The 71,241-nt window shown below is 42.8% G+C and overlaps 4 protein-coding genes across 9 annotated transcripts in view; all 4 read right to left on the reverse strand.

Annotated features, from left to right (window-relative positions):
• Nucleotides 1-12,818: 12,818 nt before the first annotated feature.
• Nucleotides 12,819-18,192, reverse strand: LOC112887129 (cystinosin homolog). Of its 3 annotated transcripts, none has more exons than XM_025953224.1 (9): nt 17,755-18,192; nt 16,707-16,839; nt 15,785-15,874; nt 15,398-15,522; nt 15,209-15,251; nt 14,510-14,627; nt 14,371-14,420; nt 14,161-14,233; nt 12,819-13,257 (listed from the first exon to the last, which is right to left on the reverse strand). In XM_025953224.1, exons 1-9 carry the CDS (start codon nt 17,874-17,876, stop codon nt 13,208-13,210), a joined length of 804 nt encoding a protein of 267 aa, XP_025809009.1. In that variant the 5' UTR covers nt 17,877-18,192; the 3' UTR covers nt 12,819-13,207. The 3 variants fall into 3 exon arrangements, with proteins under 3 accessions (XP_025809009.1, XP_025809008.1, XP_025809007.1); XM_025953223.1 differs by having other exon boundaries at nt 12,819-13,260; XM_025953222.1 differs by lacking the exon at nt 12,819-13,257 and having other exon boundaries at nt 13,846-14,233; nt 17,755-18,187.
• A 2,436-nt stretch (nt 18,193-20,628) lies between these two features.
• On the reverse strand, nt 20,629-28,926 carry LOC112886090 (zinc finger CCCH domain-containing protein 65-like). Of its 3 annotated transcripts, XR_003227329.1 has the most exons (12): nt 28,378-28,926; nt 28,070-28,144; nt 25,528-25,578; nt 25,049-25,108; nt 24,800-24,841; nt 24,637-24,705; nt 24,278-24,346; nt 23,208-23,333; nt 22,671-22,973; nt 21,533-21,805; nt 20,897-21,150; nt 20,629-20,864 (listed from the first exon to the last, which is right to left on the reverse strand). XR_003227329.1 is itself a non-coding variant. In XM_025951871.1 (11 exons), the coding sequence occupies exons 1-11, from the start codon at nt 28,786-28,788 to the stop codon at nt 20,992-20,994; spliced, it is 1,629 nt and encodes a 542-aa protein (XP_025807656.1). In that variant the 5' UTR covers nt 28,789-28,926; the 3' UTR covers nt 20,632-20,991. The 3 variants fall into 3 exon arrangements, 2 of the variants coding, with proteins under 2 accessions (XP_025807656.1, XP_025807655.1); XM_025951871.1 differs by having other exon boundaries at nt 20,632-21,150; nt 24,278-24,337; XM_025951870.1 differs by having other exon boundaries at nt 20,632-21,150.
• A 1,168-nt stretch (nt 28,927-30,094) lies between these two features.
• LOC112885711 (lysine-specific demethylase JMJ705-like) lies at nt 30,095-40,911 on the reverse strand. The gene is made up of 7 exons (XM_025951319.1): nt 39,814-40,911; nt 36,408-36,486; nt 36,239-36,306; nt 35,353-35,503; nt 34,430-35,046; nt 32,959-33,609; nt 30,095-32,372 (listed from the first exon to the last, which is right to left on the reverse strand). Exons 1-7 carry the CDS (start codon nt 40,679-40,681, stop codon nt 30,460-30,462), a joined length of 4,347 nt encoding a protein of 1,448 aa, XP_025807104.1. The 5' UTR covers nt 40,682-40,911; the 3' UTR covers nt 30,095-30,459.
• Nucleotides 40,912-66,552: 25,641 nt separating this feature from the next.
• LOC112886624 (DNA-(apurinic or apyrimidinic site) lyase) overlaps nt 66,553-71,241 on the reverse strand; it is a 14,596-nt gene continuing 9,907 nt past the window's right edge. For both annotated transcript variants that reach the window (XM_025952570.1, XM_025952571.1), the window contains exons 6-9: nt 70,043-70,104; nt 68,808-68,894; nt 67,871-67,974; nt 66,553-66,885 (exon numbers count right to left, since the gene is read on the reverse strand). In XM_025952570.1, the coding sequence (XP_025808355.1) occupies nt 66,818-66,885; nt 67,871-67,974; nt 68,808-68,894; nt 70,043-70,104 (321 nt within the window). In that variant the 3' untranslated portion in view covers nt 66,553-66,817. The remainder of the gene's footprint in view (nt 66,886-67,870; nt 67,975-68,807; nt 68,895-70,042; nt 70,105-71,241) is intronic.

Raw genomic sequence — 71,241 nt, forward strand, 5'->3', positions numbered from 1 at the left:
CCGGTATAATTCAGGTTGGTTCTGCTACAGTTGCACCCCGGGTAGTGTCTACTACTTACGCGTTGTAAGCCTGGATACCAATTCAGCCTGGGCACATACACAAGTAGAGACATCAAAAGACACCATATATACAAGGAAACGAACACTTGTTTTTAGTACCCTAATCCTGCATTACACTTTGAACTATACATTCTGATACAGGTTGGGCTTCCAGGAGGTATCTGTCGAATTGTTCCTCGGTGCAGTCCGCCGCCATGCCTTGAGCGAATATCTCCAGTTGCGCACTCGGCAGGAAGGACTTCACGATTGCGAGGGCGTTGTTGACGCACGTGACAGGTGCCTCGGAAAGGAACTTCATTACTTTCTTTGGGGCCTCACGGAGATGCTCTAGCAGGGGCCGGGGGTTTGCTTCGCCTTCTTCTGGTGGAACCACCACGTCCACCAGCTCCCGGGCGGCCCCCCTGAGGTCTTCGAGTTCTTCGCCCAGCATCTTGATTCGCCGAAGGCTGTCGACGAACTGTTGCTCAGTGTCGCCGATCACCTTCTGCAACCTCTCGATGTCATTTGTACGGCGATAGAGCAGGTTCTTCACGTTAGTAAGTAGCTCTTCTTTACTCATTAAGATTCTCCTAAGCTCTGTGGTGGAAAGCTTTTCAGAATCCAGGTTGAGTCATACAGTGCAAGTACCCGAGGGAAGCAATGGTTTACCTTGGTGCGCTTTCTTTTGCTCCTTGAGCTGCTCCTGGTGCTCCTGCTTATGCGCCTCGAGCTCCTTCTTCTGCTCCTCGAGTTGTCGCTGGAGCTCGGCGTTGACCTTCTCAAGATGCACGTTCTCCATCTTCTCATCGTCAAGGCGCATTCTCAGGGCAGCAAGTTCCTTGCGGTCACAGGCAATGGCCTTCAATTCTTCTGCTTGTTTCTGGGAGTGAGCGATCACACTCTGCGAAAAGGAGAAATCCAGATAAGCAACTCGATATATTTACTGGCAGTAAAGTTTTCAGGTCTTACCATGGCAAAGTCATGCGCCTTCTTGAGGTTCTCTATGTTGCCGTATGTCAGCAGCTGGTCACCGGCCAGGTCGGCGGCGGCGGCATCCTGACAACCTGACTCGGGCAGCAGCAGCTCATCGGGTCTCCCGGAGGTTCCCACGGCTTCTTCAGTAGTCAGCTGTTGCGCACCTGCAATCACAAATGTTCTCAGCATACAGCATGCGGATCCCGGTAGCTAGCCGGGGCGGTCAGACGCTCACCCGCGCCATCCGTAGGAGCGGTGCTAGGGGCCTCAAATTGTTTCTCGCCACCAACCCCGACCTCAGCTTGTCGGAGCTCGGGAGGCGGCAGGTCAGGCAGCATGGTGTCCGCCCCGGGGGCTGGCTCCGCGGGGGCCGACCGTTCCGGGGCCGATGGATCGGGGGCTGACGTAGCAGTGACTGGCCCAGCGCTTGCGGATTCCTCTCGGGTCGAAGACCCGAGGGCTGGGGTAGTCGAAGCTGGCGTCAGCTGGAGGTCCGCAACACTTGCAGCACTAATGAAGTCGAAGTTAGTCAACACATAAGTCGAAAGATCAAAATATTTGCTGTGCAACCAGAGGCAGACATACAGTACAGATTTCTTCTTAATGGCCCTTTTCATCCGCACGGCCTGACGCGGCGTCCCCGTCGCTGGTGGTGGGGTTTCACCAGCCTGTGGCGCGGTCCCCGCCACGGCGATGGTGACAGCCGCGGCGGCTGATGGGCCTGTTCTTTCTTCTTCGGGCTCGGCTCGGGAGGAGGAAGCGGAAGGACTACAAGATGACATTGTGAGCATGGCATAACCTCAACATATAGCAATGCATCAAAGCAGTAAGCTCTTACCCGGCAGACTCGAGTTCTTGCGCCTTTCGCTTGCGCACCAACCGACGGCCTTGCAGCACCAACGGCAAAGCGCCGGTCAACTCCACGCTTTGGTCGGAGGAGTTGGCCCGACGCGCTTCTCCTTCAGCCCCCTCCTCCGACCGGGAGCTCACATCCTCGGTGGATCCGCTGCTGCGTAGGGCCGCAGCGATGCGAGCCCTCTTTGCCTCAATAGCGGCACTGGGGAGGAGGTGGTCCGGCTGGGGGACGTCAGGCTATGGCGGGTAGCTGCGGTATAGCTCTGTATGTCCCTGCAGAAGGTCCTTCAGTTCAGTATTGGAGTAAACGAGGATATTTTCAACAAAAAGAAGTCGAATACTCACTGGCTTGGGTGGATTTCGCGTGGAGAATAATGTTGGCACGTATGGCACGGCATCCATGTCTAGCAGCACCCGCTGAACTCGCTGGAGCGCGGCCTCATCTGACAACTCCTCTGCGCACATGCGAGAAGGATCAGCGGGGCCGGTGTACTCGAATCCCAAGCGATGGCGCTGCTAGATTGGTTGGACGCGGCGTTTGTAAAATGCGAACATGACGGAGGCACCGGTCACTCCCTTCTCCTTCTATGCCTCTATGATGTCCAGCAGCTCCTTGACCTGATCCATCTCCCCGCCGGAGGGTTCAAGTTTCCACTCTGGCCTCACTACAGGTGGTCTGTTTGACTTCGTTGGGAGGTGGGGAGCGTGGTTCTCGATGTAAAACCAATAATTCCTCCACCCGGGAAGGTTGGAGGGGAATTTGTATGTGAGATATTTGTCGCCGGCCTGCTGTCGCAGTTGGATGCCGGCGCCCCCCACAACGGAAAGATTCTTAGTTGTGGGCTGTGGTTTGATGCGGAAAAGGAAGCGGAATAGATCCTAGTGGGGTTCGATTGAAATAGATAAAAATTGAAATGTGGCAGATAGAATTGGGGTTGAGATGATGAAGCTCAAGCCTGTAGTAATACAGAAGGCCTCGAAAGAAGGAACAAGAGGGGAGGGCCAATCCCCGTTCGGCAAAATGAAGAAATGTGACAATTTCGTCAACATTTTCCATGGGGAAAGGTTCACGGTAAGAGGGCTGCTAGTCGACAAGGTTCTTTTCTTGCAGCAACCCCTCAGAAACTAGGTTGTTCAGATGGTTGAGGGAGCACTTACTGTGTGTCCACTCCGCGATCAAAGGCTGCGCCTCTTTCTTCTTCCCCTCGATCTCTACCTTCTTGGGCGCCATCTCCGATTCGCTGGCTACGAGATGCTCGGGGGCTGCGGGGAGAGGGGGCGGGAAGGTCGGAGCGGGAGGAGTTCTTTGGGGGGAAGGCGGCGGCGTTTGGCTCTGTTTGGGGATTTTGGCGGTTCTTGGCAAAATGCAGATTGAAAGCACAGTCTTTTCCCACTGTTGTCACGGGGTTAAATAACCAGCGGGGTGGGGAAAAGTTACTATTCCGAAGTTCAAGGGTCATTTTTTGGGAATATTCCGAAGTTGAGAGGTCATTTGGTGGACTGTTTGGATTAAATATTCGATTACTCATTTTTTCAGGGCTCATTAGCCCGGAAAAAGGGGGATTTCTGGATTCATGATCCAATGTCCATCATTTGTATCATCACTTTGGCACTTTCTTAAGTTGTCATTTTTTAGCCTGCATGCCACGGTTTTCGGATCCTTATCTCCAAAATTGTGGGATTTGGATTCAAGGCTCGGGGGCTGCGGGATACGTGGCATCGACTACTTATTTTTTAAAATTTTTTTGAAGGATAAGGAGGATTACAGACTAATGGGACCCTCAGCCTGATTCTCCGATTCAGTCTAAGGCTCGGGGGCTACTCCATATGGAGTGCGATTTTTAAATCGCACACCATAACAAAAATTCGGGGCATGAGCACCTCATAGCTTCAATGCAGCCAAGCAAGTACTCGAAGAAGGACTTCAAAATGAAGCTTCAGAAGAAGTCGAAGACTGCTTCGGAAGTACTCGATAAGCCTGCAGTACTCAGCTACGAAGAGCTCGGGGCTTATCAGACCCGGGGCCACGGGACTGGATACGTGACGTAGTTTAAGAGGGTTTAAGAGATTAAGTCTATCTTATCTCTTATTTACCTCGTTTATCTCTTATTTATCTCGTTTAAATAGGAGATAGAGCTAACCGATACAAAGGGAATCTACTCGAGATATGTTCTGGTACGATTCCTCAGCTGGTGTTGGTTAGTATCTTTGTAACCCTGGCCTCTCGGATATATAAGGGAGAACAGGGACCCCTCTCAAAACATGATCTCTGGGTCATTCAACATCAAAGGCAATACAAACCACCATACAGGACGTAGGGTGTTACGCGCTTTGCGGCTCGAACCTGTCTAAGCTTTATGTTCCTTGCACCTTCGAGTTCCTGATCTCGGCACCTCCTCACCCAAAACTTACCACCTTGGGTATATCCCTCGGTGGGCAGCCGGTTAAACGCCGACAGATAGATTTTCTAAGATGGCACATTTCATACCATGTCAGAAGACCGATAATGCTACTCATGTTGCTGATTTGTTCTTTCGTGAAATTGTTTGTTTGCATGGTGTGCCAAACACAATTGTTTCAGATCGTGATGCAAAATTTCTTAGTCATTTTTGGAGAACTTTGTGGGCTAAATTAGGTACTAAGCTGCTATTTTCCACTACATGTCATCCTCAAACTGATGGACAAACTGAGGTTGTGAATAGAACTTTATCTACCATGCTTAGGGCTATTTTGAAAAAGAACATAAAAATATGGGAAGAATGTTTGCCTCATGTTGAGTTTGTTTACAACCGTTCACAACATTCTACTACTAGAAAGAGCCCTTTTGAGATTGTTTATGGTTTTGTGCCTCGAGCCCCTATTGATTTGCTGCCTCTACCAACTTCTGAGAGATTGAATTTTGATGCTAAACAATGTGCTGAGTTGATGTTGAAAATGCATGAGACCACAAAGGAGAGCATAGAAACCATGAATGCTAAATATAAACTTGCTGGTAGCAGAGGAAAGAAGCATGTCACTTTTGAACCAGGTGATTTGGTTTGGCTGCACTTGAGAAAGGATCAGTTTCCTGATTTGAGGAAGTCAAAGTTGCTTCCGAGAGCTGATGGCCCTTTTAAAGTTGTAGCTAAGATCAATGATAATGCATACAAATTTGAGTTGCCTGCAGTTTTGGAGTTAGCCCCACATTTAATATTGCAGATTTGAAACCATATTTGGGTGAGGAAGATGAACTTGAGTCGAGAATGACTCAAATGCAAGAAGGGGAGGATGATGAGGATATCCCTCCCAACGATACACCCATGCCTACAACGCAGCAAGGACCAATGACAAGAGCTCGTGCACGAGAGCTAAATTATCAGGTAAACTCGTTCCTCGCTGTCCATAAACAATAATCCATGAATGGGGTACTACTAAATTCTTGTGATGCTTTTCTTATTCTTAGGAACTTGGGACATGAACCAGATTTGAGGGAGAGCAAACACGACAAGAAAGCGAGTGTGGATGATAAGATCGGACCATACCAGTTCGGACCTCCAGGAAGGGGCAACTTCGGAAGGCCATAACTCTTAGCTCCGAATATTGTTTGAAGCCCATGAGTACTTGTTGGAAAGCCCCTGAAGTCTACTTTCAGATGGATCCAACCTCAAGACAAAAATCCAAAGGAGTTAAGCAGAATCGCCAAAATAACGTTTTAGTCTTCCAGTCTTGGGCTGAGGCCCTTGTATCTAGTTCAGCCCACTAGGGGCCCATTCTAAGTTAGGGTTTACACCACCCACGCCTCTTGGCTGTCCCCCCACCTATATAAACCACCAGCAGCCACCATTTGAGACTTGGGTTTTGTTTGGTTGTAAGTTTAGCAGTTGCTAATTTCTTGTAAACGCGTGTGTCGATTAGACCACCCGATTTGCTCGCTTCAGAACCCCAACTTCATGTGTATCAGATTTATCCTTTGGGCAAGGTCTGTGTGCTGTTTGCTTGTCCACTTGTTCTTGTTCTTCGATTTGCTTGCAGGTTCAAGGTTGTTCTTGGCACAGCAAGAACAAAACAAATTGGAGGCGGTGTAACTGTCGCTAAGGCGCAGGGCAGCCCTTGTGGTGTTGCAGTCGGGCAGCATAACATCGATCCTCCTCAAATCGAGTTATCCCCCACTCTCATCAAAAGATCGGGAGCAAACCCCAGCGGGTTCCATCACAAAGATCCCGCTGAAAGTTCATATCTTCCTGTGGATGGTGTTCCACGACAGAATACGATCGACTGTACAATGGACTTCTAACCATATTATGTTCCAATATCCCATTGCAAATTTTCTTTGATCCTTTCTTGATGAGGACATCACTCATTTGGATGCACACAACAATCCTCCGCTGGACATTCAAGGTCCAATCACTAGAGCTTGTGCACGACAATTGAATTTAGAGGTGAGCTCGTTCATAAGCACTTCAACTTATGATTTTGAGAATAGTTTGCTACCTAATGATTATATTGTGATTAGGAACCAAGGAGAGGACCAGGAGATGCATGTAGAATGGCTTGGAGGTGTGGAGGTACAGCAAGGGAGTGCAAGCCAAGTTGGAGACCCAATCCAAGTCGACTTCTTGAGCGCTTGGATAAATGGATATCCACTCTAACCGATAGGGTGGTTGCGTTGGAAACTCATCCCCTACCCAATGAATATGAGGACGTGGTCTATGATGTCCATGGTAACATAGATGAAGCAGCCACCAGAGACGCGCGACTTCAACATCGTCTACGCACCAACACCATAGGTATGGGTGGTAATCATAACCGTGCTCCCGATGACCCTTATGCTAAGATTAAATTCAATATACCTTAATTTTCTGGATATTATGATGCTGAGGGATATCTTGATTGGGAGATGACTGTTGAGCAGAAATTTAGTGCCCATCTTGTACCTGAACAACATAGAGTTTGACAAGCCACTAGTGAACTTAAGGATTTTTGCTATCATTTCATGGACTGGTTTAACTTTAGCAGGGCTTGCACCTTCTACATGGGCAGAACTTAAGGTTGCTATGCGCGATAGATTTATTCCCCCTTCTTATCATAGAGATCTGCGTAAGAGCTTGATGCGCTTAGAACAGGGAGATAAGTCTGTACAGGACTATTATGGTGAGCTTCAAAAGAGTTTGATGCGTTGCGGCATAGTAGAGGGAACTGAGGATTCTATTTGTCATTTTTACTGGGGTTTGCGGCGCGATATTCAGGACATAGTGGATTATAAGGAGTTTAACACCGTCAGCCAGTTGTTTTAGTTGGCTATGTTTGCAGAAAAGGAGTTGCAGGGACGTGCTTTGCAGGGCACGAGCAAGGTTGGCACCACATATGCTCCGCGTTCGACGCCATCATCTGGGCTGACCAGAGCCTCCTCCTTTAGGGTGCGTCCTCCAATGAGCAAGCAACAAGCAGATGCCGGAGTTGCTGCACCGCCTAAACCTTCGGATTCAGGTAAAAAGTCTTTCCAGGTTCTAGCAGGTGCATCCTCTGTGGCTTCTACAGGACACACGACCGGAATTCAGTGCCACCGTTGCCTTGGTTTTGGCCATGTGCGAAAGGATTGCCCAAGTCAGCGGGCATACATGGCTACAGACGATGGGTACATCAACACCTCCGACATGGAAGATGACGCAGCAGAAGATGCTACTGTGGAGGACGGCGATGTCCTTGGTAGCGAGGACACGGCGGCTTTTAGGAGCACCATCGTGCATCGAGTACTCAGCACGCAGTTACAAACAACCAGAGAAGCTTCAATGCCATAATTTATTCCAGACTTTCTTCGTCATCAACAATTGACGAGCACGTGTCATCATTGATGGAGGTAGCTGCAATAATTTGGTGAGTTCAGCTTTGGTCAACAAGCTAGGCTTGACCACACGCCCCCACCCCCATCCATACCATCTTATGTGGTTTAATGATGCTGGAAAAGCTAAAGTAATACATACTTGCAGAGTTTCAGTTTCCATTGGTTCCTATGCTAGTTCTGTTGATTGTGATATGGTACCTATGGAAGCTTGTTCAATTTTATTGGGTCGTCCTTGGGAATTTGATAATGATGCTACACACCATGGTCGAAGTAATACATACACTTTTATGCATAAAGGAAAGAAAATTACTTTATTACCTTTGACCCCTGCTAAAATTGTACAAGCCGATAAAGAATGAGCTGCTTGTTTGAATGATTCTAATTCTGAAAATCAGCAAGTTGCTAAGTCTCTTTACCCACCTAAAAAGGACAAAGAAATTAAATGGAAGGGTGGTGTCATGCTTGCCAGAAAATGTGACCTTGCTGAAATTTCTGATGATGATGTTTGCTATGCTTTGGTGTGCACACAGAGCTTGTTTTCACTTGATAATATTGCGAGCTCGATACCTCCTGTTGCCACTAACCTTTTGCAGGAGTATGAGGATATTTTTCCATCTGAGATACCACCGGGACTACCACCTATGAGAGGGATTGAGCATCAAATTGATTTGATTCCGAGTGCAACTTTGCCAAACCGTGCTGCTTATAGAACCAACCCAGAGGAGACTAAGGAAATTCAGCAACAAGTCCAAGACCTTTTGGACCGCGGGTATGTACATAAAAGCCTTAGTCCTTGTACCGTTCCTGTTCTTTTTGTTTCTAAGAAAGATGGTACTTGGCGTATGTATGTTGATTGTAGAGCTATCAATAATATTACTATTCGGTATCGTCATCCTATTCCTAGGCTAGACGACATGCTTCATGAGTTGTGTAGCTCTATCATTTTCACAAAAATTGACTTGCGTAGTGGCTACCACCAAATTAGAATGAAACTTAGAGATGAATTGAAAACAGCTTTTAAAACCAAATTCGGGTTGTATGTGTGGTTAGTAATGCCTTTCGGTTTAACTAATGCACCTAGTACTTTCATGCGATTAATGAATAAGGTTTTGAGGGCTTTTATTGGTCGATTTGTGGTGGTTTACTTTGATGATATCTTGATTTATAGCAAGTCTTTGGATGAACATATGGATCACTTACGTGCTGTTTTTAATGCTTTACGAGATGCACATTTATTTGCTAACCTTGAGAAGTGCATCTTTTGCACGGATCGAGTCTCTTTCCTTGGATATGTTGTAACTCCACAGGGAATTGAGGTGGATGAGACCAAAATTGAAGCCATAAAGAGCTGGCCGACTCCCCAATCCATCACATAGGTGAGGAGTTTTCTTGGTCTTGCAGGTTTCTATTGCCGCTTTGTCAAAGATTTCAGCACCATCGCTGCGCCGCTGCACGAGTTGACAAAGAAGGGTGTGGTGTTTCGTTGAGGACAAACACAAGAGGAGTCCTTTGCCACTTTGAAGGATAAGCTTACGCACGCGCCGCTGCTGCAACTTCCAAATTTTGGTAAGACTTTTGAGCTTGAATATGATGCTAGTGGAATTGGCATTGGTGGTGTTTTGATGCAAGATGGTAAGCCTGTTGCATACTTTAGCGAAAAATTGTATGGTCCTGTTCTTAATTACTCTACGTATGATAAGGAATTGTATGCTCTTGTACGTTCTTTAGAGACGTGGCGTCATTATTTGTGGTCTAAGGAATTTGTTATACATTCTGATCATGAATCACTTAAGTACCTTGATTCCCAAAACAATCTGAACTGTAGACATGCTAAATGGGTTGAATTTATTGAGTCTTTTCCTTACATCATCAGACATAAGAAAGGGAAGGATAATATAATTGCTGATGCTTTGTCTAGATGATATACTTTGTTGTCCCAACTTGATTGTCGGATTTTTAGACTTGAATCAATTAAAGAACAATATGCGCTTGACCCTGATTTTAAAGATGCACGTACATGGAACAAGTTCGTGGTCAATGATGGGTTTATGTTTAGAGCTAACCGCTTGTGCATTCCAGTTGGTTCCGTTCATCTTTTGTTGATGCAGGAAGCGCATGGAGGAGGATTGATGGGGCCTTTTAGTGCAAAGAAGACGGAAGATGTTTTGGCCTCACATTTCTTTTGGCCAAAGATGAGGAGAGACGTTGAGCGGTTCGTTAGTCGCTGCACTACATGTCAAAAAGCTAAGTCTCGGTTGAATCCACATGGTTTTGTACATACCTCTGCCTGTTCCTTCTATTCCATGGGTGGATATTTCTATGGATTTTGTGTTGGGTTTGCCTCACACTAAGAGGGGGAGGGATAGCATTTTTATTGTGGTAGATCGATTTTCTAAGATGGCACATTTTATACCATATCATAAAAGTGATGATGTTGTCCATATTGCTGACCTCTTTTTTAAAGAGATTGTACGTTTGCATGATATGCCTTCTAGATCGTGATGCAAAATTCTTGAGTCATTTTTGGCGAACTTTGTGAAACAGGTTGGGTACCAAATTATTATTTTCTACCACTTGTCACCCACAAGCGGATGGACAAACGGAGGTGGTGAATCGCACCTTAGGCACCATGTTGAGGACTGTTTTGAAGAAGAATTTAAAAATATGGGAAGAATGTTTTCCTCTATGGAGTTTGCATACAATCGGGCAATACATTCTACAACCAAGGTAAGTCCTTTTCAGGTAGTGTATAGTTTCAAACCCCGTGCTTCTATTGATATTTTGCCTTTGTCTACCAGTGAAAGAATTCATAGTGATGCAAAAGAACATGCTGATTTTATTTTGAAAATGCATGAACAACTAAGCACAACATTGAAAAGATGAATGAAAAGTATAGAATTGCTGGTAGTAAAAGGTAGAAAAGAAGTTAAGCTTGAACCGGGTGATTTAGTTTGGTTGCATTTGAGAAAAGATAGATTTTCATATTTGAGAAAGTCCAAGTTGATGCCTAAAACTGATGGTCCTTTTAAAATAATTGAGAAGATTACTGATAATGTATATAAACTTGAGTTGCCTCCCGAGTTCGGGGTTAGTCCTATCTTTTAACATTTCAGATCTAAAGCCTTATTTGGGAGAAGAAGATACGCTTGAGTCGAGGATGACTCCGATTCAAGAGAGGGAGGATGATGAGGACATCACTCATTTGAATGCACACAACACTCCTCCGCTGAACATTCAAGGTCCAATCATTAGAGCTCGTGCACGACAATTGAATTTAGAGGTGAGCTCGTTCATAAGCACTTCAACTTATAATAGATTGCTACCTAATGATTATATTATAATTAGAAATCAAGGAGAGGACCAGGAGATGCACGTAGAAGGATTTGGAGGCGTGGAGGTACAGCAAGGGAGTGCAAGCCAAGTTGGAGACCCAATCCAAGTCGACTTCGAGTCCACCTCGGAGTCCAGGAGCAGTCTACCTTAAATTGGACGCCTAGGCCATATACGGAGTCGGATTTGGACGTTCTATATATGGTTGGAACCAGAATTTTATAAAGCTTCCAATGTCACTGGATCCACCTCAAAATTCCTTCTGAGTCGACGGGAATCGTTGAAACAAGTGGACATTGCAGCGTCACCATCTTTTGGGCCGCTGGCCCGTGTATCGTGTTGGAGCCCGTTAGGGTTGCGTCCAGGGGACTTGCACGCACCTAACTCCTTTTTATTCAGTAGCCATTGCCACTTTAGGGTTTAGGTTTTGCTTAGATTCAATCTGTCATCGAGCAGTGTCGTCGTTCATCGGTTTGTGAGACCCCAACTTGTGAGTTTAATCATTCATCAGCAAATTGGTTGCATTCTTCCTTCTTCTTGCTTGTGTTCTTCGATTCACAGGCAAGGATTAGCCTTCTTGGCGAGGTCGACCGAGCACCGCCGGTCGATAACCAGAGGAGACGTTGTGCTGCAATTGCGGGATTCGGAACGTGTTGTTCGGAAGCCGGATCGAATTGTGTAGCGACTCCACCAAATCGAGAGCTATCAGAACCTTTCGGAAGATTGGAATCCTAGTCTACATCATTTCTGAAAGAAACACTGAACTGCCCCTTGATTCTTGTGTTTAGCAACTATATTTTTGACTGTTTGTTGAGGGGAAGTGCATCTTCAAAGAGGTTGCTTCTTTTTGTTTGTGCAGGCGCGATGTGGGCGCTATGGAAGATGAGGAACAACATGGTGTTCAACGCTAAGGTGCTGAGTAGCCCGATCGTGGTGGCCCACAAGATGCTAATGTTGCTTAAGCACTCGAAGACGATGCGACGTGTGAAGGATCTCCAGAAGACGGAGGAGGTCATCAAGACCGTGGACGCGGGGGATGCTGAGCCTGATGGCGTAGTGATATCGATGTTGGTAGAGTTGGCCTTCGGATGTTGGGTAGAGGTCTTGTTGTTTCTTCGCTTTGGTGAAACTCGTCATGACAGCTAGTATGTCCTGTTTTGTGGCACTTTTGTATGCTGGCAACCCGAGCAGTTCGGCCGAATGTATAAAATTTGTTAAGCTTTCTAATAAAGCTGGGCAATTGCCTTTGGTCGAAAAGAAAACTCCTACGTACATGTGAGTGTCGAGGGGTATGAAAAGAAAATCTCTCATCTGTTGGGGGTCGGATGAGAGCTCGGTTGGAGCTATTTTTTCACTGTCGAGCTCTCAAATTTAAGATGAGGGGTAGGATGAGGTATCAGTTGGAGATGCTCTAATTTCTTCCGCAATAAGGTTTCATGTATGTCTTATCCCCATTAAAATAAACATATGAGGCTATGGTAAATTATAATTCTTTTTGTCTTCACTTATTTTCTGAAGTGACGATACATAATACATGTAAAAATTGAAATTTATTTTCTACAAATGATAGGTAGAAGAATGCGAAAATTACATTTTTGTTGTTTGAATTTATTGAAATATATCTCATAGGAAGTTCAAATCGCTGACATCCGTAAAGTCATTGATCCGAAGGTTAGATTTATTTTTATGTATGTATGTTGCCGCTTGAACTGAAGAAAAAAACACGGAGTTTGCATGCATCTTCAATCCAAGACAAACATGTGGAATAGAAGCGTGTGATGGGCCTGAAAATGTTATGGAATTTCTAATGCAGTTGGACCATCTGATATTCGGAAGAAGACGTGGAAGATTCCGGAGACGATCGAAACAGTTTTTTCTTAGCATAGACTAATCCTAATAACATATAGTAACTAGATTCTACACATCACTTAATTTCTCTCGTTACATGCTTGGGATAAATCCACGATATACCACTGAATAATTGTACACCCCTTGATATTCAGTGGCATGTCTTCTTCAATTTTTATTTTTCTTCTTGAAACAAATGTCTTCTTTCTATCACTGTATGAGAAGAGCATCCTTCACACCATTGCACCATCTTCTTCTCGATTTCATCAGCTGATTACGCAGCCCATCATAGTGTGTACTTTCGGCCCAAGAAAGGTTTATATCCTCCATTTGGCGCTCCTATTGGGCCGCAACATGTTTTACTTCGATAGGAAGCACAGGGAAATCGTCTGCTGATAACAGAAATGAAAACAGTTTGATTGGGAACAACAGCAGGGTTCAAAAATCATGTTTACCCTGTTCTAATAAATACGAGCTGGTTAAGTGTCAAATGAGATTCATATTTTGCTTAGTTTAAGAAATACAATTGATACGCCATTTGTGTTATGGACCACAAAAGCACTCACAAGTATATCGCGTTATTAGTATCTAATGATTATGCACCAAATATCCTCAAGTGCCTACCAGCATATCCGAACACAAATAAAGTGAGCTGTTCCCGTACAGAACACTTGGGGTGATCAAACAAGCAGTCAGGAAACGTGCCATATTTTTCTTTGAAAGTTAAACTCAAACCATGCCATACGTGATTGAAATAACACGACCAAAACGAATCTTAAATTCAAGTGTTATGAGCAAGAACTCATGGAAGAATCAAATATAGTCAAGGAGCTGGTTCGCAGATTTGAAAACTTTCTAGTTTAAAATACGCCCAATGCATTTGATAGCCAGAATAAATTATGCTAATTATTCTGCAAATGACAGAGCTACAAACAGAGCACCAAAAAAAATATAAGGTCCAAGTAAATACTGTCAAATAAGAAAAGGAAAATAAAAATCGTTTGCAAATAACCAATAATTTACAAAAAATTATAGAGATGACGTCTGTCAAACTGTTACAAGAATCATGCTAGCATAAGCAAATATATGCAAAAGTTAGTTTGCAATACACAATAAAAATGCATCAGCTATCTTTCGTTTGAACAGATGATTCAATGTAGCCATGGACTGTGACTACACGGGATATGACACGAATTGTGCAATATAGCTATTGCTACATCATACATTATCTTCTTCAGGCTTGTCAGACGGCCTGATAAGAGGGGCTACCCTTTCAGAAATGATTGCCTTACCATACTCATCCTTCTTGACAGGGTAGAGCACATAGTGCTGAATTATGAATAGAACATCAAAGAAAACCGTCTCCTACAAAAACCGAATAGCATAGTTTACTTAGTCAAGTTCTGCAAGCAGAAAGGGAAACTTCTACGTAGATAAGAATGTATTGTTAAAAAATCAATAGGGCCTCAAGCAATAATGTTAATATTAGGAGTCATGCTCACCAATGAAAGTAGAGTTTTCCCAATATTTCCATAGAAATTTACCAGCGTACCTGCAGCACAATTTGTTCAGTGAGAACTAAAGGAAACTGATACATCCAACACTATCCATGCAGTAAACTAAAGGATTAATCCGGCTTACGTTGATCTATAGATTGTACACCCATCTGACCAAAATTGAGCACCCCTCCCGTCAGATCAAGTAAAATGTTGCCAATGCTCCAACCAATTGTGCTCTTCCGCCTGAAGTTCATGATGGCCTAAGCCAAGAAAGAATAACATTAAATAATTAATATATCTATGTGCAAATTTGATCAGATAAACTTCAGTAAATTCAATATTAGTTCCCTGAATTTAAGAACTTCTAGGCGTCTGATGCATCACAGACTCCAAAACTGTTTTCAAATTTCTTTGAATTAGAGTGGACTCAAAAACTGTTTCCCTTGTTTATAGAATCAAACAACATTTTCTAGAAAGTAATACTCTTGTCCTGTCTTCTAGGCGTCAGATGGATGAAAGGAACCGCCAACAGCATGTCAGATGTGTCCTTTGAAAGCCTATTCAATGTGTTACTCCCTACAGTAGTCAAGTCACAAAGGAGATGTTGACCATTTCTGCTCTTTTGGATATCTTTTATTGGAAATAAAAAAAGTTGTGTAGATTTTCCTTCAAAAACACTTTCACAATAACATAATCTTATCAGATTCATAAATATATTAAGATCCAGTATCAATTATCAGCTATAGATGATATGTTGAATTAAGATATCACTAGTCCCAAATATATATGTACACATCCAGAGACAACCTACTGAATAAATGCTGTCAATAATTATTAGTACCTGAGGAATATACTTGATTGCTGTCATACCAACTTGTATTGAACTGAAATTCACAAGTAACGAGGAAAATGAGTGCCACATTTTACCAAAAGGATCAAGTTTAGTTAGCTGCTGCCCTAACTGATCATAGCTGACTGTCTCCACAAGTAGAGCTAATAGGATTTTCAAATGAGGAAAAAGAAAACTTACTTGAACACGTCAATAAGCCAAAGCCAGTGACCTTTTGGCCAAGCAATAATTAGGCAAACAATAGCCGCAGTCCAGACAATAGCAGTAATTGATATGCAAACTTTGGAGACTTTCTGCATTCCTCGCTGTATATTACAAGTTTGAAAATTCAACACAGTTAGGATACAGTAGCTAGGAGATACTCCCTCCATTCCAAATTATATAGGTTGTTTTGGCTTTTCTAGATACATAGCTTTTTCTATGCACCTAGATATACGCTATGTCTAGATACACAGCAAAAACTATGTACCTAGATTTGCTAAAACGACCTACTATTTGGAACGGAGGGAGTACCTTCACGGTCAACAAGATAGTAAACCTTCATGGTCAACAAGATAGAAAACCAACCTCATATATAAATACTTGGAAAACGGTGAAGGCTGTCAATGCAACCGCATGTAATGAAAAAGCAACATCATTTGCAGCAACAGGAATCATCTACAAAAAAAAACATCATAGTTTATACCTACAAAGAACAATGCCAAGGAGGCACCGACATCAAGAACAATGTACTGGTACAACCTGAAAATGGACATGGATATACAATGTCTGTTCTTAAAAGTTATGTAACAATAACTAATCAGCAAAACTGATATAACAACAACAGTACAACATTACCCATTATTTTATAACTTCGTTTGGCAACATTTTATAAGGTATGGCCTTCAAATTTTTAACTTCACCATGCAGCTGTAAACCCAGTGCTGAAGCATGGATTATCTTTCCAGATAACATCTTCGTATTTGCTTGACATGCGTCTGCAGCTTATGCAGCAGCATTGCTCCAAGTTCCAATTCATGCCAGTACTAACCAGTTCGGAATTAGTATGAAATGTTAAAACTGTGGTCCCAAGAGTCATGTGCTCTACATAAAAAAAATGGTGTGCTTGCCTGACATGGATCAGCAGCTTACATAACCGTTCCAATTGGCACTATTGAGGGAAACATCAGGTATATGTACAAGTGCAATCTCGAAAACTACCAAACCAGCTTAAAAGTGTAGTTAATTTGAGATCATTTAAATAAAAGCACGCAACAATATATTTTTGTCAATCAGTACAGCAAGAACCGAGCACAGAAAATTAAAATGTTGATATACTGATGGTTTTACATGCCAAAAAAGGTTCTGATTGCACATGATGCAAACGCGCAAAGAAGCAACCAATCATCAATTAGCTTACTCATTTCCAAATGAACTATAAAAATATGAATTTAAAATGTGACATTCATATCTGAATAGATAGTGCAGAAAGAAAAAAAGTAGGACAGACCTCTTTGTCACCATATTTGTCATGGTACTGTCTCTGGATAAACGGGCTGAAGAACAGAGACGCATTGTATATGAGGTAAGACGAGTGCTTTGTCAAGTTCAACACCAGAAAGTCAAAGTTCAGACCCACAACACTGCAATAGATTGACATGAAATTAGCCATAGACCGAGGAACTTCCATTAAGAAAACAATATTTGGATCAGAATAGGATTACGGTTTGAGGTCAAAGAAACAACTTGGAAATTTAAAGTATACTTTTTCCCTAACTGTATCAGAAAACCAGGACAACCAGAGCACGGACAAATTAAGAACCAAGTTAATAAAATAATCGTAAGCACATGTTTTCAGGTCGTAATTGAATAGGATTCAACTGTAACCAAAATGTACACTAATCGATGATACGAAAAGAAAGGGAAAAGGGTGGAACTGATGGTGCGTGTTACAAGATATAACGTGCTGGCCCGTCCTCTACTGTCTACTATTTGCTGGCCAGATGAGGAACCTTCCACCTCCTTGAAAGATAGTGTGTTGGAGAGAATGCCACATAACTTAATCATATATGAAGGCAAATTGGATATATACCTGTGCTCATTCCACCTAGTTTCGAACACAAACGAAGCCAAAGTGCTTATCTACCAATTACCATACGCCCCACCAATTCTGAATAGGCTCATTCTGCACAATCCTCTATCATCCGCGTACCCAGAAATGCACACGCACCTCCCAATCTAACTGCGCCCGCTGGAGCCATGTCACACATAACAGAATTCCAGGGAATTCCCCGCAGCGGAGAATTGCTCGCTGCTCTAAGTGTGTGTTTCGAAATTTGTAGTCAGGTAGTGACTAGTGAGGACTGCACACCATATGAACAGGACAGTGAAAACAACTGAACGAATCGACCTACGCAAGGGGTCGCCCACTAGTTTAAGAAGGGCAAATTTCATCCGCAAGGCCCGAAATCGAGGCACGAGCACGGGAAATCGAATCCCCACCCAGCCCAAGAAATGAGGAGCGGAACCAGGGCCAGGAGGAGCAGGGCGGTGCTGACCTCTTGCGCCGGTAGTTGAGGAGGACCTGCGGGTAGAAGCTGAAGGACCAGGCGAAGAAGGCGACCCAGCCCAGCACCTGGTACATCACCTCCAGCCCCACCGAGTTCCACGACGACGACATGGCCACGCCGGCGGTGCCTGATCCCCTCCTCCCCTCCCCCCTTCCTTTCCCCCTCTCAGGCAGACAGATTCTTTGGCTCCCTCTTGGTCAGGTCGCGCCCCGGTTGCGGCCAATTTCCCACTCGCTGCCTGCCAATTTTTTCTCCGTCGCGGGCGGAATTTTATAGCGGTGGAAAAGGGAGTCCGACCGGGCCGCCAATCCGGAGGAGATGCTGGAATTGATGAACGGGGGGAGCTCTCTCCCGCCGTCGCCGTCACAACGGACGTCGTCCCACTTCTGCCCCGTCTCCTGGGTAGGCGGTGGAAATGGGTGGCGTCGACGGCTCGAATGCTGCCGCCGCTCGGAGCCCACTCCCAAGCTCGCGTGAGGTTCATTTCGGTTCATCCCCCCGGGCGGGCCGGACGGCCCGGTTCGCTGCGCTGCGCGTACCGGGACGGGATCCCGGCGCCGTGCGTCGCAGTCCGTCCGAGGGAAGTGGGAAAACGGGGTGGGGGGATGGGCCCGTTGAGTGCGGTTGTGCATCGCGGTTAGCAGCAACGGAACCGGATGCCACGTGACGTGATGTGACGCTGCGTTTCAGATTCTACTTGTTGCGTCGTTACACCATGCACGTGCACTGCTCTCACCTGCAACAGTGGAACCTCCCTAGAAAAGCAGCAACCGCACCCAACGTTGCATTTTAGATTTTTTTTCAATCTTTTTTCCACCTTTCCAATGGTTCTGTTTTTTATCATATGTTTTATTATGCATCTACAATTCATTTTGACTTTTCTAAGTGCATAGATTTTATTATGCAGATACATATGTTATATTTAGGTGCATAACAAATCTATTGAGAGTAATACATAGTTTTTATCTAGGTGGTGCCTCACAGCCTGGTCCCACATGGCGTGCCAAGAGTAATTCATATTCTTTTACCGCAAACTAAGGATGGGTTGTGTATTCGAGCAGTACGGCTTGACTTCTCTAGAACTCTAGATGGAGCATCGACATTAGGAGTGCCAAATGCCCTTGCATGGATCCATTATGCTCCAGGCATTGGCTTGGCTCCTGCATTTGGATCTTTCTTTTTCTTGTGTACAGCAACACTATGTCAATTGCAGGTTGAGGCTCCGCTCGTAAACAAATGCATTTTGCTTAATTGCCCACTTATAAACATTTATGTACTTCTTGTTGTTAGAAATCGCCTTACCGCATGTGTTTAGCCGATTCAACCTGTTTTCGTTGATATAGAACCAATACAGACCAAGCTAGCCAAATCAAACATGTTCAAGGGTTTGGATTAGGCTTATTCATCATGTTCCTGTGAAAAGATTTTAGCAGTTAGCGAAACTCAATGCAATAATGTTCATACTCCATCAGTTTTTGTTGTTCCAATTTGATGAAAACGACCTTAGTTGGTTAAGCATGTGCCTAGTGGGGTGTTTTTTTTTCAATCAAACTACTCCCTCCGTTCCAAAGCGTATGTCATTTTGGCAAATTTAAATACATATTTTTTGCAATATTTTTAGATACAGTGTATCTCTAGGAGCATAATCAAAACAACCTATAATTTGGAATGAAGTATGTAAGTGGGTTGGCATTTGTCACAAAATAACTTATGGGAGGAATTTCAATTCCAAGTGACATATGAGGTGGTTCTTGGAATTTCCCTATAAGTTTGTATTTAGCTACATGAGTTGGACTCATATTAGGTTGCTATTTAACTTATAATGAAAACAAATTGAAATGCAAAAGAAATTCCATTTAACTTCTATAGCAAAACTGTGAGAACGTGATCCGTAAAGGAGCAATAGTAGATGATATCACCATCTTACAAAGTTAGAATACTTCACGTGAAATCCGCACAAGCAAGGAAACTTTTGCGCTCTAGCAACGGATTCAGCCCCATGTATACAACTAACCAGGTGGAAAATTGCATTAAATGTTGCCACTAGAACATCAGGCTACACGCGAGACCCATACCAAAAATACCAAACGAACTTGGCTAGTAGGTTAGGCTATCTGGGGAGCTGGAACCTCGAAAGCAGGTGTGCGCAAGGGTCAATGGGCACGGTATCTGGACAAGATCCCGGCGACATGCTTGCATCAGGGAAGACGAGATACCAACAGCAACAGAGAAAGGGATGGATGGTCATGGTCATGGAGATGCAGATGCATGGAAGCTAGATCCTACAAGTACGTAGGGTTCTTCTGCATGATGGCGGCACGCAAACTTAGCTTGTTGGTTGGAAACACCAGGCTTCTATGCTCATGTGACCTTCTATGCTCCAATAATTGTAGCTAAAATATATCTATATCAAACTAATTTGGGGCTGAGAGAGTAGGTTCTAATATCATGCTCATATTGCTTCTACACGCTTTTCACACAGTTGTCCCAACTTATTTGGTATAAATTGTAGATTGCCAATTATAATTTAGGACTGGTTTGTTTCAGGTTGCATATTGTAAAAGCAAGCTATAGTACACAATCTACAAATTATATCAAACAGGACCTTAAATTGTGTTTCTACAATATCTTACTTTCTAGGCTATACACACCATGAATCTTTATCAGCTACGAAGTATCTGCGAACCAAACGTGTCGTTGGGGCAACAGCGTTCAACTACAGTTATTACTAGAGGCAGAAACTGACACTGAACACTGGACTCCATTGGTGATATACGGACAGATTGGCTGTCCCTTGCCACCTTACCGAAGTTGAGCTATTTACCACATCAAGCACAGTGCCAGGATATGATGCCCCGGAAATGCTGAAACCCGCCACCAATTTTTTTCAACTAAGGTAGCCTTGTATCAGTTCATATGCTACCAAAGCATGCAAACAGCAACAAGGATTCGAAGCCCAACAGCAGTTATGTACGAACTGTAACTTGCTGTACAGCGTAAAGTTTGCAGTACTGTCAACAGGTTCGGATGGTTTTCCATGAATCCCAAAGGCAATGTACCCAGCTTCGTGCAACTTCGTTGCGATTTGCGAGCTGGATCTCTACCGCCAGCCACTTACAGCGAGCTGGATCTCTACCGCCAGCCACTTACAGCTATATTACAGGTGGAAGTTATTACAAGCACTCGCGGCGACCTCCGGAAAATCGCTCATCTCCGTGCCGCCCACTAGACGGTGAAGTTTCCAGGTGTCGGGTGGTATTGGCCAGGGAGGGGTGGTCCTGCTGCTGGTACAGGAGGCCCGAAGTTGAAGGGGTGGTTGAACATGCAAGATGGGCCATACTTACAAACACCAAAGCGACCATAGTATGTGCACACAGGTTGGTCCTGACAAATGACAAGGAAAAGGAAAACAAGCTTAGCCAGTGTTATTTTTAAAGGATACCCATTTTAATTAGTTTGCAGAGCCTAGTGGAAGTAATCAATAGTAACAAATAAATCATTTGCAACATGCTTAAATACTTTTTCCACACAATGCAACTCTTATCTTAAACATGCAAACCAAAAGGTGAACTGTCCTAGGAAAGCTTCTGAGATGTTCCCAAAAATATTGGAGTCATCCCTTCTTTCCTCTCCTACAAGTCAAGAGACATGGAACTATGGAAGTACCATAGGCGTATGATCCATGAACTAGTGAATTCCTGGTGCAATCATAAATGCTCTAGTTTTAATGGGGAAAATAAGATGATTGGATAGGATAGGAACTTACAGGTTTGATAGGCAAGCCGATGGGGCTAAGACCTGTTAGCGGTGCAGGCTGGCGTGACTTTGGATGGTGAAATCTGCATTTCATCCTGTATTTGCAGAAACCACTCTTAACAAAATGCTGGCATTCAGGTTGGCCAGGTCTCTCTGGATATTCATCAGAAGGTAGTTGCTGATGTCCTGGTATATCGGCAGCCTTATACATCGGGTGATTCATATGAGGAGCTGGAAAATGCGGAAAAGGGACCGCAGGAGGATAATATGGATTCACAGGAACCTGAAACCAATATTCACACATCAAACAGTGATCCAAGAGAAAGCATCAATATTAAGCATACTGGGAAATTATTAAATGCTTTAGTGAAAAATCGTTGAACTGAAACACAACATGTCACATGATCCGGTAATCAAAAACAGATATTTCTACTTGGCATCACTTTTCTCTTGGCATAATACTAAGAGCCTCAAAGGAAATTAATCAAATAAAGAAAATGGCTGTACTCTTTAATGTTAATATGAACATTACTAGGTAGTCGAACTAAAGAAATGATACCCAAAGGGGAGAAGATCAACATAGGAAACTATAGTGCATCTTGCCTAGCTAGGCCAGGTCAAGCTAGCTCATATAGCCATAGCCTGGAGAAGCAAGGTATCTCATTTGATTGCTCAGAGCTGCGACATGGGAAGCCCATGATCTTCCATCAACTGCTGGCTTGCCGCTTGCCACTGAGGGGTAATCTTTTCTTGCTACTGCAGGCTAGATGGCCTTCCAAAGTGAGATGTTTATGGTCTTACCAAATGGCAATATAGGCTAGAATAGTTAATCAATTTCAGTCAAAACAACATTTGTGCTTTTCCCAAGCCAAGAAGTCCAGGTACTTGCCTTCTTAATTGGCGAAAATGATATTTGCTACCTTACACATAATTTCTAACTTTCAACTAGTTCCTCAGAACAGTACAATTAATACAAATGTGTACAGAACACTCCAAGGACCAGCAAACATACACCAGAAAATAAACTAACACATTCGGTTCTTAATCAATTAAAAAAAGCAACTTAAGGACAAGCATTACTAATATCATCCAGTTAAATTGGTGGCACATGCTGAAGTGAAAGAAATTGTTTAATTGAATACATTTACCTGATGATACCCAGTCCAGTCAGGAGAGTGATACATTCCTTGAGGTGGAATCATTCCTGCAGTGTACGATGGCGCTGGAGCTAGAAAAGGAACATGTTGCTCATTCAATGCTCTCTGTTCAGGCCATATCGGAACACTTGGCTGAGAGGGTCCTTGGACATTTTGCTGTGGATTATCCCCATTCTCATGTTCCAAAACTGGTTCTTTTGAAGGCACATTACTAGGATCTGGGTGGTGAAATTTGCAGTTAGTGGCAAATTTGCAGCTCCCAGTGCGCATATAGAACGGGCACTCCTTTTCACCCTGCAAGATTAACATGACTTATGCCTTCGAAAATTCCATACAAAGATAAATTAAGTTGATAAATGCATCCACAGTTTCCACAATTTTCTTGTCAATTTGGTGCCTAAATTGATAATAATGGTTGCACCTGAATATTATTTTGCATTTTGCAGTAGTATAATAAGAATGGGAGGACATAACAAAAATCAGAGTAATAGATAAGGATACAAGCTGCATTAGTAATGAAAGGCTTACTGGTCGCAGTGGAAGACCAAGAAAGTTCAGCTCAACATTTTCAACCTCTGCTTTCCCTTCTTTTCCCTCAAGGTGGAGGTATTTGCAAGCTTTCCCAAATTTGCATCCACCTGGTGTTGAATAATACTGCAAGGTACACACTATGTTATAGGATACACAGGAGAAAAGTATCATTGCGATGAAAAATCTAATCCCTACCTCATACCTTAGATTTTATATAATATATGCGTGCGTCAGCTTATGCTGTGAGTAGTATCAGCTTACTACAGTGATCAAAAGGAAAAAATTTGCAACAAAGAGGCGCACAACGGGAAATATGAGCAACTAGAAAAAGTACACATAACTGCAACTAATGGACAAAACAAGGAAGCTCCTGAAAGCCACTGTAGCTACACCAGTCTGGAGGCTATGCCAGCCTGAGAACAAGTTGTTTTTTCAGATAGGCATGCATGTGCACAGAGATGGATGATATCCACCGACTTGATCTGAATCCAGATGGCCCTTGTTTCAAGACATAAGACATCATTTGCTTAGAGCATGTTTGTTTCCCTCCAGGTTGTGGAATCCAACTTTATAAGCTAAAGCAGAAACAAACAGACAGCTTTTGGCCTCAGATTGTACAATCAATTCAACAATCCACTCAAACCCGGCTTGTTGTATTGTATAATCTGGAATCTGATAGAGTTTACCAAACTACCCACAGAACTTGATGGCAAATTACCCATACTGCTACCGACCCTATCCGCTCGGCCTCTCAAACAGTTCAGCGTATTGTAGACTTTTGATATCCAAACCCACTCAAAATCCAGGTTGCCAAAACATGTACCAGCATTTTAATCTAACATTTTACATCCAGCTTTCCACAATCCAAAAGTTAGATTCTACAATCCGAAGAGGAAAAAAGCAGGCCCTTGTAACTTCAGGGAGCTCGCATCAGCCCCAGAACCAATTGAGTTTTAACTTTTTTATTTTTCGGGGGGGGGGGGGGATAAATATACTAAAATATCTAAAAGCTTTTAGTGCAATTCAATCAACAAACTTAAAAACATTATGAAAGGTCACAGACAAACCTTGCATTCCTCCTGAGCACTCCCTTCCGAAAAGGTTTCCTTTCTTTTATCCTTGACACCCTTCAAAATCTCAAAAATGGAAAAGAAAAGTAAAGGCAATAATCAGGATGCAATAGAACAAAGGCTTCACATAATAGAACATAAATCTCCATTAGGAATGGACTTTGGTTAGGAATGCATCTATAGCGTCATGCAAGGATGGAGTTTGCTTTAATATATCCCCGATGAGAAAACAAGAATTAACATGTTTCTGGGGATGTAGGATGTCATAGTACATTCATTAGATGGTTTGTAAAAATCCCTCAACTTAACAATAGATACTGAAAAAAATTGTATGCCCTCTGTGTATAAATCCTAACCTTCTGGTTTGTGATATTTGTCTCATCTAACTTCTTGAAATAAACTCCCTTTTCAAGCTCTTCCGAAATCTGACAGCATAAGGTATGAGAATTTAAGTTTCAAATGTAATTACATCTATTAAGCAATCTCAAGATTAGTTCACATGACAATGTCCATGAGAACCTTTTCCTTTGACTCCATTCTTCCCTTCTTCATATCAACAACCTGCAACAATTAAAATATGGTTGACATCAAACGTGGAGTTCAAAAACGAGGGAAAGAAGTGCAATCTATTTAAGTTTGTACTGAAAGTAAAACAACTGACATTTCACTAGTTCTGCAAGCACGATGCAGTCAATGCCCATAACAAACAGATCTGACAAAGATCAAGAGCTCAACTATTCCATAAAATGCTAAAAAGGAAATACTGACTTCATATGACGTCTTCCTATGATTTCCTGGGTTAGATGAACTCCCCTTATCATCAAAGTTCTGCACAAATTAGAAAATTAGCAAAAAGAAAACTTAGGAAATGTACATCAAATAACTAGTCCCAAAAGTGATGAATCAAGCCGTAAGATCAATGATTAAAGTTGATCACACATCGGATGGCATCTTATCTTTTCAGAAATAATAAATTATGGAGGCATGCCTTTTAGGTTGCTTCAAAGCTAGTCAAATTCAGTATAACTTACAATATTTATGCAAGAAATAAAAGAAGAAATTTGGAGGAAGGTGGCATCATCAGTCATACACCACTGATAGTTACAGTAACCCTGGATCTATTTCATGGCAAAATGAGCCACCAAGTGCACATTTATCCCAAGTGGAATAATTAATTGTCTAAAAATTTGGGATGTGTGCATTATCTTTTCACATTATATGTACAAAGAAAGTTAAATATGGCTCACCACAGAATCTGAAATATCTGGAACAAGGCCTTCGTATTCTTCTCTAGGAGCCTGGCCAAAAGTTAAATAGATAATTAGAAACAGCAACCAAAGCATAGTCAAAGGCTTATATGCATAAATGTAGAATTCCAAATACAGATATTACTAATTTACTTCAAAGAACTATGATAAAAAAATATAGAAGTGAGCTGAGCACATTAACAATCATCACCCCGTTATTCGAAATGCATTCAAGAAAACTTTTGAATATGCAAAACTTGAACCTTACAAAAGTAAATTATAGTTTCTGTCTGAAAGTTATGACATGTGACTTCAAATATCTCCATGCAATACTGATCATGAAGCGCATAAACAGTCCACATTTTGAAGCATATTATAGCAAGAAGATTAATGGAAAACATACCAAACAGCAACCTACTGGATACAGCTAGGGATGTAAGGTGGGAACTCAACGGTGCTTTTTGGGTCGGCTAACTAACTATGTTGATTTGCCATTTTAGTCTGTTTCTCTCCCCAAAATTAGATAGGTTGTATGCCACAGTAGTTCATTTTACCAAATTTTGGGTCAACCCAATGACCCAAAAGATATGGATATTGCATCCCTAGATACAACCCAAGCATCTAAGAAATCTAAGAAATAAAAAAAGAAGAATTAAAAGGCACATTACAGTAATGGATAAGTTAATGGCATCTTTTCATCTGGCATGCAAATATATTATGTTGCTGCCTTTTTTTTTTAGTTCAAGTGGGTGATCTCGTATTTGTTGGCAACTTTCCAACAACCTAAAGAGCCCCTGATTTCTAATTATTACTTAAGAAAACATTCTCATGGCTTCTTAGAACACATGGAGTCATGCAACCATAGGGACTAGGCTACTCAAAATAACATGTTCATCAAGCGGATATCCAAGAAGGTGCTGAACCAAATTAGGAAAAAGAACAAACAGCCTTGCCGTGGTGAGATTTCAATTTGATTACACAATCCTTTCTTCCACATTCTGGGAAAAAGGGGGAGCACTGAAAACACAATGTAAGTGGATGATCTTCATAATAGTACCATGATAGAGTAAAGGGAACTAAGGACGTGAAGTGCAAGGCTAGCCTGTACATCTTGAAATCAAAAAACTTGTGGAAGACCCTAAATTTCTTAGTTAAGTATATCATGGACAGGAAGAGCTATTGAGTTTATCATTCAGGCCTAGAAGCTCTTTCAAGTCACTCTGGTCTTAGGTGATCATTCAATTTGTTTATTGAAGCTATTAAACAAGAGAGTAACAATCAACATTCTGTTATCCTAATTAAAATTAAAAATAAAAGAGAAACTATGGGCACAGGGGCTTATAAATCACATTGAAATAATTGACAGAAAAAAAAGGAAATAGTCACATTTTGAGCAGTATCCACATTTATTATTGGAAAAAGTCCATTTTACTCCCCTCAACAATTCACTTTGTCTACTTAACCCCTAAACAAAATTTAGGCTCAAGCTACTACCCCAAACTATTTCAATTGGTCCAATCTACCGCCTAATGAGATTTCTCTTTTTTATTTCTCGACTTACAAGTGGAATTTGAACTTTAAATGTTGCAATGTAACTTATAATATGATGCCCTATGCTAGAAAAATACATTATGACTTTTTATGAATATTTTTCATGCAGAATTGTATTTTTTTTTGATAAATTTCGTGTTAAATGTTTCCAAATTATGAAAATAACCATGCAAAATTCTTAATGTATTTTTTAACATATGACATCATGTTCTCTATCCACTCACAAAATTTGAACTTAAAATTTAATTCGTACGTGGAGAAACAAAAAAGAGAAATATCATTTGAGGGTAGATTGGATTAATTGGAATTGTTGGGGGAGTAAATTGAGCCTAAATTTTGCTCAGGGGGTTAAGCGGACAAAGTGAATTGTTGAAGGGAGTAAAATGGACTTTTTCCTTTACTACAAACAAAATCAAAACAAACCGATTCCAATTAGGATATGTGAGACCTGGGTGCACTTGGGAGTACAAAAACCTAAAGATGTAGCACGAAAGAATGTGTAGCCTATTTCAGGCACTTATTTATATCACTGGGTAATGAATGCTTATCGAGTGAGTTCAATACTAGTTACTATGCATCAGAATTGAATGAAAGCTTCTAAGTTGAAGAATGTAGTGCAATCAGATGCATATCCCCAAAGCGTACCTCAACAACAGCACAAATGGAATTTGACATGCATTGGCCATAATAAACCGGAATACCTTAATGCATCCAGATCCCTTACCGAACAACTACATACACACAACACACTCCAATTTCTTTCCCCCTACTGGGCTGCATTTACCTGCTCCCGGCATGGCAACCAAAACACCAAAATTGATGCACTCGCAACACAAGACACCGAAAAAAAAGAAAATAAGAGTCCATCTTATTCTCTTTTGCTAAAGCCCGACCTCTTCCACAGTACATCGAGGTGCCAAAAATAGACAGACATGCATGCACAAAAGGCAGCTGGCACACATGCAGCAGCAAGCGTAGAAGGGCCAATCACCTGATCATCATCAGGCGAAGATGTTTTATTGCTGCTGCTGTTGCTTCCGCTCCCGCTGCTCCCACTCCCTCTCGCCTGCACATCCACACAGCGAAAGCAACGCGAGGTCACAGACACACGAAGAAAACAAAATAAAGCGAAATCCGTCTCCTTTTCACTCCACCCTGCACAAACCACCAAACCCCAACTCGCCATCACCATTCACCAGAACCGGATCAAAGGCCCTCCCACAAAAATCCCACCCAGAAAAAAAGAACAGGGAGCTTTATTTACTGGCCCAGTCTAAGTCCAAGCGGCCGGAGGCATACCCTGCTGCTTTTCTTCTTCCGCGACGGGTGGTTGAACTTGCACTTGATCCCGAAGCGGCAGGTGCCGAACTTGAGGTAGTAGCTGCAGTCCGGCTCCCCGGGCCGGCGCGGGAAGCGCACCTTGCCATCCGCCGCCCCCGCCGCCGCCGGCGGTGGCCCCTGCACCTTCTCGCCGGCGACTTCATCGCCGCTGGCGACGGCGACGCCGACGGGGACAGGGGCGGGAACGTCGTCCCAGCCCGAGGGCTCCGGGAACCCGCCCCCGCCGGCGACGGCGATGCCCAGCCCGGCGAGCTGCTTCTCGATCGCGTCGGCGTCGGCGTCCGCGGCGCCGACGGAGGAGGGGGAGATCGAGGCGATCGGGGACGCCGCGGCGTCGGGAGGCTGGGTGTTAGCGTCGGCGTCCGCCATTGGAGCCGAGGTGAGAGGGAAGAGACAGAGAGAGAGAGAGGGGGAGAGGTGATGGCGACGGTGATTGGGACGAGAGAGAGAGAGAGCAGGTGGGGAAGCAAAGCGAAGTGGGGAAAAACCCTAGAGAGAGAAAGCGGACGCGGGGGAGAGAGAGAGACGGACGGGGGTCGGAGCGCGTCGGGGGAGGGGTAAAACGGATAAAAATTAGTCCTGCTGCTTTACAATTTACAGCGCCCAGTATTTCTGAGAACACCCTTCACCGTTCCTATATTTGCATTTTACGTGGTACGTGAAGGCTCAGACAGTGGCCCCCAAGGGTGGTTCTGAGATTTGCAGGAGACCGGGCCGCTGGGTGGAAAAAGGGAGGGGATGCGAGGACAAGAGGCGACTGCTGTGGGGATCGCGCAGTTGCGCGCATGTGACGGACGCGCAGCGGGTCTGACTAGCGTGCGACCGCGGGGGCGACGCGGGGCCCACGAGCCGGTCAGAGGAAGGGAGGCCGGCGTGTGACGGTGGGAGACGACCAGACGGGGAGGAGGCCGGGTGGCTCGGAGACCGGGAGGAACGGGCTGGGGCGGGTCACCCGCCCGGGCCCACCAGTCGGACGCGGGAAGCATCCGAGAAGCCGGTGAGCGGGGGGCGGCCGTGTGGGTCGCTCGCTCGGTCCGACTCGCGTGCTCGGGAGGGGATGTTTTGTCCCTTCCTTCTGGCTCTCACAAGGCAGTCGGCATTTGCCGGGAGTGAGTAGTAACCTCTAGCACACAAACAAGATAGGAAGAGAGAGAGAGAGAATAGATTGAATAGCATCAGGCAAACTTCATGACAACATAACAAAATCTAAAAACAACCGTTTTAGCTCATGATGCAAGGAGAACAAACACAAGTGAATTAAGCAATTTACCCAAATCCAATAACATGGACCACAAATCTTGCCCAAATCCAATCACAAGCTCCAGACATCTTCATGATTCCGTAGAAATTTTATAATTGGACTCAAATTAATTTGGAATGCGGCACCAAAGGAGCAAAACCATATGCAACGAACCAAATACAGCTGAAAAATTCAATTATATTTTGAGCTGCGTGTATTAAAGACATTATCAATACAAATACCATATTCTGCCGAGTACATCGGGGAGGTGACCCATATAGGATTGTTAGCATAAAAAACATGCAATTCATCACATCTATTGGAAACTACACCAAAATTAAGAGTGCAGAGAGAAAAAAAAAATAGACCAACAAAGTTAGCACCTTTATTTTCTTTTTGCCAAACCAAAGCTGCTGTGACAATATAGCATGCAAATAATTCTTAACCCAGGTTTGCCATTTCGTTATTCAGGAGGAGAAATTAATCACAGATTAACATGCCTTCGAACCACAGAAGTACACTAAATTCAACCTTGTTGACAACAGAAACTTCCCGATTTCTCAGGATGAACGAAAGAACGATACAATTGACATGGAATTATCCCAGTCAACATCAGGTCAGTTGGACCTAAAGTGACAGAAAATCAGCTGTTATGCAGAGGCAGTAAACAATGAAATGAATTAGACTCCTAATGCGAACTAATTCCACAATCAATGCAATTTGATGCAATTATTCGATTAGCATCCCCTTCAAATCGCCGTCAGAGAAGAAACCTGTACTTGTACATAAGCAGTTAGAAGTTATGTACTGTTCTTCTTTTTCTTATCACTGGAATGACCAGTCTTCCTCTTGTGACGACTGAAATCTGATACAAACCGAAATGTCTGAGTGCAGCCAGGTTCTGTGCATGCATATGGTCGCACCCCTGTATGTACCCTCATGTGCTCTGTCCTCGCCCATGGCCACTTGAATGTCTTCTTGCAGCCTGTGAATGAACACATGAGCGGCCTCTCATCCAGGTGCACTTTGCGGTGCTGAAGCAAATATTTATGGCAGAAGAACTTCTTCTTGCATCCTTTTACAGGACAAATGTCTCGCTTGTGTAATGCCAAGTCCTGCTGGGTGCTGAAGCTCATATCACACCCTTCTATATCACAAGAAAACTTTGCTCCCTTATCTCCATTGCGCAAACCATCACTTGCTGGACGTTTACTGGCTTTTTTCTTACCACTTTGCATATTGGATTTCACTTTCACATCATCAGCCTTTTCTTTTGGAATTTCTTCCCAGTCATCTATTGTGGCTTTGTCTCTATTGCACACTGCTGTGTCACAAGAAAATTTGGCTTCATTATCTCCATTGTCCAAACCATCACTTATCTGGCATTTGCTGGCCTTTTTCTTACCAATATGCGTTTTGCCTCTAGAGTTTACTCTCACATCATCTGTTTTCTGTTTTGGAACTTCATCCCAGCTTTCTTGTGTGGCTTCATATCCATTATCTTCATGAAGCAAATCCACGTTGTCCAAACCATCACTTGTCTGGCATTTGCTGGCCTTTTTCTTACCACTATGCATTTTGCCCCTCGATTTTACTTTCACATCATCTGTTTTCTGTGTTGGAACTTCATCCCAGCTTTCTTGTGAAGCTTCATCTCCATTATCTTCAGGAAGCAAATCCACATTATCTTCGTTGTGATTTCCTTGAAACTGCTGATTTGTCTTATCATTCTTGTGCTTCTTCGTACTTACTTTCTTGCCCATCTTTTGCAATTTCTTTTCTACATTTGATAAATCATCATTTGCCTTGCACTTGCTAGATTTTTTCTTACTACCTTGCAGTTGAGCACCAGATTTCACTTCTACAACATCAAGTCCTTGTGGCGGAGTGTTATCCCAGTCTATGCTAAGCTTGTAGTCAATGTCATCATTGTAATTGCGTCGCTCATAAAAGTAGTTCTTTCTTTTATCATCTTTTCGCCTTTTAGAACTTGATTTCTTGTTCATCTTTTGTGATTCATATTGTTGATGTTGCTGAGTGTTCTGTGCATCCTCACTTTCACTTTCACCTCCATCTTCATGTTTGTCATGATCATCACAATTTCTAGGCTGGTCAAAAGTAGCTAAATCAGAAGTAGTGTATCTCTTCTTTTTGGCTCTAGATTTCTCAACAGAGTCCACCTCTTTTCTTCTGGATATTCTTTTAGATAGGCTTCGGCTGATCAGGCTAGTGGATCTTGTTGATGGTTCTTCTTGTATTCTGTCATAGGAACTAACAGGGACCATCGCTTTGCTGCAAACCATGTCAAGATCCTCCTCTTCTCGCTCACAAGCTAAAAGTGGATGAACTTGGTTTGACATCCAAACTTTTCCGCACCACGATCCAGCCACCTTTTTCTTTGTTGTGCGCGATCGCTGTCGTTCCTCATCTCTGTCTGGATTTTCCTGGGCAAATGCCTTGTAAATGATGGAATTGTATGGTACTTGCTTGCTGTAAAGTGGAGATTTGCTCTGTTTGGCACTGTAATATATGTTGATACCCATTTTTACTGCCCAGTCACTGCTTGTGGGTTCAGCATCTTCGTCCTGCAGAGCCAATCGAATTCTTCCAATGTCTTCATCTGTTGCTTGTTTGAAAGTGATATCTTTCCAAGCATGCTTCATACCAAGTTCTTCTGCTATAACTTTTGCCGCTAACTCTGCTGCAGGGTATTCTGCAAATGCATTGTGAATTAGCAATGAAGGAATTCCATGTTGTAAAAGATTGCAGGATTAAGACATCCTTGAAAACCACTACTGTCCACTCTAACAAGGGATTAACAGCGATAACTCAAAGAATAGGAACATTATTTTTATATGTAACCCATATTCCCACAAACAAAGATAAATGTGACTATTACAAAACAAGATCTGGAAGCACAGAGAATTTTGATGCAATGCCTCCCTGCACCTTCATGCCCCCCCCCCAAAAAAAAAAACAAAAAAAAAGGACCTAGACCTTCAACAATATTACGATATGGCAATATTAGAATGATCAAAAAAAATAAGAAATCAGTCATCACAAATAATTCTTCCGAAGAAATTGTCTTTTATGATTATTTCATATTGTTCAGGTTCGTTGATACTGATATTAACACCACATATTAATAACATGAATATTTCGTCATTGTCACAGTTATTAAACCTGTATACCACCAAACAGTCTAACAAGTAAACAAGATACTAAGAGAAATACTAAAGGATAAATAGGAAAGGAAATGCCCAAGGAACTTTACGGAAACTAGGGAACAGTCAAAATACCTGGATGGCACAAAAGCATGATATTAGCGCCACCAATTTGTTGAAGTTGTGTCCAAGTCTCTAAAGCATGTTCTAGACAAAACACATGCATTCTGCAAGAATCTTTGCTGTACTTCAGCAAAGTCAAGGCATCTGGTTCCATTGCACCTTTAGCTCTGCTAAAACTAGTATTTAAAGAGGTTTTTGCACCTGAAGCAGTTGGATCATCATCCAAATCAACATATGGAGACCACTGCTCATAGGCAGTTAGTGACTCTCCCAGTTCTGCAAGACGGGTCATATCTGTTCCTATACTAGCCTGAGTCATAGCAATACTCCTATCGTCTACTGGTTTCATCGGCGATGGTGTTGCTCTGGGATCACATTCCTCTTCAGACAAGTGCAAATTTGTATTTTGATGCTGAATTGACCTTCCTGAGGACTGAATATTTGTGACTCCATTTTCTGCATCATTGTTTGCACTAATATTTGCTATTTCATTGGGCATTTCTGCTTCTTCATCAGAATCTGATGAGTCATAAGCAGAAGCCAAAAGCCCAAGAGCAGAAGTGCATCCATGGGTGCTGCTGGTGTACAGTTGTCTACACCGATCAGAAACGTGGGCTGAATTCACATTGTGTATTGTATTATCATCTGTTTCAGAAGAATGTCCTGTTGAAAAAGACATTATATTTACACCGTGGCATCAAAAGTACACAGAAAAAATTACTTCAGCACAATAACGCTTCTCATGAGCATTGCATTCTGATGACATTTGGTCAAAGAAGGTATGAAGACATAAAAAAACATTAAAGAAACACCATTGCTATCTATTGAGTAAGCATCAGAGGAAAGTGATTACAACTAAATTAAACTAATATTAAAAGGTAAAAAAATTGGAAACAAGTAATACAATTCACTAAACCATTCACCCTACAACTCATTCCTGAAAAGAAAATCATATGCATAATAAGGTGCAGCAAAAATATGCATCAACCAAGCACATTTTAAGTTTGACCAACAATATTTTATGAATATTAAGATCAGACATATGAAAATGATATTCGTATCTGGTAGGTTCGTCTAAGAAACTACTTTAACAATACACTATCTTATTGGGTTTTGCGAATACATAGAGCCGATGGTCAACGTTAATTTGACAGCAGTGTCAATGTCAAAAAAATGACTGTAAATTCTAAGTTGTTACGGCAGGGGTTATCGAACTAGAAAAATTGGCAGATCCATCTCCTTTCATAATGCAGAAGTGCATGACAGCAATAGCAATTGATGTACGAAATTTCTGTTTTTACATACCATTTGACCAGAAGAATAAGAAGACAGGTGATATGTACTGGATCAAAAAGTAATACCATCACTATCACTATTCAAAACCAATATGTGAAGCAGGGAACGTTGGATAATGATATAAGGTAAAAGGGATATGTTGATAACAGGGAATTAATAGTATGAGTAAGATCCAAGACTTCCTAACCTTGTGGAGGAACGATCGATATCCAATTTGGGGTATCATCTGATTTCATAATTTCTCCATGTTTCGCACTTGATGACATGCACTCCTGAGAAATGACATATTGGACTGCTGCTTCTTTGGGTTGAATGATGGCTACACAAGCATAGCTTAATATGCCACATTGAACACATGGCAACCGCCCTTGATCTAAGAGCCCACCTCCTTGATGTGATCTACCTTTCTCAATCACTCCACTCTGAATCTCCGGATTTAATAAGAAAGCACTACTATTAACTGTTCCAAATTTTGTTTCATAGAGCTTTCTTCCATTAAACGCAAAGGATGTGGTTGCACTAGCAAGCATATCTTCAGCTTTCTTCTGTCTAATACTACAGGGACCAGCAATCAACGCTTGCTTAACAGTGACTTCAGGTACCATCATTGTAGGAAAGGATGGAAGGGGAAATTCAATCTCCGGGATAATTACACAAGAACTCTTATCAAGAAGGATGCTAAGAAAACTGTTGTTTTCAATCACACTTCCAACAAATGTTTCTTTGATCATTATTTCACTTTCATTCTTCTTCTTGTCCCTTAGACGAGAGCTTCTTGGTACATCATGAGAATTCTTAAGCTCCCTATAAAAGGCAAATGTTGTTTCAAAATAAATTCAACTCCACTAACATGATAACTCTGGGAATTACACAAACAAAATTGCTATTTGATATCCAGTTTTTAGAGGCTGTGCTGAAACAGATGAGTCTGTTTTAAATAGATTAAATTAAAATGCATACATCCTGAATTATGAAGTACGAAAAGATGTCTAGTTGCTTCTGAGTTATTATGCAAAATATATAAAGAGGATGTCACCCTCAACGATGTTCTTATACAGTCAAAAGGTTTTATAACAACAACGATTGAGATCATATTTATTGCAGGCACACCTTGGACGTAATGATAGTGCTAGCTCATAAAGCAGCTGATAATGAGACACCAGTGGGCCACAATTTGTGGAAGCCCTCCTGACCGCAGCTTCCTTAGCCACCTGCAACCAGCGAGGTGTTGCAATATTTGTTGCTTCTCCACAATTAAATCCTGTGCAGCATGTATAGTCAAATAAATTCATTGTTGCATACAGAGGAGTGATCTTTAACTCCAAAACAAGAACTAGGACTCCTAACTGTTCGGAAGAACAAACATGAGATGGCGAACTATTAAACCGAATAGTTATCTGCCAGTTTGAATGGATAACATCAACTTGCAGACATGAAATAGTACAATTTAGCTATGAGCCCTATCACATTCTTTTAAACAATTTAGAGAGATTACCTATTAGAACTGATGCATCATGCGCAAATATGAGTGTTTTCTGTTAGAAACTGAAACTACTATTTTACACTATAACTAAGAATAAAAAGCTATTCAAATGAGATCTGGTAGTTTTAGTGGATGATGTCAACTTGCAGAAATAAAATAGTACACCTTAGCAATGAGCCTTCTCACATTCTTTTCAACAATATAGAGTGATTCTCTTCTGTAAAATTGATGTACCATGTGGAAATATGAGTGATTTAAGTTAGAAAATGAAACTGTTTATTTTCCACTATAATTAACAAAAAACACCCATGAACACATTGTATCATAGACCTCGAATTGCAAGGACAACACTTTACTTCTTAGGTTAACTGAAAATTGCAACTCTTACTCACAGTAGTCACTGAAAGGACTGGATTACACTGACCATACAGGCCCAAACAGATAGCTATTCCAGGGAAGATCATACTAACCTAATAAGTGCATTATATGAATATGATATGTTAGATGGCTTACCATGGCTAAAACCGGAATGATAAGCTCCAGGGAACGTGATAATAAATTCACCAGGGTTTTGTACCAATCTGCTTTGGAGAATTATCTATCAATCAATTATACCCAGTACTCAAAAAAAATGGCCAGGAATGAATGCCACAAAAAATAGTGTTAAGAAATATAGTAACACCTGCAGCAAGGAACTCCAGCAGAAAGAAGCACTTCAGGAGACAAGACAGTTGTCTTCTCATTTAGTGTTTGAAAGGCCACTGCACCGAGATAAATAAGCTGTCAGAATATTTTTTCTCTTTTGAGTTAAAAAAATTGAAACATTCATACATAAAAGTAATACCTAGACTAGTTACTATCAAACAGCGTAATCATTAGTTCAGTCAAACATCAAGTTTACAAAACCGAATCATGTGAAGAAGAATTAAGAATTACAGCATTCAAGAATGCTTATGATCAACAATGCTCCTTCAAAAAGGCATGCCCACCACACAATCTCAAGAACAAATAGAAGTCATACGATCAATTACCATACAGAGACCTAAAACTGTACATCTTTCTGTCTGAACCAAAATGTCCCAGCCCAAAGTAAATAGTTGCTTATGTCAAACAGAAAAGAAAAGTGCTCATAAGTTCTTAAACATGTTCGATTGCCTCACTTCACTTTCTAAAATTTCAGTATCAGTTTGGTAGGGTGCCACTTAGTTTTATCTGTCAGTTAAGGACATGAAAGAATGTCGTGACAAGAGCCTGGTGATGGAATTAGTTGTAAATCATAGGTTAGCTAACGGAGGGAAGAGGGCCAACACCATGCTTGAAGGGGATTAGGGCATTAGAAAGCGGGATTAACTATGCAACACAACAACAAAGTCTGTCAGTCCCAAGCAAGATGAGGTAGGCTAGAGACAATACCCAACATGAGTGGCCAACAAGAAGGGAAAAAGAAGCCATACAAAAAGTAAAAAGGCATGAATAATAGTAAAATTCTTAGGGGATATGAAGCCTGGTTCATGATTTAGGCACATGGATAGCCGTTTTCCACGCACTTCTATCCAAGAATAATAAGCTGGGTGTATTCCACTCTTTAGTCCCTTTTTACCACCTCCTCCCAAGTCAGGTACCCTGCCTCTCCTTACATTATTACTCTCCCCTAAGATCCTGCTATGCACCAGTTCATGATTTAGACACATGGATAGCTGATTTCCAAGGATAATTCTCTGCTTGCCTTCCACCCTTTCAAGTCCCTTTTCTACCACCACCTCCCATGTCACGTTCAGTTGACCCTGCCTCTCATTATATTATTGTCATCCCTTAGTATCCTGCTATGCACCAGTGCCTCTGCAGGTCTCCATTGGATATGTCCAAACCATCTCAACCAATGCTTTTGTTAAGTTTTTCTTCAATCGGCGCTACTGCTACCCCTACTCTAGCATGTGTATCGTCATTTTGAACTCAGTCTGTTCTTGTGTGACTACAAATCCAACATAACATGCATTTTCGTTAAACATGTCACCCTTTAGTAGATTAACATTCTGCATGTTACAATGTTGGAAGTCTCCTTCCATAGAACTTACCCTTTCGCTTCTATGGCACCTTCTCGTTACTGAGAATGCCAAATGTTTGGCACCACATCATCGACCCCGTTCTAATTCTACGGATAACATCTTCAATCGATATCATATCTCTCTGTAAAGGCATCCTTCTTGCACTACCTGGTCTTCCAAAGTAACATCTCCTTCCTCATGTCTAGTAGCACTGAAGTCGCACCGACATATTCAGTGTAGTTCTACTAAGTCTAAATCATTTTGATTCTAGAGTCCTAAACCACAACTCCAATCCCTATTTACAAAGAGAGATCAAGTATAGGTTGAGACTCGGAACTTTGGGCTAACAAAGACTAATTCAGTTTTGCTTGAATCTGCAACTTGTAGCCTTTTTACAGGGCTAGGTTGCCTTAAAACCTACAGATTGGAATTTTATCTGTTGTAACAAGTCGACCTAAACAAACTGACGGTCACAGATAAGATCCTGAGTACACCTCAAGCTCTACGTTTACTCCCTTCATCCTGGAATATAAGGCATTGAACGGTTCAAAATTTGTACCCAAATATAAGGCATTGTAGGACTTTTGGATAAGTATTAAAGGAAATCATTTAATTTTCCTTGGCTCTTAGGAACAACTTTAATTATGGCTGGAAAACGAAGAGCTTTCGGAGGGCACATGCGTCTTTGTTCTCTCCCTTAATTTGTCTTAGAATTGTTAGAATGCCTTATATTACAGGACGGAGGGAGTAACTGCCAAATCAAACTTGAATGAACGAATACATAATAGACAATCTAGTCTGCTGCTACTGCCTTACATTACAGTAATTGCTGTGCAACAGCTGCTGCCCAAACCCCTGTCCACAAAACAGTTAGATGTTTAGGTAAGTAAACAACACACAAACAAAGTTCAGGAACTTCATCATGATATACCATGCTGATTTGTATCACTTAACCAATCCAGTTTTTCCTTTTGAATTTCAAACATTACTATTATAGCAGTGGTCCATAAACAGTGGTACCCTTAAGAAAAGTTGACTTTTGACTTTGCCATCAAAGATAAAAGCCAAAAGTTCATAAGTTTTCTCCAGCCATATATTTCATACTAAAGGGCACTGATGTCTGCTTGGTTTACATGCCATTGTGATGACAGAATGTGTCAATTGGAGCAGTGGTCCAGACATGCTAAGTGACAGTTCACCTTCCTCTAAGTTCCCTTTTTTGCACATTGCTATTAGCCTATTACTCTACAGAAAACTGCACTTTGCTGTTGAAGTAGAAACTGAAACAACATTTCCAGACTAGTCATGAACAGGAGTGCATATCCAAGCAAGAAACCAAAGCATTGCAAAAGCATAGAGGAACAGGACACTCATTGGCGGACACATCCTTGTACATGCAGTATGCTCTGACATAAGATTCACTCAAGTCATTCTAAAGTAAAGGTCAGTTAGGTGAACAAACTTTAAACTTTGTTTACTTCTCCTGTGAAAATAACCCTCCCTAAAACCTCTTACATGCTGCTCCAGTCTCCCCATCCCTACCCCAAACTCTTCTCTGCTATGAACCCTTCCCTGGCATCCCTGGCTCCATGTTGTCAGGAAGTAGTGTCCTATCCTGATCAAGTTTGCCACAGCTCAATTCAGTTTTCAATTTTTAACTTCAATCAGTACTCCAAACACAATCTCCAGTACCCAAAATAGCTTATTCATTTATTCCTACTAAAGGGCATTGATTTCCTAGAGCCATAAACTTGCATTGCTAAAGGGCATTGGTTTCTGAATTTACACGGTATTGGAAATGTAAAATGCCTCATTTGGAGTCACTGACACCATTTCAGTTTTTTCCCTTTTGAAGAAACCTGTTTTGGCACAGTGCTGTATAGTCATATTGGACGTGCAGTCATATGGACAACGGTGCCATGGAGGAAAAAGTTTTGACTTTGCCAGTAAGAAGAAAGCAGAAAAGACTCGTGTGGAAATGCTACGCATCTATGCAAGAAACCAAAGCAATAGTAAAAGGGGCAAAAGAGGGGGCACACGCACTGATGGCGTTGAGGTCATCGGCGTAGCCGTGCACGCGGACGGCGTCCTCGAAGGCGAGCATGGCGTCGCGGGGCACGCCGTACCAGGTCTTGGGCTTGCCGAAATGGAGGTAGTTGAGGCTGTGCAGCTCGTGGTCCTCCACGTGCCACGCGAACCAGCTGTAGAGCATCGCCACGTACAGCATCGGCGTTGTCACGCCGGCCACGTCCCGGCCCATCGCCCGCAGCAGCGAGCCCCGCGCACGGGGGGCCAGCCGCATGTTCCACTCCGTCTCCCCGACGTCCCTTGCTGCCAGGGCCGCATTGCCGCCGCCGCCGCCCTCCAGGTCCAGGTCCAGCTCCTCCGGCGCCGCGAATCCGGAGCCCGGCATGTCGTTGCCGTACTCGACGTTGAACGGCCTAGCGGCGCAGGCGCCCCAGAAAAGCGCCTCCAGCTGGAGCTGCGTCGCGTGCTTAGGCGGCACCGCGTGCCTCGGAAGCTCGATGTCGCGTGCCTTGGCGCGGAAGGCCTCCAGCGTGTAGCGCTCGCCGCTCTCCCAGACGCGGCGGCTCGCGGGGCGGCGATTCTTGGTGGAAAAGCCCACCTGCTGGAGCCGCGTCGGGAAGGTGGGCGCGGGGGTCGCGCCGTCGATGCCGCTGCCGGCGGCCGCATTGGCGGCGAAGGAGGCCCTGAGGCGCTCGACCGTGGCCTCCCGCGGCGGCGCCGCGAGAGGGGGCACGACCTTGCAGATGCCGTAGCGGGAGGCCTCGGCCTCGATCTTGAGGATGTAGGCGATGGGGTCCGCGAACTCGGCGGCGGTGGGGCGGTACTCCGGCGCCACGGGCAGGTTGCGCAGCCACTCCGGCGTCTCCACCGCCGGCGGCGACATGGCAGCGGCGGGGGGGTGCCCGAAGGGATCAGAAGGGCCTTCCTCAGGCGAGGACTCGCATTTGGGAGGGGCGATTTGGGGAATTGGCTCTCGCTGACTGCTGCTTCGAGCTTGCTGCAGCAGCTGCTGCCTTGTTGCTGCTGCCGCTGCTGCTTTGGGGGTAGTGAGGGGAGAGAGAAAGGGGGGACTGACGGAGGAGAGAGAAAGACAGGGAAGACGAGAGGATGGGGATTTTGTTTTTTTTCTTTGGACTTTGGAGGGGTAGAAATGGAATTTCTCTTTTTGACTATTTTAGACAGAAAAATAGTGGAGAGCTGCAAATGGCACCTGCGATTTTGTAAGTTTGGAAAATTCTCATTTTAGAGAGTAGATGATTACTTTGTGGATATACAACAGCATCTCTAACGTCGCTCTTCTTAATATCAAAATTGATATTTTGGTGATTGGATATGCTCAACAGATTCATTAAAACACACCTCCCTCTTACCTAAATAAAGAGATTTATCCCTATACTCTATCCTTGGTGATTGGATTTTGGGAGTCTGCTGCACCAACCATTACCAAAACCAACAAAAGTAAAGTATTTATTGGTAATGGAGAGAGTTTGTTTTAGTTTGAGATATGAGTAATCTGTTGGAGATGTTGTAACCTTTAGGGTTATAAGACGCCTTACTATGATGGCTACTTTAAGGCAAACAACTAAGAATCTCTTATGGGAGGGTAAGAGGTGGCAAAACACTATGGCGACACGATGGCATAGCAAGTTTGAGAAATAGGGAACAATATTACTAGAAAAATATAATTTGACTATAGGAGGATGTGACAAAATAATAATTTTGTAGGGAAGATAGCAGAGTAAAATAATGGGTGGCGGTAGCATTGTAAGATTAAGGAGCTGGTGGTGATATCACTAGTAGAGTGTGATTTGGGTATAAGTGAGAAGGATATTAACCGCTTAGATACGACCATTTAAGCTGATGATAAGGTGAGCTCGTTCGTACTTATGGTAATTCTAAGAATAAATTGCTACCTAACAATATTAATATGATTAGAAACCATGGAGAGGATCACAAAGTATATGAAGAGAGGCATAGAGCTGGAAAGGACCAGCAAAGGACATCCATACCAAGTTGGAGGACCAATACATCTCAAGTCGGAGTCCACCTCGGGATTCAGGAGTAGGCCGCACTAAAATTGTTGCCCAGATTGCATATGGGCTCCGTTTTCAGCGTTCTATATACGGATTGATAGCTTAGAAGATACTCTTTCCAATGGCACCAGTCCCATGTCAAAATTTCTTCTGAGTTAATAGGAATTGTCGAAACAATTAGACATATCGAATTTGCCAGGGTGTTGCGTTATCTTTTATCAGGCCACGGTCCTTATAATTTTGCTTGGGACCCAGGCCCAAGTTGGTGTGCGCCCCCACCAGTAGGAACATGCCCCAAGGGTGCCCTAGGTTGTCCGCCCCCTTGGCCGCCACCTCTTGGTTGTGTAAAACTTAGTAGTCGCCACCCTAGACACTTGGATTTTGCTTAGACTGAATCTATCTTTGAACAATTGCCGTTCATCGGTTTGTGAAACCCCAAATTCGAGTGCTTAAACCAAGAATTTCTGCAATTGAGTTGTGTTTTTCCTTGTCCTTGCTGGTGTTCTTGATTCGCATGCAAGGGATAGCATTCGTGGTGAGATCAACCGGGCATCGCATGGTTGATAACCAGAGAAGTGGTGTTGCAATTGCAAGGTTCAGGTCGTGTTGATCGGAAGCCAAATCGTTTGTGTTATGTCTCCACCAAATCAAGAGTTATCCTTACCTGACAGAAGATCAGGCATCCTCACGTGCCCATCATGTGGTAATCAGAGACTCAGGTATTACCATCAGACTTTTCATAGTTAGTTTGTGCCATTGTCCTAAAACTCCAGAAAATTTCCCTACAAAAATACACATTCGTCATCGTTCCCGCTATCCTAAAACCCTATTTTGCCTTGCAATATTTCATTAGGTTTGCTTTTCTGTATTTTAGTCCCTTGCCATGTCATTTTGTTCGTCGTGTCTAGGTCTCATTCATTAGTGCCTAGTTTTGCTTGCTGATTTGTTGTTGTGAAGATAGTAGGTCAATTACTCTTGTGCTAAGTTTATTTAGACAGATTGCAACTGATTGAAACATTGTGTGTATTTTGGTGATATCATTATCTTGCAACACTTTCTAGTCAAAATAGAAAAGAAAAAAAGGCGAGGTGCAGACAAAAAAATGAAAAAGCCGCACCAGAAAAAAGAAGAAACAGTAAAAGAAAAGGAAAGGAATTCAGAATTGCTTGCATCGTTTTGAGTCCTTTGTGCTAAGTTGTAGTTTCTTGCTTGAACTAGGTCTGAGCGAGTTTATGCCGGCGACATAGACTAGCTTGGAACTAATTTTCAGCTTTGCAATTCTGAATTGAATTATGCTACCATATTTTGCCTACTGAGAGCTCCACGTATATTCTTCTGATCAGCTTAGGTCTGAGTTTGCAATCATGGTACCTCTCCCTCGCGGTAAGTATCACAAACCAGCCACCAGTTGTATCATCCACTATATTGTGTTGGTAAGGGTAAGATCCCTGTAAGGGCTTGGTAAGACACGTTTAACAAGGAGCGATTCCAGTGTCCATGCATAGTAATTGATAGGATAATCCTTTGTATGTACTTCTATTCTTGTTAACAATGATAGGAACCAAAGATCTCACGGAACGTGTTCTACATGATGACATGAAGGACTACATGAACAAATCATGAAGGATGTGAATGAAGCAAGTCAAAAGGCTGTCACTCAAGCTTCAACCAAGCAGAATGTAGACCACATCACTGTAGCTACATCTACTCATGGAGGCCATTACATTCTTTCATCCCTTCCAACTTATGATGGTATAGGTGCTGATGAGTATATTGCTTGGGAACTAAAGATCGATAATATTTTTGCACAAATATTATATGTGTGAACAAAGGAGGATTAATAATGCAAGTAGTGTTTTAACTAATAGTGCATTAATTTGGTGGGAGGACTTGTGTGCTTTGGATAAACCTAAAACTTGGAATGGTCTGAAAATAAATATGAGAGAAAATTTTGTTCAGCAACATTTAGAGGAGGCAGTCTTGATTGCACCTCCTCCTATGCCTTATCTTTTGCAGGACATTGCACAAATGAAAGTGGATCATGCAGAAGAGAATGAAGCGCTTGCTATGTCATGTGAACTTTTGGATCTATCAACTGATCATGCAACTACAATTTCTAAAAATGAGAGCAAAAGTAATGAACAGGGTGCTCCACTCACGCAAGGTTAGAATTCTTGTGATGTTTGGAATTTCACGGATCATGCTATCATAGAGCAACATTTAGTGGAATCTTTTCATAATTTACCTTTGTCACAAGCTGATTTGCCTGCAATTACTTCTGATAAAGAACAGTTGTATGATAATGATTCGATTATTTCTATATCACAACTAGTACATATGCATGATATCATTACTTCAGAACCATATGCTTGTGCTGAATACATTGTGTTTATTCCTATTACTAGTTAACATGATGAGCTGAAATTATTATCTTCTTTAAATACTTTGGGTTATATTAAATTTGATGTTCTGCGTAATCTAAGTTGTTTGGAGAGACATTTTGCATATCCTGAATTGCCATGCTTGACTATGAATACATATTATTTTATTGGCAAATATAATCTTCTTTGGTTGGGCAACAATATGACTAATTAGAGGGTTGCAATAACACTAATCATGTCACATCCAGTTCCACTAGTTTCGTTTTTAAGAAACAGGCTAAATTTCAAGAAGGAGAGCATTGGTGGTTGTTACCTACAACATCTTCTACAATACGGTCAAACCGAGGATGGTTTGCTTTGAGGAAGGGAGGAATGATGAGGACATGAACTGCTTAGATACGACCATTCAAGCTGATGACAAGGTGAGCTCGTTCATTTGTACTTTTGGTAATTCTAAAAATAGATTGCTACCTAATGTTATTAATCTGATTAGAAACCATGGAGAGGATTACAAAGTACATGAATAGAGGCATATAGGTTGAATGGATCAGCAAAGGACGTCCAAGCCAAGTTGGAGGTCCAATACATCTCAAGTTCGAGTCCACCTCAGAATTCAGGAGTTGCGCCCATGGGAGCGTGCCCGCGTGCCCCGCGCCTCCGCCAAGTTCCGCTCGGGTGTAGGGGCCATGCCTTCGCCTAGTTCAGCATAGGTGTGGGGCCCCACACCCACCCAATCCATGCCACCGGCATCCATATGCACCATTGGTGCCGCCGTCACCAAACGCTGCCGTCGAGTTGGGGAGAAGAGATCAACAGGAACAATCTGCCTTTGTCTAGTGCGGTCCTATCCTTCCGCTAGGGGTATTTTTGTTCGTTCGTATATAATGTGACATGCTGTCTCACGGCAGGAGCTAACAGAAATGTCATTTTAGGGATAATATCAAGAGTTGGTGTCAATTAGTGAACTTTAGAAATCTAAGGGCCAAGAAAGGAAGCGTTCATTTTAGTGCTGTCATATAGGGAGTTTTCTCTGTATTATTTTACCACATCTTCTTATTGTTGGGAACGTGAGGGTGCCCGATCTTCCGTCAGGATAACTCTTGATTTAGTGGAGACCTAACATAAATGATCCGGCTTCCGATCAACACGACCCGAACCCTGCAATCGTAGCACCACTTCTTCTATGGTTATCAACTGTGCACCGCCCGGTTGACCTCGCCATGAAGGCTATCCCCTGCATGAGAATCAAGAATACAAGCAAGGATAAGGAAGAACACAACTCAATTTCAGAAATCCTTGGATTAAGCACTTGAATGTGGGGTTTCACAAAGCCAATGAATGGCAACTATTCAAAGACAGATTCAGTCTAAGCAAAACCCAAGCATCTAGAGTAGCGACTACTAAGTTTTATACAACCAAGAGGTGTCAGCCAAGGGGGTGGACAACCTTGGACACCCTTGGGGCGTTCTCCTAGTGGTGGGGGCGCACCAACGGCCTGGGTCCCTAGCAAAATTACAAGAACCGTGGCCTGATAAAAGGTGATGCAGCACCTTGGTAGATTCTATATGTCCAATTGTTTTGACAATTTCCGTTGACTCAGAAGGAATTTTGATATGGGACAGTGCCATTGAAAAGTGCAGGAGCAGTGGCCTGCTATGTATTCATGGGTATTCAATTGAATACCCAAATTTTTTGGCAAAAAAATTATATACATAGTTTATAATATGTATATATATAAAAAATAGAAAATAAGAGCATCTCTAAAAGAATTCTTATAGCCTAGTCTCTAACTCTCTATATCGTTATGTAGAGGGTCATCATAAATATTACTTCTCCCTGTATTCTCGTGTTCTCATGTCCCTATGATAGTTCCCTTATACTGGATATCCTATTACTTGAACCTTGACATATCAGGAAACATGGCCCATGAATTTGAAGGATGAAGGTCTACAATCCAATTCTAAAATGACAAGTATTTGGGATAGGGTGTGGATTTTTGTGCTCAAATCTGAGAAGGGAGAGAGATGATTAAGGATGTTGCTACCTTAAGGGATTGGTTTTAGAGAACTGTTGGAGGGAGGTTTTCCACTAAAAATCCTAAATTTGTAATTAGAATAGCCTTTAGGTTGTCTTTTGGAGATAATCTAACATCACAAAACAGGCTTCCCAATCTCATATTGCCTCTTAGGCTCAAATGACCCACTTCCCCTCGCCCAGCCACGACGGCCCAATCACGACCCCCAACCGGCACCGACCCCAGGTTCCCATCCCCATCCATCCCAATTCCACTTCTCCCTTCCCGCATGGCTGCATCCTTTCCGCTTCCAGCCGGCGGCAGCAAACCCTAGCTGTGCAGCGGGAGACGGCTGCGTGCACCCCCAACAAATTCATCCCGCAAAACATGCAACAAATTCATACTCGCCTCCCATACCACAGCGGCCTTAGGCGCGGCTCCCGCCGACCTTGCTGCAGCGGGCAGCAGTGCAGGCTTCAGCGGCCTATGGCGTGAGACCAGTCGCCGCCCTGCAGCGGCCTCAGGCATGGCTCCCGTAGGCTTGCTCTCGAGTGGGGCTGCGGGCTTGGGTTCAGAAGAGTAATCAGAGAAGGCGCGGCATGAATTGCTTGAAGGGTAAGCAGGGGCAAAGCTATGTTATGGACCGTGGGTGCCTAGGCACCCAGGCAAAAAACGAAAATCAGTTATTGCTATCAGATTTTCACCCTTTAGGCACCCCCCATGGCCCAGTTTAGTGCACCCCCCACCAGGCTGCACGAGCCCACAGGCCATAGCCCAGCAACAACTAAAGTGTCCAGCCCAGCAACCATCCTGCTAGTCTGCGCCGCTTCGTGTACTGCCCGCTCCTAGTCTGCTCTGCTAGTTTGCTCGCCCCTTTCTTTTTTCTCTCGCGTCGCTTCGTGTACTGCCCGCCAGCGCCTGCGCCGCGTCGCCGCCGACCCACCGTTTCCATGGTTGCGCGACTCGCGCCCCTTGCCTGCCCCCCCAAATTCTCCGGTGGCTCTAGCAGCAGAGTAGACAAGCAGCAAGTGCCGGCCACAGCTAACTTAGCAGCAGCCAGCAACGCGCCCTACTGCGGCAGCAGCGGCTGAAGCGCCGGCGGCCGTGGAGGCACGAGATTAGGCAACAGCGATTCATTCAGGCCGATCGTTCTCGACCAAATTGCAAGGCAAGGAACCTCTCGGATTATTTCAATAATTTTGATTTCCATCAAGTTCAGATGTTCAGTCTCGAAACTTTGAATTATTTGTTGAATTCTAGGCTATTTATTCAGATTGTAGGCAGCCATGGACCATCAAAGGAAAAAAAATGATTTCTTCTTGCAAATGATAGGTAAATAAAAAATCATGGAGAAGTATTTTAAACGGAAAGCACCAGAGATTGATGGTGGTAACAGTTCAAGAAATCCATATCCAAATGACATCAATTGGGAAGAGGAAATCAAATATGATCCAGGAATTAGGAAACAAATTGATGCTTATCATCCTAATCATAGAGAGAAGGTGAGAAGGAAATACTTAGAAAATGGGCCTTGCCAGACTCGAAACTGCAGTTTTCCAGTTACAATTATTGGAGAGAAGCCAAGAAGGTTTAATCTAGAATGGTTTGATGAGTTTGGAAGTTGGCTTGAATATAGTGAGTCCACGGACAGAGCATACTGCTTTTTTTGTTTCTTATTTAGAGAAAAGAAGGATGCAGGATATGATGCATTTGTTGTAAACGGTTGGAATGGTTATCATAGGAAAGAAAGGCTAAAGTCACATGTTGGTGATGTTGTGGAACACCCCGGCCTAAACAACCGGAGCTAAACATGTATTTAAACACCAGAAAACAGTCTCTGGTGAAAATACATTACACAAGTGGTGCCACAGTCATACATAGCCTTATTTAATACGTTCGATTACAATAATAATATAAACTAGAAATACAATAGTTGCGATGATAAACGCAAGGGTAATCTCTTCATCGGACATGGGGGCTTCTATCACAACGGCACCACTCCAGACTTGGGTATAGGGCACGAACTACTCGCCTTCCTCAGGCACGAAATCAGGATCCTCTGCAACAAGTCATAAACGGGTGAGTACAAAAGTACTCAGCAAGTTCCACCTCACCCTACGGGAGGGGAATGATATGCACGATGCACATTAATCACAAAACATTAGTGATGCAACTTATAGTATGCAACTCTTCCCGACACAACCCACAGTAGGTAGCTCACTAGTTGTCAGGACCACACCGTAGCCTGTCCATTCCGTGGACACGGACCATTCGAATGGATTCTACCCTCTGCAGAGGTCGTACACTGTACCCACAAGCTCGACTGCCCGAACGGACAACCGACATAGCCGACACCCAGCCGTGGTCACGCCCAGCCCGGCCGCACAAACCCTCGGGCCCTGACCCCAATGGTCTATACCCGTGAACCATCCCTGCGACCGTCAGGCTAACCAGTGGGATTAGGCTAAGTCCGGCCCATAACGGAACCTGTGGTCGTACTAAAGTAAGCTAGGTGAGATGTCAAAACAACTCGGTCCTTATGGTTCACCAGGGCAGCAACCATCTCTCAACATATCAACTCAAGCCTACCTCCACGGTAGCACTCACCTGCCAGTCTACAACCACGGTAGCGCCGGCTCCAGCATACCCAGCTGCCCTAGCCTCAGCCAAAACCCTTCATATCCTAGTCTCAACTCTGGATATGCACAACTACTCACATGCATGTATGAGCACACTCAATCACTCAAGCACTGGTATATGTAATCGATCCTAAACCAGAGCTACAACTAGACGTCCTCACATGGATGCAACCGTTCACGTAGGGGTCAATGAAACTTGCCTTCGCTTATGTACGCGTCGGCGGCGGCGGCTTCCTGCTCGTGGTACGGGTCTTCTGGCTCCGGCGCGCTGTACTGGCCTTCGTACTCCTTGGCCGGCTCCTCCTCGGTCACTCCGTGATCTACGGGCGGAAACGGCACAACCGGCAAACAACACAAGCAAGCTATAAAATAAGCTCAAATGGAGATGAAAATAGGAGAAATAGATAGTATACGATTTGAGGAGAGGGTCAACTGTTGGAGCTTCGTCTCGTGAGTGAACTGGGCTCGGGAGAAGTGGTTTAGCTAGCGAAGTGAGGCGGCTCGGTGTGCTTTGGCTGATGACGGAGTTCATCACGGCCTCGCTCCTTTTATAGGCGGGGAGAGCGGTAGCGGCTCGCACAGGGACGGCGACGGCGTGGGCTGTGGCAGCTCGCCGACAGCTCCCACAGTGGCAGCACTGAAGACGCGAGCGTCGAGGCGGCAAAGCCGGCGAGGACGCTGCAGCGGCGTGGGCGAGGTGGGGACGCGGAGGTGGGCGGCACGGCGCGGTGCTGGCGGCAGTGCGCGGTCCCGTCGTGGGGCCGGTGTGTCGCGCGTGCGCGAGCGAAAGCGAGCACGGGTGGGGGACGGCAGGGAGGTGCGTCGGCTTCCTTTTTAAATGAGGTGAGGTGGTTCGCGCGGCGGAAAAAATATCTCGGCCGGCGCTGTGTGCGACGACCCTGATTTATGGCGAGGTGGAGTCTACCAACAGATGAATCACAACCTATATACTAAGTACTCCAGCTTAACCAGGAGACTAACACGTACCTTATTGGAGCGACAAAGTCACGAAGGAACGCACAACCTTAAGTGGCTAGTCCAACACTAAGCTTACCACAACTTATGTAACTTGCTCATAGGTGGATGGCAAAGAAAGGGGGGTCCTATTTATAGATCAAGGGGGATGGTGTTGCTAGTGAAGATAAAGAAAGCACCGGAGAAGGAAAACAGAGGGGAAAGGGAAATCGAATTCCCCAAGGACTTATGCGCAATTTTAGGAAACTGCAGGGGCTCATCTGTAAGGCGAAATTTCCCATCAATCCAAAACTCAAATGAAGAAATGCCCAAAATGAAAGTTGAAGAGTTTTTCAAACTCTACAACATTGCTTTAGGGCTCAAATTCAAAAACTCAAAACTTATGTTTTTACACATAAATTTTTTTGGAACAAAAGTCGGATTTGAATTGCTTTTGTCCTAAAGAGTAAAACTTTATAAAATTCAGGATCTAAATGCAAGTATTTATGACACGTCATAATGACGGGATAGACTCATCATAAATGTTGGATAGACATGTCATTATGACGGGATAGACTTGTCATAATGGTTGGATAGACATGTCATTATGACGGGATAGACTCGTCATAAATGTTGGATAGACATGTCATTATGACGGGATAGACTCGTCATAAATGTTGGATAGACATGACTCGCATTTTTACCCTTTAGTCCTGAGTAGATTTAAAAGTTACTTTTGTAAATCCAATATTTGCATAAAAGGACTTGTACTTTTATAAAATTACGCAAACACCCTTACTTTGCATTTCTTTCAATAGTGATGAAAACTGGGATGTTACATGTTGGTGGATCACACTTTATTGCCATGAAGAAGTGTGATGATTTGTTACAAAGAGACCAACATATATATGTTGCTTTCAATCAGATTAGTCATATTGCTAAGAGGGCTTACTTTGCTCGGCTGAATGGTTCCATTGATATTGTTAGGCTATTATTGAACCAAGGATAGCCTTTCCGGGGCCATGATGAGTCAAAGAACTCCCTCAACAAAGGGAACTTCAGAGAGTTTCATGAGTGCTTGGCAGAGCATGATCCAGAGTTAGGCAAGGCAATGGGTGAAAATGGTGCATGTAATAGTTGCTTGCTGGCTGCTGAAATTCAGAGAGACATTGTTGAATGTTTTGCAAATGAAGTTCTACATTCTATCCTAGAGGAGCTTGGGAGTGACATGTTTTGTTTGCTAGTTGATGAGTCGAGAGATGTTTCTTGCAAAGAACAAATGGCTGTGGTTTTGAGGTATGTTGACAAACATGGGATGGTGAAAGAGAGGTTTGTTGGTCTTGTGCACGTGATTGAAACAAGTTCTTCTCATCTCAAGTCATCTATTGATTCTCTTTTTGCAAAGTTGAAACTAAGCTTAAAGCAAGTCAGAGGCCAAGGATATGATGGTGCTAGCAATATGCGAGGTGAGTTCAATGGCTTGCAATCATTGATCATGAGAAAAAGTAGAACAACTTATTATGTGCATTGCTTTGCTCACCAACTTCAACTAGTCGTTGTGGCAGTTGTGAGAAAACATAAGGGTATAAGAAATTTCTTAACTAGGATTTCTATCTTACTAAATGTGGTGGGTGGATCAGCTAAGAGAAGGGACATGATTAGAGATATCAATGCTGAAGAACTAAGAAAGGCATTAGGTTGTGGGCAACTTGAGACCGGGATAGGGTTAAATCAAGAGGAATGCCTTCAAAGACCTGGAGACACTCGGTGGAGTTCACATTACAGAACTCTGAAAAGTTTGATCAACATGTTTCCTACAATAGTTCAAGTGCTAAAATTTGTGGAAAAGGATGACAAAGATTGGAAGAATAAAGATCAAGCATCAAATCTTCTAGTGTACTTCAAATCTTTTGACTTTGTCATTTATTTGCATCTCATGTTGACTACATTAGCAGCCACAAACACTTTGTCATTAGCATTGCAGCGTAAGGATCAGGACATTGTGAATGCCATTGGATGTGTGGGATCAACTAGAATCCATTTGGATAGTCTTAGAAGAGATGGGTGGGACAAATTATTAGATGAAGTGACTGAGTTTTGTGACAAGCATGAGATTGACAAATTGAAAATGGAAGATACCTCTGTTAATCCCCAACAACCTAGAAAAAAAGCTGGAATTACAAACAAGCATCATTATGAAGTGGATTGCCTTAATGAAGTTATTGATTGGCTAGTTCAAGAGCTTGACAACCGCTTTAATGAGATAAGCTCTCAATTGCTTCTTTGCTCGGCTGCTTTCAATCCAAGAGACTCATTTCATGATTTCAATGTGGAGAGTTTGATGAGCCTAGCAAAATTATATCCTGATGATTTCAATTTTGATAATTTGAGAGACCTTAGACACCAACTTTGCCTTTACATTGCTGATGTACGAGCAGATGATAGATTATCCAACATAAATACTATTGGTGAGCTTTCTCAAAAAATGGTGGCCACAACTAAAGATATTTGTTATCCACTGGTTTATCGACTTTTGAAGCTTGTACTAGTATTACCTGTTGCTACTGCAACAGTGGAGAGATGCTTTTCAGCCTTGAATCTTGTGAAGACAGATTTGTCTAACAAAATTGGTGATGAGCACCTGAGTCATAGACTTATTTGCTATGTGGAGAAAGAAATATTAAGAAAAGTTACCAATGAAGCAGTGGTTGATCGTTTCATGAACATGGAAGGGAAAGGGCGTAAATATGATCTCTGAAGGTAATGCAATGCTCCTATCTTTAGTCGAATAATTCTACAATTTCTTAGTTAAAAATACTAACTCCTTTTTCTTTTCTAGCTCAGTCGGATTTTTATGTTGGACGTATTTTGGATTTTGCTATGGCAGCAATATTTTGTTTATAATTTTTGGCATTCTGTCATTGACTACAATGAAGTGACCAATATTATCTTTATCTTTGTGAGGGGTAAACATTATTGTTGATACTTTGAATTTGTTAACTTTGTATTGCTCCTGATCATGTATGTTGAACTATTGATGTTTAAAGCATGGTAGATGAAAAATTATTTTGATGTATTGTTTAAATACTATGGCATCCTTGCTCTTAGGATAAAGTGGTGCACCCCCCTCCGAGCTGCTCTAGATTCGCCCCTGAGGGTAAGTTCATAAGCACGATGTTCTTGCTTAACAGAGGAGTAGGAGTAAAGAATATGATGAGATGTGAGATCAGTAGCCATGCTCATGCATTAGGTTGTTGGTTTTATTTTTAGGATGGATCCAAATTCATGTTACTTGTTGCAAATAAAACTGATTGGGAATAGAAAAAAGGTTAGAAAGGATGTCAAATGTTTCTGTTTTTACTTTTGAGAAGACTATGGATTCAGACTTGATAAATTATAAGGATTTAGTTGAATTAAATGTGGAGAAACATCGGGGCTGAGTTATTTAGTAGTTGCACAAAGCCACCACTACTAAAAGACACAGCTGGTAGGCCTAAAACTGAGAGGCATAAAGGCTGCAGTGAGAAGAAAAGAAAAAGTGACCATCACAAGTGTCCAATTTGTACATATTATGGGTATCATTGGCACAACTGCAAGAGGGGTAACCCAGATGATATTTCTGCTATGATGGATGTGAGGTAATGAAATGTTGCTGGTTTACTCTTTATTTGCATGTTCTTTTGTTGAAAAGCAATTATAAATACTAATTTCATTGTTCATGCTTGTGTAGAGGACCACCAAAGAAGAAGACAAAGAAAACCAAAACAGCTCAGTCATCAATTGTGCCTTGGGAGGATGAAGCACCAGCAGTCTCTATGTCTTTTCCACCAAGATTAGCAATTTCACACCTAGCCGTAGTGAACATGACAGCTATGTTTGAACGCTAAGCACTTCCTTTTCTCACATTAGCCAAAGCTTGGATACTACAATGAATAAAAAGGATAAACGTGCCAACTCTTGTTCTGGAGCATCAAAAAGGTAATCTGAACTTGTTCTGAATTTTAGATTAGATTTAATGATATCTTGTTTTTTTCTCTAAGTTCCTTATTTTTAAACATAGCCAAAGCTTGGAGGTTACAAGTAACCAAAAAGGGAAAACATGCCAACTCTAATTTTGGAGCATAAAAAGGTAACCCTTGCTGGTTTTGAATTTTAGACATCTTATTATCCATTATTTATATATTTCACTAAATTGTTGCTGCCTTAAACAGATCAAGAACTGACTCAAATCAACCTAAGCCTCTTTTAGTTGAGTTTCCTAGGTCCATAGAGCAAACAATTGACAATGTAAAGGCCAAACCTAAAAGAAAACAAACTGCCAAAAAGAAAACAAGCGTTCCTATGGAGCCACTTGACAGTCATGCAATGGGCACAAGAAGCAAGAAAATGGATCCAGCCAACCGTGCAATAAGCACAAGAAGCAAAAGAAGAATCAGCTTGTGATCTTCATAGTGGACTTGGCTTGATGTATGTCTTAGAATGTGCTATTTACTATGATGTATGTGAACATGGATGGATGTGGAGCTGTCTTTTTGCTCCTTTTACGTCTCTATTTGGATGTATTTGTGAACTGAAATGCAAGTGTGAACCTTCTGTATGCATATGTGATGTATGTGTGAACTGCACCGCATATGTCTACTTGGGATCCTAATTTATCTGTCATAGTGTATCTGTGAACCTTCTGAATGTATATGTGATGTTAATATGGTGTCAACCTTTTGTCTAAAATATTTGCTTATGCTTGTATATGTGACCTTTATTGATGATGCCCATAAATTTGTTGCATTTTTTGCTCAACTGTCATGCACAATTTTTCCATAAAAATGAGTTCAACTAATCAAAACATTTATAAATGATGCACAAAAAATCCACGTCAACATGGCTCTTGTACAATTTTTTTCCTTTTTACAAGTGTCCAGATACGTGTAGCAAAACCAATCTGGTTAGAGAACTACATGAGGGGTAAAATGCTCTTTTCATGTGGCAGTTAACACTGTTACTACTCACATTTGACGGAAGTGTCATTTTAGGGATGAAATTAAGAGTTGGTGTCAATTAGGGAACTTCCGAAATGTAAGAGCTAAAGAAGGAAGCGTTCATTTTAGTGGTGTCATATAGGGATTTTTTTCAATAATATATTGATGAGAAGAAGGATATCCTAGTGGATCTATGGTGAAGGCTTGATTCTAAGGTCATAAATTTATTATGTCATAGATCTGTGATATAGGGGCAAGGTGGAGGAGATCATGTGATGAAGTGTTGAGATCGAGGAACAAAGATATGTAATTGCGACAAATTATAAAAGGCTAGGGCTCAAAGAAGGTGATGGCTATAGTTTAGAGAATGGTTGGATCTGGGTTTAAATAGAGGTAGAGTGATTCTTATTTCTTTCTATTATTTAAAGTAATAGCTGTTTTCTAATCAGTAAAGAATAGTTTTGATTAGATTCTTTCTTTTTGAGTAGTATAGGGTGATATGCTGGGTATTATTGAAACAATAAATGATATCCATCTCTAAGATGATCTGAAGCAGCGGCTTCTGGAAATCAGATGCAGAAGAGCGGCAATGGATGCTATGCATAAGGGGTAGTATTTCCTTCTGCACTTCTAGAAACTGAATCTAGAAGGACAACATCATAAGCTATACATTTATAAGGACAATATTTTCATTCAAACATTATGGTGCTTTGTTTTATAAACACAGTAGGTCTATTTTGACCTCTTAGCCTTTTCTCTTGTCTAATTTTAACTCCAACTATAATATTGTTTAAACTTAGCATCTCACCTATAAATTTTGTCCAATGATCCTGAGCCAATATTTGGTCTAATTTAGTAGGTTTTGCTCCAAGTTGGTATGTTTCCAAATGATATGATTTGGGCATGCTAGTTATTCTCTCTCTTCTATGTTCTCTTTATTTCTCCTCCTTTTCTTCACACCAAAGCAGAGTGGTCGGGGAACTGCCATGATCAATACACTTCTAAGATCATGGGACTCCTACTTGTTTAGGATAACAGTAAGAATTAGATGATCCACCTATGCTTTGGCTAAGTTGCTACGTACCCCATGCTATCATGGCCAATAAGGGCAAGGTCCTCTAATTTCTTTTTCCGGTATCACCGATCTCTGTTACAACTGTTGGGTCCTGAGCCATTCTAGCCGTTGTTACACCAATAATATAGCCTTGTTGCAGCTCTCAACATCTCCTCCATAATCATAGGTGTAGACACCAATGTTCTCAATAAGCAATAATGCAAGTAATTACACTAGGACGAAAAAGTTGAAAATGGATTGGATACGGATGAATATATATAAATATGAACATAAATATTTATTTTTACTCGGATTTGGATTCGGATACAAATGGTGTCAAATGTGAACTGGATATATATTGAAATCCATCCCATTCACGTATCATATATCCCACTTGAGTATTCGGACACACATACAGTTCAGATATTGAATAGCCGGTTACAGATATGGTCTATTCCATTTAGTCTCTAAACCTCTTCGGTCGGACGGATGGATGGAAAATATCGGCACTACTTTCATCCCTAAATTGCACCACTAAGATGATGATAGAAGTAGGTGCGGATGCAGTACAGATACATGGGTGTACGTATAAATGTACACCCAATAATTTTGATCAAAAAATTTCAGTTAGCATGCATATACATATAGTATACTTGGGACTAGTCTAGATCATGTAGTTTGAGACCAAACAAGACAAAATAGCCTTAGCAAGTCATCGGGGCATGTAGGTACACTACTACAACCATCCCTATCACTAACGGTTCCAAACCCTCTTCACCGTCAGGTTGGGAAGCGTTGGATTAGAGTCAGCGGTGATGGGTCTGGCCATCATCATCGGTTTGAACCACGAACCAGCGGTGATGATAGGGTTCCACCGCCGGTTTGAGCCACGAACCCGCGGCGATGAACTCTTTAAAAACTCCATAAAAAATTATAATGATAGCAAATTTTTTTAATACCCAAGAAACCACCTTATGATCAACCATCTTAACATCTAACGTCCACAACTTGGAACCCACGACATCATGCATCTCGCGACCCCTTCTTACCACTACGCTACACAGTCATATGTGAAAGATAGGATGCTATTCATTTACACTAAATTTTTAAATATTATATTAATTTTTTAGATGCTAAGTGTAATGCCCGTGTTTTTATCTTATTTAAACTGCATAACCAATCACTCGCTTAAAAATCTTTTAGACCTTTTCCGCCGCTTGAGCTCCGAAGCCCACCTCCCGATTTTCCGCCGTTTCGACATCGCGCAGTCTCTTCCTCTTTTTCCGCGGAGCCGCCCGTCCCTTTTCCTTTTCCACTGGTCCCGCCATCCCGTTACATCACCATCGTGTCGCGGTCGGCCGCGTGCACCTGCCCGGCCGCGATCGTTGGTGCCGCGTGCGTGTCCTCTCTTTTCTTTTCTCATATTTTGTTCAAATCCATTTTATTTCTCTCTTCTAACTTTTTTCCAGACTCTTTTTTTTGCGCTGGCTTCCTCTTTCTTTTTCTCCCCTGTGCTGCCTACTGCCTGCTCGAGCTATAGCCTGCTCCTTGCGTGCACGCGCGGGCCAGCGCACGACCCGCCGCTGCCCCCGTTGTTGGCTGTGCACGCGATTCACGCCGCCCGCGTCACGAGACGGCCGTCGCGGCCGCTGCTACTCGCTGTACCGCTGCGTGCCTGCTGCCCGAGCACGCCAAGCCGGTGTGCGGCCCGCTGCTGCGCCGACCCATCTCCGTCCCGTCCCCTCGCCCTCGCAACTTGCGCCTTGTCCCCGAGCATCCCGGCCGCCATTAATGGCGAGGCTCCTGTACTGCCCGTGACCCGCCCATGCCGGCCATCTCCCCTCTTCCTCTCGGCCTATAAATCAGACCCCAAGCCGCCCCTCACTCCGCCCACATCGCCCCAGCACCTCCCCTCCTCTACCTCACGCTGCAGCTCGCCGCCGCCGCTCACCATTTTCGGCCACCACCCATCTCCGTGGACAGCCCTCCGTAGACCGTCTCCGCACGAGGTGAGGGCCAGAATCGGACCCCCTCGGCCTCCTCTCCGTTTTCCCCTCCCCCCCCCCGGGCGTTGCCATGCACCAGGGGGCCGGCGCCCATGGCCTGGCCGCCCACCCTCCTACTGTTCCCCCCCTCCTGTTCTGTCTCAAGGAAGAAGAAAGGCAGACTAGGGCATAACCCCTCCACTTTTCCTCCTTATGCAGTCCACAGCCCTCCATTTCATGCGACATTATATTCCGAATCGATTCCAAATTCCACCACGCATCAAATATTCTCTCCAAGTCTCAGGATCCACATCCGATATAATAGTCTTCTCTATTTTTTCCCCTCTTTTTTTAGCTCGTCGGCGAACTTTGTTTTTATTGTGTGATTGTTTGTGTGTTGTAGCCGACGGTGTGACCGAGGAGGAGCAGGACCGCGAGTCGGAGCCCGAAGACCCGTACCTCGAGGAGGAGCTTCCGGAAGGCTTTGAGGACGGCAAGTCCAATCCCATCCGTTGATGAATATTTATCCCAGTTTTATAAACACAACCTATTGGCCTGTTTTATAAAAAGCATTGTTGCAAGACATGGTTGGATAGCCACCCCTTGATTGCTATGACGATTCCTTGATGACCTAGATTAATGTCTATATAGGGTTTGCTCTGCTGGATGTTAACTACTGTTAGAGATGCTTAGGACCTTTTATTCCCTTTATTATATTCTAATCATGACCACAACGCGCTTTATCGAAAATAAAGGTATGAGTGTTATAAAAGATAAAATGGGATTTCGGGAAAAATAAAAGACGGATATAACCTGATGAGATGGACGGTGTTTCCTGTGTGAAATGCCACGGGTGAGCTTGTACCTTTATGGTTGAGCATGGTTGGGAGATGTCCGTCTTGTCAATGTAAGGATGAACTGAGGTGTCATCTTGCCTAACCCACTTATCGTACAACCACTCGACCGTTGTGTGGGCAACGGCTTAGCATAAACCCCACTAGTTGTTCTGCTAGCCAAAAGGAGAGCTGGTGAGCAACGGGAGATTATGGAAAAGGAATACGATCTGTGTGAGTTATTTCCTGATTATGACTTTGTTGATAGGTCATTAACCCCATGGTTGCTTCCGTGTTGGCTAGTTAGATTCAGCTAAGGTGGGTAATGGCTTTGTTAGGATCCACAGCGACACTAAGCTGTTCGTAGTGCGGTATCCTACTTGTGGGTAAAGTGTACAACCTCTGCAGAGTGTAAAATCTATTCGAATAGCTGTGTCCACGGTATTGGACGAGTTACGGCATGGTCACTTCAATAGATATTTTGGGATGGTTGGTTTTGTGGCGTGAGTTGTTTTGAAAGTGTCCGGCAGTTGTGCCATGAGCTACTGTGGACGTGGAGTCCGGTAGCGTTAAAACTTGGATCCTTTGTGTAGGATCAACCCCACTTATTATTCGAATACTAGGGAAATGTTTTGAGAAACTCTTTTATTAAATGAACCTTTGCATGTGTAAAACCTTGCTTTATCGCAAATGAACCCTAGCCTTACCCTTGATATATACTGTGTATGATCTTTATTATCCCCCCCGTGGGTGTGGTTGGATTTGTTGAGTACGTATGTACTCACTCTTGCCTAGTTTTTACAGAGGAGGATCCGAACTTCGTTCCTGAAGACGTCGAGTAGGTCGCCGTCCTGCACCCAACCTTGCCTGTGGTTCAGGGTCTCCATAGGAAGCTTACCATGGCGCAAGACTCTGATGTTATCTTAGATTTCATTGGCACTTTAGTTTGACTTGTAGTCCTTATGTTGTCCCTCTTGATAGTGATGCTTCAGTGCCCGCTACCTCGACGGTTTGTACGGTAATGAACCATCTGATGTAATAAATGTGTTATCAGCCTCCTGAGACTGATATTTGTATCACATTTAGTCACCTCGGATGAGGGGACGCTTCACTAAGACAATCTCAAATAAATTATTATCAACTGAAAAGTTTTAGATGTCATCAAGCAATACAACTTTGATATTGATCTTTTTTTTAATCTAAGGTCGTTTGATTGGGTCTAATGATTTATAACAAACATTTGCATATATAAATAATTTCAAAATAAAAAAGTTGTCAACTACAAAAGTTTTAGATCTCGTTGAGTTCTATAATTTTAATATAAAATTTGTCTTTGTCCAATTTTGGCTGAAAAATTATAAATTTTTTCGTACGAATAGGTAAGGTTTCAATTTAGAAAAAGGTGGGGGATTTTATTGTTCACTTATCCCCGCCGGTTCATATCTTAAACTGGCGGTGATACGGACTTCACTGCTGGCTCCAAACATAGTTATTAGGACCGAACTGGACCAATCGGTTCGACCGGTTGAACTGGAGCTTTAACCAGTCCGGGTCCAGGTCACTTAAAAGATCGGGCATGCATATAAACTGGTGAAAACCATTCGAACCGCCAGTTTTTACGTCGAAGCAGATAGAAAACTGGACATAAACTGCTACGGACCGGAAAAGTTTGTACTTAGCCCCTCAGCCTTCAGATTGGAAGGATACCACCACCAGGCCACAGTTATGTTTGTGACTTTAGTACATAACTTAGTCTATTTGAACCGTGTTGAACCGCCGGTCTAACCGGTTGAACCAATCAAACCGCGGACCGAGAGTCTGAACGGTTCATTATCCGGTCCAGTCCTAATAACTATGGTTCGAATGGCCACAAAGGTCACTTGCTCACGAATGGGCTGTGAAAGTCTACCACAACCAGTTTGAGTTCAACCGATGGTGATAGGATGTTGGGATGATAATATCTGTAGTACTGGTATCATGGTATAGTGTTATATGCTAGGTGGATGTGCTTCGAGCTGGCCCAACATGGAACGACGAACCATAAACAAGTAACTACTGAAAATCTCTCTAAACTCCCCAAACTCCATTTTCACGTACAATATATAACAACCGGTGCATTTTCACAAGATAGCCAGATAGGAGCCAGGTTCTTGCATCCCTTTATCGGTCCTTTGAATTCTAATAGAGAAACGCAGATGTTTTATTGCTTGCCAAGTTGGTTCCGTAATTTGCCACGTACAATCATTCGTTGCAGCCTAGACAAACATCTGCTAGATCATAGGAGAGATGTTGAAGCTGCATTGCATGGACCAATGGTACCCAACCTCTATAGTGTTTGAGCATAGTACTAGCAACCTGCTAGATCAAAATACAATCAGATCCCTGTTGACGGCTCTTAAATACCAAATCTAGACCGTCAACTCCTGCATAAACACATAAAAGACGAACATCAACCTAGTGATAGGGGTTTATTACTAACCATTTTCACAAGTGTTTATACGGTCACTTATCCTTAGAAATGAGGAGGAAACACACCAAAGTAGCAAAGAAACACACCCCCACATCCAAGGCAACACCCTTTCGGCGAATCAGGGGCAAGCATGAGGATTTAAGGGCCCACAAACAGAGCTTAACCGCCTTAAAACAACGTGGCTCACCCATAACCATCATGAGGACCTACCTAGCTGTCACCCAGCCAAATGGCGGTGAAAAAGGAGTCGGTGGTGGATCGGCCGTTCGTCACCATCTTCCACGTGGAGCTTCCTGGTTAACTCTAGAAGGCGGCTGTGGGTGCCCTAAGCTACTTTACCAGCCAAGAACCAACCTCACAAGCCTATAAATACTAGATGGGGGCTCCTAGATGAGACACACTTCGCACACTCCTATCTTGTGCTCACGGTGCATTTGGTAGTGCTCTAGCCGCTCCGCTCCGTAGGGGAATCGGCGGAGCGCGACCAAACAATGATGAACCCGTTCGATTCACAGATGAATCGAGCTGGAGGGATTCGCTCGCTTCCACATTGAGCGGGGAGTGGAAAAAACCTGCTCCTTCCGATTACGTTCCGCTGTTGCCTCTCATCCCAGTCCGCGCAGCCCGTCCGTTGGTTGCTGGAGCTTGGCCACTCGTCCGCCCCCGCCTGCTCGTCGGAGCTTGGCCGTCGAAGTTCGGCAGGAGGTCGATTCGCCCCACCCCCGAGCTCGCACGGCCGCTAGAGGTTGATTCGCGGCCCCCGAAGCTCAAGCAGCCACCAAAGCTCGATTCGCGGCCCCCCGGAGCTCGCACGGCCGCCGGAGGCGATTCGTGACCGCCGAAGCTCGCGCAGCTGCCAGAGTTTGGCCAGGGCTGGATTCGCACCACCCCCGAGCTAGCATGGTCGGCAGAGGTCAATTCACGACCCCTGAAGCTCGCATGGCCGCTGGAGGTCGATTCGCGGCCCCCGAGCTTGCGCAGCTGCCGGAGCTCGACCGAGGCTCGATTCACGCCACCCCGAGCTCGCACGGCCGCCGAAGGTCGATTCACGACTATAGTAATAATCAATAGCTTAGACATGGCGCCTAGACTAAAGGTTATCCTTCGTTTGCCTTATATCCTACGGGTTACTAGAGGCAGGCCGGAGGCCTTAGGGGGTGACAACCCTACTGGTTCTTTGTAATCCTCCACGTTCGGATATAGCGTAGAACCATTGGTCGGAGTCGCCTAACCATTTCAGGGGTAAGCCGAGTATTTTACCCGAGAGATGTTTCTTTTAACTCATCTATAGTGTTACCTTAGGAATCCTCTTTACCCTCACCACCTATCTTGGTGTGTCCTTAGACCGACTAGAATAGAAGTTAGTGCACACACGTTCCCTTGGATTCGATACACTTAGAATACTCTGTGGTGAAAGTTACAACGATATCCATACGCTTGCGGATTTATTCGCACATCGCTAAAATACCCAACCATCCCAGTGTGACACCCTAGGTGTTAAATATAGCAAGCCAATAGGAAGAATGTTTTGCATGTTTTGAATGGTGTGAAATTTGAGTAAAGTTATGAAAATAAGGGTATTCATGTAATTTTACAAAAGTACAAGTCCTTTTATGCAAGTAGTTGAATTACAAAGGTAACTTTCAAAGTTACTAAGGGCTAAATTGTAAAAATGTAAGTAATCATGACATTGCAGGAAACTTGCAATTAGGTCCAAAACTACATAAAAATTACCTTAATAAGGACAAAACTTTATTAAGTTTGAATTGAGTGCAAAGTTGTAAAATAAAGCTTTGTACTTTAGGTTTTTGAACTTGAACCCTAAAGCAAAGTTGTAGGATTGAAAAACTCTACAACTTCTATTTTGATCATTTTCTCATTAGGCTTTTGGATCAGTGGAAAATTTTAGTTTATAGTAAGGTCCCTGGATTTTTCTATTTTTGCAAACGAGTCCTTCGAACCCCCTTTCCCTCTTCTTCTTCCTCTGGCACCTGCTCTGCTCCTCTGCTCCTTTGCTGCCGGTCATCAGAGCCGCTCATCGCCGCTCCAGCTTCTCCCCGGCGCCACCTCCTGCTCGGGCAGACCCCACGCGTCACTTGGACGCCGGCCACCGCCCTAGCTCCTCCTCCCTAGCCCTCTCGCGCGTGCCACGCCGCCCCGCGGCTCTGCCGCCGCCACCTCGCCGCCGCCGTAACAAACGCCCGTGCACGCCCCTCGCCCCCTCTTTTCTGGCTCAAGAGCGTCACTAGCTCCCTCTCTTTCCATTCCACTCTCTCTTTTGCTCTCCACTCGCCCCAAGCCGCTAAACACCATTGCCGCTCCTTCTTCGCCAGCGAGCCCCTGGTCGCCGCGGAGCTCCCACCCCGTACCCGCATTGTCCCGGACGACCACCTAGGAAGCTTCGCCACTCCACGCCGAAGCTCTACGACCCCACCCCGAAGCCAATCCTTCACCGGAGCCCGGTCGCCGTCGTTCCCCTCCTCTCCGGTGAGCTCCTGTCGCCGTCGAACCCCTACCTCTGCCCCTTCTCCGTCCAATCCGACCACCCCAATAGCTTCCCCTCCTCCTCCTGCAGCTAATAGACCCGAGCTTGGCCGCCCTCCTCGCCGGGAAGCCCCTCGCCGACGAGCTCCTCCTCGCCGTGCGCCTTGACCACCGTGGGAACCCCACCTCCAGCCATCTCCTCTTCCTCCCAAGCCCACCCCTGGACGCACCTTGAGCTCTTGATGCTCGTAGGCCAGTCCTTCTCCACCCCCCGTCGCTTCCCTCGCCGGAATTTGGCCGGCGATGTCCCTGCCTTCTTCCCCGACAAGCCAAGGGCTTGTTTGAAAGGATTTGAAAAGTTCCAAGAGTCTTCCTGCAAGATTCCAAAGCCCCCAAATTCAAAAGCTGTGAACTTTAAAAATGTGTAGAAAATTGTAGAAAATTCAATAAAATGTCAAACCAATTGGGTTTGAATTCTCGTGTTAAATACTACAACTTTTGTATTATGACCATGAGATGAATATGTGTATTTTTGTGCTATGATTAAATTAGTAGATAATGGGTACTTAAATTAGATCTTTTAATCCATAGCAGATCTTTTAATCCATAGCAGTGCCGAGGCTCAAATTTGAAACATGAGATGTGTGTGCCATAAGTAGAGTTGTGTAAAAATTGGAAGTTCAAAACAGCCCTCTAGCTAGGATATTTAAATAACTTTGCTTTATGTTAATAAAAGTTTCATGATTTAATTCCAGGTGCATCTCTTCATATTTATGGCTGAAAATTTTACCTTAGCCTTGTTTTAGTATATATAATCCAAGATAAAAGTTTAGGAGTCACAACCCTAGTGTAACTTCAGTAATGAATTTAAGCTTAGATTCAAAGAAAATTCATAAACAATAGCTCTAGTTCATGAAAAATTATGAAAATATTTTGAGGTGTTACTCTTGAGTAGTGTGACATGTCCATAAATTTTAAACCTATAATTAGATATAGAACAACCCAAAGTAAATAGAACTTGATATAATAATGCTATATTCCTAACTTAGAGTTTATTTAATTAATCAAGGTAAGTCCATAATTAAATAATAACCTAGGGTTATTAAAGATAATTAGCTAGTCAAATAAATAAAGTTGTTAAATGTAATTATTTTAATTGTTTAAGATAACCAAACATGCTACCTCAAGCAGTTAGTTTAAATATTTAGGGTAAACAACTATGTTACTTAATGTAACTAGGTAGTTTGGTTAATACTCGATAAATGACTGCCCAGTAAAGGGAAATTGTGTTGTTTGCTAGTACGTAATGTTAAGTTCGTTGGATTGCAACTTTATCGTGAAATAGAATAAAAGTCTATGCATTTTCTAAACTGCATCCTTTACATCACATGTAGACTCGATGCTTCTCGCCGACGGAGATTATCAGATTCTTCCGGAACCCGAAGTGGAAATCTCTGAAGACCCGGGAACGTCGTCGGAGATTTAACTGAAGCTCCAAACCCGAGTTCGGAAGAAATTGTTAACGTCTCTGACTCCAGCCTCACCAGTGAAGGTAAGCCCTGGATATAGACCCGCTACTTTATTTACACTGCAATCTACATTTATATATATACTTGTGCATTAAGTTATTAGGAGTTGTTTGAAAACCCTAGTTGCATATTCCTAGGAACCGATGTACTGAATATTAGAACCTGAGTCCGACTAGTGCCATGCTAATAGGACCAGCAGAAGTCGAGTGATTTCCTGTTACTCGCGCGATATAGGAATTAGTTGTTTACGATCCTGCAATCACTGTAAGGATGACGGACGGGGTTATGTGCAGTATCATGGAAAGGAAGGATACCCCGTCTGTGTTGATGAATTTGATAAAGGTCGCAGTGTGTGGTAGTGGCAGTTAAGCGTTTGAAAGTACTAACCACATGCCGTCGGCCCGGGAAGTGGACTCGTCCCCCACAACTCAACTTTTATTTTATATTTACACGCACCGACGTGTGGGAGTACGTTCTGCAGAGCAGACGGAAATACGGTCATACAGTCGCGCTGTAGACGTATGTCCTGCACATTAGATGTGGGTATGGTCCTGCAGTCGCTTGTGGTGGCATTGTTCTACGACCCGGAATGAAAGACAAACGGTTGCTTCAGAACGACCTGTCGGTGTTCCAAGCGTGTGAGTTAGGTTTACCTTGCAAGGGCTGAAATTCGATTCAGAATCGTCCGTTTCTCGCGGAGATTGAGACAGCTTAATACTTCTGCCACATAGAGTAACAAGGGCAATCTTATGATGAGTATTACTGAGGTATGCTTTAAAAAAGCTCTACCTTGCTTGAGTAGTTATAGGTGCTTACCTAGAATGGTTGAAGAAACTAGAACCTGAAAGCTAAAATATGAAATTAAGGATCTACTCTTATTTGCTTTTCAGCTGAGATAAAATCTAAAACCCCATTAAGCCTTCATAGTCTAGTTATTGGCTAAGTATACCTAATTCCGGATAAGCCTTACTGAGATTTAGAGTACTCAGGCTTGCTATATGATTTTATTTCAGGTAATATCTCTAAAGACCCTACTCTTCCCATGCCTTGGCCCTATGCTCTGCCTGATGGTTAGTCCGTGAAGTGGAACCCGTCCCCAGCCAACACTAATCATACCGAGTGATGTCATACCAGGACTTAGCATAATGCCCGCATTGGCGATGTTTATAGTTGTCGTACTTTAAATTCCGCTGCCGTGAACTTGAGTCTTTAAACTGGTTTGTAATTTTGTAATAATTCTATCAGTTTAGAACGTATGCTACTTTTGGAAACTCATGTGATATAAATGCCTGTGATGTAAATTATGATAGCGATTGTATCTCTGGACTCGTCTTCGTGCGAGGTACCTTGCTTGATCCTGCTTTCGGTGGTTTATCGGAACGTTACCCAACAGGCCAAGGAGTTACACTGTTTGAAGTACGATTGGAGCCCTTAAAAGAGGACTAGCGTATCTGAGCCGGTGTAATTCAGGTTGGTTCTGCCATACCCAGCCAGCTAGAGCATGAATTGCACATTTGCATGGCATATTCAGATTTACTAAAGGAAAAATGCTAAACAATGGCCATCCCTAGGCCCAACACTAGTATATTCAACAACCCTAATAACTACCATGATGAGTGACAGGTCAAGATAGCAGCACACAAATTTTAGCTGGATGGCCTGGGGGGTTACGGTGCTTCTGTTGCTGCTTTGGAGAGCTCAAGTGAAACAGGGCAGTGGTCACTTCCATAGAATCCTGCAAGAATGGAAGAAATTTAACTTTTGACATGATAGTACTTGAATTTCTCAGACATCTGGCCGAAAATGTTGGAAAAAGGACAAAGTTACTACTTCAATTTTCTTGAAATGCTTATCTAATGATGATCTCAGAAAGTCAGAAGCAAGTAGCAGTTGCTAAGAGACATTAGATCGAAAGTGTCATTGTGAAAAACAAAATAAAACAAGCACTTCTATATGTTTCCGAAGAGACAAAAAACAGAACAAGTACTAGCAAAAGAACATCTATCTTTTGCACTACACGGAGTAAAGGAAAAAAATGGTCTTCCTTCACTCCCCACCACCAAACCTAGCTTGGAATTCATGGAGCCAAACTAAGCCTGGCACCAGTTCCATACCGTCCAATGATTGGAATCAGTTCCAAGCCCACAATTACTCCTGTCAGCACCCCATATACAATCAATCACACTAGAGATGCTCTATTATTGATCAGTAATATTCTCATTCAAGCAACAACTTGTTTTGCCTAGGATGCTGATTTGACATGGCTTAACAGAAAACGATAAAACCAGGTGCTCAACCCATCTTTCCAAAATATCTAGATAATTTCATAATTTAGTAAATAGGTTTCTTCAATAGCCTATTTACTACTTCCTCCTTTTCAAAATGTAAGATTCGGTTTGACAGGTGCAGTCTACAACTCTACACTTTGACCGTTAATATCTCATATATTATAATAATATTCATGATCATGAAATTGACATTATATGGAAGTGCTTTCAAATATGAATCAAATGATACTAAATTTACAAATTATTTGACTAATTACTTCACTGTGTGCGTAAAAATAAAAAAAAAGAAAAAGAGTATCACTTTTCGTACTTCAACAGGTGATGATATGATAATAAAGTAGGTATCAGAAAATTGACTAGAATGAGAACCTCCAGAGTTTTGTGAAGTATAACACAACATAAAAAAGGTTAGGTACCATTTTAACTTCTTACCTTCTAATTCAATTCCATGGCCATGCATTTCACATGAAATTATTCTGTCCTTCAATTGTTCTGAAACAATGAAATAGTCGATCCTCATTCTCTTTCCTCGGTACCTAGAAGAATATAGACAATTTAATCTCACAGAGAAAAAAAAAGACAAAATGCATCCATATTATCGGCAAGCATTGCATTAGCAGTTTGAATAGTGGAAAAGATATCCATTAATTATTACATAATATACTTTCAGTGATCATATTTTTATCTACACTTTGGTTTCTGGAGGAATTCTGTGAAGTGTGCATAACAAACTGAAAAAAAAATTCATCTTATGGACAGTACTGTTGTTGCACATAAATAACATTATAATTGTAGGGCCTTTTCTTTTGGCATTAAACATACACAAGAATTCAAGAGGGCTGAATTCCTATAAAAGAACATTGCATATCTGCTGAACATAAACAAATATGTTCATGATGTTAGTTCTTTTCACAAATTGCTACATCCTTTGATTCCAAAATAAGTCTAGTAGGACATCGGCACAGTCAACAATGCATCACTTTGATTACATATATCTATAAAAAATACACCATTTCTAATAGCAAGAGTTATGAATTATGCAAGTATATTTCATGATGAACCTAGTAACAAATCAACCTTATGTTGTTAAGTCAATCTATATGATCATTTTTGCTATTTAATCGTAGAACCTAAGGCTTGATTTAGGACAAACCTAAACAGACTTTATATTTCGGAAAAGAGGTAGCAAACTGTTAATTAAGATTCAAGACTTATGAATATGAAGCAACCATAAGTATATATAGGGGGCTAGGGTTGCTCAAAGATGTAAAAGAGAACAAAAGCATGTTAGAAGATTACATGCTTCAGTACCTAAAGAATATCTAAGAAATAAATGAAGACAAGGACAATAAAGATGAATGTTCCTTACTTGCCAATTGGATGACCGGACCAGGAGAAACCTCTATCCACATCTTTTTCTTTATGCAGGTGTCTATAAGCATCTACCAGCTTTCCTCTGTAATCCAAGTCATTCACCCATAAGTTATTCAAACTTCAAAGCAACAACTATACGATCAAATACATCAATAAAGTAATGTCTCCTCGAAATCAAGCCAGGCCCTTCTTGATTTATGTGCTGCTCAGACTTTGTTGTTAAAATATTATTGCTAAAACTTGCATCAGCTTGAACACATGTTTTCGTCAAGCAAACCATATGCCATGTATGCTCTGTTCGCTTTACAAATGTGGTATCTAAACTGTAACTGAATCTTGGAAAAAGTTCACAGAGAGCTCAGAGATACCGGACTTTTTTTCCTCCATGGTTTTATCTCGAGTAAGGTACCAAAACTTACCTTGCCAAAAACAAGATGGACTTTTAAAATCAGTTTTTCCTTAAGAATTCTCAAATATTCAAAAATAATATGTGTATGTTTGTATCACCATTCATATTGATATTGATCTAGACAGATATGCTCTAGTATGTTCAAGCCCATATCAGTCGACAGGCTCAGCTAATCGACAAACATCTGGCTGAGGTAGAATGAGTTTCTGAACAAAACATAGCTCATTTCTATATGGGAGGCTGACCAATACTGTTATGCATCTTTTTTTAGAGCATCTCCAGCAGTTCCCCAATAAACAACTCCCAATAAGATAGTATTGGGATGTTCTAATACCACTTTCATAGATTATTGGGAGATGCTTTTACAGTTCCCCAATAACCACATCCCAATACAACATATTGGGAGAGCCAAAATTCTCCCTTTATTTGAGGGGAGTTGGGGAGAAATATTGGGACAACCCAAGATGTTGGAGTGAAATATTGGGACAACCCAATAATTATTGGGGAAATGGAGAGGTTTTGGGGAACTGCTGGAGTATATTTTCTTCCCAATATTGTCAGTTTATTGGGGAAAGGAAGACTGCTGGAGATGCTCTTAAGCATCCATACTAGTTGGTGCACAGCAGTAACTATATTAAACATGAAATTTTATTTTACGGGACCAATTGGATCAGAACATAAAAAATTGACAATTGGTGCCTTTTCTTTTTAGAAACAACCGGCAACAAATTTCAAAAACATCACCAGTGCAACTAGTTGTAATTGTCCAAAGATAATAGAAGAAAAGTGTTCAATGATACAATGTATTGGTTTTCACCTACTGGGTCAATATGTTACCAAAGCGATGCCTCTCTGCTAGGGTGAATCCTGGCTGTCCACAGTCCTGCAGAGTACAACGAGACTTCATTGCACTAATGAAATACTCAATGTATGTACACCACAAAAAGGATACCGGAGGTCCAGTAGAACTAGAAGATGCAGTCAAATGTGAAATTACTCATAATCGAGAATGTGACGTCATCTGAAAGTCTAGTAGAATCATTGTTATGAACTAAATTTTGAACTGAATCAAAGATGTCAAGATAACGAAATTGTAGGATCAAATAGTAGATTATCTCCAATCACCAAACCTATTTAGCAGCAATGAACTGTTTTATTTAGTCAATTGAGGCTTTGATTGATGTCCAATTGCAATAACTTGGTTATATGTACATAATTTCTTGTAAACAAAGTTAGGGCCCGGTTTGAATCATTTACTTAACCTTGCTCAGCAATACTAGCAAGGAATATGGGCAATGATTTCCTTGTTTTTGAGGGAGAGCCAAATTGGTTTGCTGTGCACAAGCTTGCCCACTACCAAAGGTTGGAAAGTGGGACAGAAAGAACACAAACATGCCCTTATACTAGGCCAAGTCTACAATAGTGATCAGGCTGCCTGCCCGTTATGTGATCAGGCACAGGAGACCGCACAACCTCTCCTGATCTCATGTGTGTTCACCCGACAATGTTGGGTTTTGATATTCCAACATCTGAACCTGGACATTGATGTGCCTGCTAACACGACAATGTTGGTTTTTTCCACTTGGTGATGTAACGCCATCAAATCAGTGCCAAAGGATTTGCACAAAGGATTAAACTCGCTCATCATCCTTGTATCCTGGGAAGTTTGGAAGCATCGCAATTTCTGTGTGTTTTGAGGGAGCGCAGCCGAACATCCAGGTGCATCTTCAGATCGTGGCAAATGAGTGCACCCTCTGGTGCATGGCAGGGGCCACTGAACTCAAGGAGCTACTGGCTAGGTGGCTAACCCCGGCGTCTTAGGTTTAAGGTCCTGGTCTTATTGTGTTTTTTTGTGTGTGGTGCGTCTTTAGATCATTTTCTGCTGTGTGTGGGTGCGTGATGTGTGCTAAGGTTTGGAGTTTTTGTTTTAATCTTATGTACTTTTATTTCTCTCTTAATGAAATGACACGTGGTTCTCCTGCGTCGTTCGAGAGAAAAAAAGTCTACAATAGGGAGTAGA

Source organism: Panicum hallii, chromosome 3 (assembly GCF_002211085.1).
Source record: "Panicum hallii strain FIL2 chromosome 3, PHallii_v3.1, whole genome shotgun sequence".
In the NCBI taxonomy this organism is placed as follows: Eukaryota; Viridiplantae; Streptophyta; class Magnoliopsida; order Poales; family Poaceae; genus Panicum; species Panicum hallii.

Coding starts and splice junctions, on each gene's coding strand:
- LOC112885711 (XM_025951319.1), bottom strand. CDS start 40,681: ATGTCGCCGCCGGCGGTGGAGACGCCGGAGTGGCTGCGCAACCTGCCC. Junction 35,047..35,352: donor GCACTATCATTACGTCCAAG/GTGTGCCTGCAA, acceptor TGCCTTTTATAG/GGAGCTTAAGAATTCTCATG. Junction 33,610..34,429: donor ATCGATCGTTCCTCCACAAG/GTTAGGAAGTCT, acceptor CTTTTTCAACAG/GACATTCTTCTGAAACAGAT.
- LOC112887129 (XM_025953222.1), bottom strand. CDS start 17,876: ATGTCGTCGTCGTGGAACTCGGTGGGGCTGGAGGTGATGTACCAGGTG. Junction 15,875..16,706: donor ACAAATATGGTGACAAAGAG/GTCTGTCCTACT, acceptor TTTTTTTTGTAG/ATGATTCCTGTTGCTGCAAA. Junction 14,421..14,509: donor TGTACAATCTATAGATCAAC/GTAAGCCGGATT, acceptor ATTGTGCTGCAG/GTACGCTGGTAAATTTCTAT.
- LOC112886090 (XM_025951870.1), bottom strand. CDS start 28,788: ATGGCGGACGCCGACGCTAACACCCAGCCTCCCGACGCCGCGGCGTCC. Junction 25,579..28,069: donor CTTCGCCTGATGATGATCAG/GTGATTGGCCCT, acceptor ACTTTTGGCCAG/GCTCCTAGAGAAGAATACGA. Junction 24,347..24,636: donor CAAATATCACAAACCAGAAG/GTTAGGATTTAT, acceptor TCCATTTTTGAG/ATTTTGAAGGGTGTCAAGGA.